Raw genomic sequence first — 72,089 nt, forward strand, 5'->3', positions numbered from 1 at the left:
AATTGGCCACCCATGCCTACCAAAATTCCATCAGACATTCCCAAGTTTGAAGGGAATTCTAGAGAAGAATTGACTAACCATATTTGGTATTTCTGTATGTGGTGTTCATCTAACTCCATTATGGAAGACTTTGTTTGTCTCTGACTATTTCAATGCATACTCACCAGTTTTGCAACGAAATGGTACGTTGACCAGCCCCGTGACTCTGACCAGGTTTGCTACTATTGTGAATGTTTTTCTTTCATATTTTCGACTAATCATCCACCATGATACCAACATAGAGATCTTCACCACTACCACCCACATCACTGATCATATTCACCACTGACACAAATGGCAAAGCTTGTGCAAATATCTAGAACTCAATGATTATTTCTTTATGGATTAGTTTTTGAAATCCTTACTTCCTCCCATTGCCAGTTATGTTGCTTCGACATTCCCTAGAACTAAGGAAGAAGTCATTTAGAAGGCCATGCATGATGACTTTATCTATATACGGTCTCATGCTATATACATTGTGCTTGGGTTTGCCACATGCCATCATCCTACCCCATATCCACAAGGACACATGGGATATGGTCAGCCCCATGGGGGGGTAGTACCTCATATGCTTAACCTCCCCCATATCTTTCTCGAGATACTTCACAAGGGGGCACAAGTACCTCTTATGCACATATGCACCCATATCAGCCTATGCCTGGGCCAACATGTACTCAACCCACTTATCAATTGTAATTGTAAACCCATATTATCTATATGTAGATGGTAACAGGAAAACCCTCCTGCAAATAACATTAGAATTTGTCTTGTCGTGCCCATTTTTGACTGTTTACCTTCGGAAATAATTTTCCTTTGAGGTCGCTTCAATCTCAACATCAGTGTAACTTCAGTCCACTGGTCACTAGTCTCCCTCCATAGACATTGTGCAAGTGGACCATGATGATGATTTAGATAAATCTATATCGCCTACATCATGTGGTCCTTCACAAAGTCACATTCCAGTGTTTCACTCCAACGAGGACATTATGGAGTCTCTAACCATGCCAATTATCCATGGGAAGATATGCATCCTCGCTCATACTTCCTCCCACAACAAGAAGTCTTATTGACCAATATGTTGTGGAATTGAAAGACTTTTTCATAGTCAAGTAGATTGGTCTAAAAACCCCTTATTTAGAACCCAAAAATTTGAACCACATCCACCTTGTGGCCATTACATTGTTGCACAATGTTTGGGTGAGGTGGTATCCATTTTTTAGTGTTTAGAAGAAGAAATTATCCCCAACCTTCATATTTCATTTTGTTTTGTTGTCTTTAGTACCACCATTCTTCCCCATCTTGAAGAACTTCTAGAGTCCCATATCACTCCAAATCACCTTGGGAATGATTAACTTCATCATCCCTACATCTTACCTCTACAACTCGGTGATTTTTTGACATTTTTGTTGTTTAGTGCTAGTTTCATCTAGGTGAGTATTCATTCACTATAACCCAAGCCACTCTTTGGCATGTTGACTACTCTTTATATTGATCTTGTGGATGGTCACTAGAGTGGGTTTGGTCTACTATGAGAAATCACCACTATTGTTGTTGTAATAACCTCTCTAACTTTCGAACCCAACTAGGAGAGACTCCCTTTCATAGTGATCTTTGATCTTCAAACTGAGTGAGATGAATTCGAACTCCTCCCAAAATTGAAGCTCCCCTTCGAAATGGTTTAATCATAAAGCAATCCACTTACAAAACAAAAGAACAAAGTGGAGTTGCCCCTTAGTTTTCCCTCTCCACGTGACTTGTAGCACCTTGATGACTCAAAACATAAACCATGTAACTTTATTTATTAAACAAATTATTAGAATTTAGCGACAATAACACAAGTAATCAAGAAATAAATACAAATAAAAACCATCCCTCAAAATGGAAAATAAAATGTTGAACAAGGGTTTGCAAAAATGAAGCTCTTTTATTAGATAACACTTATCTCATGTGACAACTGTTTTTATTTTTTTTTCTTTTTTTCCGAATGGAAATCGATAACGATAACAATACAAGCATAGCTGCCATCCACAATCACGTTGCGTTGTTGCCTAGAAAACCTTGAGGCCTGGCATAATAGCCCACAAACCATATCAAACAAGGTATGTCAGAGTTAACTCTGACGAGCTCACCCACAAGGTTTGAACCGGTGACCTTTACAAATGAGTGCCTTAACAAAACACTCAATCGCCGATAATCCCTCCCCGTGGGCTCATGTGACAACAACTATTACAAGAGGGGAGACTAGCCTTTTACAAGACATTTTCAACAGTTAGATAACTGATAGTTAACACCTAATTCAACTCTAAAATAGTTTTTTGCTAGTTATCCACAAATTGTAGACTTTGGTAAGTTTCATAAAATATGACATTACAAGGAATAATTTGACCACTAAGGAGGTCAACTTAGTTCATAGTGCCCAATTTGGTCCACAATTTCCTTCGTTAATGGCTGAAAACGGTGAACAATGAAAAATAATAAACTTTAGTAGCTCAATGTCCCACTCTTTGGAAGAATTTGACATGATCCTTGAAAGGTTCAACTTGGCTAGAGGAATTGGACTTGGGCCTTGGCGAGAATGCTTTACTTTGAAATGACTACTTTCTTGGTCCATAACATAACTTCTCGATCCACTCCAACAACAAGTTAGATCGCTCAACAGCTAGTTGACTTCACCAACAACTAGTTGGACTTGACTTTTCTCCCTTTAGTAACTCGACTTGGCCACCTACTCACTAGGACTCCAACGCCATTGACATCTTGACAATTCTAACACCTAAGTATGCCTAGATTGACCTAACCATAGTCTCAACTAAGACTCGGAATCTTCATATCTTACCCTACATTGCCACATCTTTACTGCCATGTCCACATCATCACCCCCTTATGTTGGTTCATTAATGCCCTTAGGAATTTGGAAAAGCAAAGAAGAGTTTTGCTCCTCTTCTTCTATAGACCAATTTTGATGTATTGTATGTCAAATTCTATCAAGATTTGTATGTTATGCCACCCGGAAACCTATGATACCTACTAGACCACCTTTGTCTATTTGTAACTTGCCACCTCCTTCTCTGTTTGAAAAAAATTTATATGTCATGTCATCCTCTCATCAAGTTGAACAATATGAGACCAATTTGACTTTTTGACTTACGAGACCAATTGCAATAGGAAACATGGACTACCACGAGAAACATAGAAAGTCCTCTGTGTGAGACTATTATGTATGAAAATTGTCTTAGGGATATAAAACATATGTGCACCTTGACATAGGTTGGATTGGCCCATACACTGATGATCAACCTGAGTCCTCAAGTAAATCCATCCAAAGTCCTACAATCCTACTTACAACAAAAGGAACCAAAAATTAACCCAAAGGGGTCGATCATGGTCCAACCAAACATAAGGTATAAGATACCTAATACAAAGCCTCACATGATTGTTACAAGGCTTTGAATTGTGACCTTGGGCTTACAATGATGATGAAAAATGCTACAATAATCTATAAGTACCTCTGCCAACAAGAGGGATTGCAAGTCTCTACTTTTCAACCTTTTTCACAACTCTTATTGCTTGAACTTTTAGCTACTATCCTAGTCAATTAAAATGATCGTTCCTATTATTGTTGATAATGGAAATCCCTAATATCCATGAGACATTTTGGACTAGTGCAAGAATTTAATAGTGAAAATCCCTAACATTCATTTGGCCTAGTGTAAACTTTAAACTTCAAATCAAAAATACAAAAAATGTAGTTACATACATTAAAACATTGTTAAAACCATCAAAATAACAAAGATCATTAAAAATTATAACATTGATCCTTGTCATCATCTAATATGAAAGTTGAAATAACACCATTTTACACAGCAAGGCCAATTATTGTATAAAAAATATTTACAAGATATAAGAGAAACCTCAAATCTTATTGTCTAATGCAATTGTTCTATAAAAGTTCCTTGAAAAGTAGAATCCCATGGCAAGCAAAAATATTTGTAAATGAGGGTTTAAAGAATTTGAGATGAAAACGTATTGAAAATTCCCACAATAACATATCAGCGAAAATCATTTGTTACACCTTGATCTAACAATAAGTCTACTTGTAATGATGATTAGTAAAGTTCAATAATTTATGCACTCGCATGCTAAAAACAAATCACTCAAGCTATTTTAACCTTATTCATAATGCCTAGTGCAAATCGTTTTGGTGATACAAATTTTCCTACTATAAGTAAAAATAAGTTAGATTACTTACAATAATAATAATCCAATTTTAATATTTATTGCACTTGCATAAAGCGCCAAGTACAATTCACTTAATCCACATACATTTTAGTAGATTTGAATCCTCACTCATTATATATATTTACATAGATTTTAAACCTCACTCATAACACCAAAAACAAGTCAATTATAAGTTTTGAATCCCATGGTAAGCAAAAATATTTATAAATGGGGGTTTAAAGAATTTGAAATGAAAATGTATTGAAGCTTTACCACGATAGCATATCAGCTAAAAACATTCGTTAAGCCTTGATCTAACAATAAGTTAGACTACTTGTAATGATGATTAGTAAAGTTCAATAATTTATGCATTCACATGCCAAAAACAAATCACTCTATTTTAACCTTGTTCATAATGCCTAGTGCAAATCTTTTTGGTGATACAAATTTTCCTACTGTAATTTAACAAAAGAGGATATTTGTTGAACATTAATCTAAAATAAGTTAGATTACTTACAGTGATAATAATCCAATTTTAATATTTAATACACTTGCATACAACGACAAGTACAATTCACTTAATCTACATACTTTAAAGTAGATTTGAATCCTCACGCATCAGAAACGAGTCAGTTATATACATTTAGATAGATTTTAAACCTCACTCAACACCAAAAACAAGTCAATTATAAATTTTGAATCCCATGGTAAGCAGAAAATTTATAAATGGGGGTTTAAAGAATTTGAAATGAAAATGTATTGAAACTTTACCACAATAACATATCAGCTAAAAACATTCGTTAAGCCTTGATCTAACAATAAATTAGACTATTTATAATGATGTTTAGTAAAGTTCAATAATTTATGCACTCACGTGCCAAAAACAAATCACTCAAAACTATTTTAACCTTGTTCATAATGCCTAGTGCAAATCTTTTTGGTGATACAAATTTTCCTACTATAATTTAACAAAAAAGGATATTTGTTGAACATTAATCTAAAATAAGTTAGATTACTTACAATAATATTAATCCAATTTTAATATTTAATGAACTTGCATAAAGTGCCCAGTACAATTTACTTAATCAGTAGATTTGAATCCTCGCTAATCATGAATTTACATAGATATTGAACCACTCATAACACCAAAAACAAGTCAATTATATACATTTAGCTAAGTTTTGAACCACTCATAACACCAAAAACAAGTCAATTATATAAATTTAGCTAAGTTTTGAACCACTCATAAAAACTGACCACATGTCATTAAAGTGATACATTTCTCCCTATATGCCAAGTGCAAATTATTCGATCATAGCAAGAGTGACTGAGTTCTATTGATTTATAGACATTATATTTTTTAATGAGCAACTTAATCCCACTTGTTAATGAAGCAAAATTGTGCTTCCAAAGCCATGGGCAAGTCACACGCTATGTAAATTTATATTGATGTTAAACCAACTTATTTATGAATAGATTAGTTTCTCTTTTAATGTATGACTAACAAATAATTGATAATAATACATGCATGCGCAAGGATCAGTCTATTGTTGAAGCAAAAAAATCCACTGATTCCTATTTTTATCCCAAGGCAACGTTAAGTACTTCCACTCCATGTCCGTTTAGAAAATCTATATTACTCGTTGGGATCCCAATTATTTAGCGAAAAACAAATGAAAATTATTCAAAACAAGTCAATTTAAAAACAATGATAGACACACTGCTTTAGGTCGTAAGATAGACAGCTCACCTAGAATTGTGATACTGGCAAAGAGGGGGTAAAGAGGAGATTTGGTTCTCATGACTATATGTTCACATAACATTCATGGCTTACATTTTAATTGCATAATATTCAGAATATATAACCAGGCTGTCAACAAACATTAGATTTGAATCTTCATCTCGAGAGATCTTACAAAATCCACCAAAAGAATACTACAAAATTTGCAGAGATACAAGTTCTATAAAAATATGGCATGACCAATAAAAAAATTATGCCATACATGAACTCGCAATACACGTTTATTTGACCTCTTTTTGAAATTACTGTCTTTGTATCAAAAAGATTTAAAAAATCGCAATCAGGGAATCTTCTAAGCATCATTTGACCCACTATGCATACATCCATCGCACGTTCGTAATGATGCAATCCCCGAGGTTACAACAGCAGTACAGTGCACTTTCCATGAGTTCGTTCATATAGTAGGAAAGTACAACATTTAAAAGAAAAGTTAAATAAATCAAATGAGGGATTGCACTCCTAGTTGCTGCATCTCTCTTAATCAAATGAGGGATTGCACTCCTAGTTGCTGCATCTCTCTAATCAAATGAGGGATTGCACTCCTAGTTGCTGCATCTCCCTCAGCTTCCATGTAGGATACAATTCACCCTCGCCCATTTCTTCAGCATCCATCTGCTGCATTGCCCAAGCATAATACACAGTGTGTATATCGTCCTGTGACAACAATGCATCTGCATCGTAAGTATTTATACTACAGTCATCAACAGTGTAAGAATTTTGTATATATTATCACATGTATTACCTCTCCCCCTTGAGTAATTTTGCCACTTCTATCTCTCACACAATAAATTTGCTGTGTTTGGAACTACAAAATGGTAGAAAACAAAAGTGAATGTTGGAACAGCAAAATGATAGAGAACAGAATTGAATGATACTTTTAAAATGACATATCGATACTTCATATATATATATATATATATATATCAAACTGCAGAGCATACTGTTGGCATAGTAAAAGAATTACTTACTGATATAATAATAATAGGCACATTGCCCATTAATTTGGTTTCTTTGACTTCCACATCAGAAATATGCAGAATCTGTAAATGAAAAACAAATAAGACCCCTGAAATACCACTACCTCTCTATATGTTCAACGTTTAAGTTAGCAGCTATTGATCAATGCTAGAATATTGAAACTTGCAATTACTTAACCAAATACTCAATAAATGAAATGCTCGAAATGAAAAATCCTATCATCCCAATAAAAAGGCTTAAAATCCAACAAATAAATACAACAAAGGACAGAAAGAACATTTGAATCCATTAGATTCAAAATATTAAAGAACGTCCATATTCTGCAGTGAACAATCACTATTTTCTTGTGCATGCATCATTCTCAGACTCAGTGAACAATCACTATTCTCTTGTGCATGCATCATTCTCAGACTCCTTGCAAGGGACCATCTCTGTCGCTTGTGATCTTTCGCATAGCTTACTGTCTTTGCAACTCAGCGTTCTAAGCACAACATCACCTCAAGGCATGACAGATCCCCCCCCCCAGTCACTTGGGGTTCTTCGAGCTCCCACCTTGGGAGGGGTATAGAGGGGCAATGTTCTTGTATAAAATTGTTTTAGGATTGGAGGCAAACGGAAGGCGAGCTAGGTTGTTTTGCTGTTTTTTGCATTTTTCCAAAAAAAAAAAATTACCACATGTGAGCCCAGGCTGGTTCAGAACGAAACTGGCTGACCAGCAGATATGACCAGTACCATACCAAACCAGCCAGTTTCTGTTCCAGTTTGGCAGGTTTTTAAAACAATGGTTATGAACCTAACCTGAAATCTGAATTTAAAAACTACAAGAATAAAGGAGGAAATCTGGAGCTCAGAAACTAACATAAATCTGAAACTAAAAGAGCGTTAAATTCGGGTAAAACCAGCAGGTTACTGTTTGGGCAGTTTTTAAAACAATGGTTATGAGCCTTTTACGAAATCTGAATTTATAATTATTTAAAAATTACAAGAGACTAAAGACAAATCTGGAACTTGGAAACTAATATAAAATATGAAACACCAAGGTGGGTGGATGAGGTAATTTTTAAACCTGGAGGAAAATTAGTTTTTTCATATTCATGAAGCCTAGGCATCTTTTCCAACAACTTAGCAGAAGCCTATGGTCTATTCCAGCATCAGAAAATAGCTAAATTGCTCAACATTCAAAACTTGATTGTGATTGGAGACTCTATAACTATGTTGCACAAAACTTCTAGGAACCCAGCATTTTGGGCCGTACCCGTACCCGAAACTCCGAAACTTGACCGAAACTCGACCATCATGTAATCATCTATGAGAGATAATATAGACTTGTTTTTCCTTCTAAATTGTCATCTATGGGTTTTATTCCTTTTTTGCTTGCAAAGATATTGTGTTATTCACTTATTTATTTATATATATATTTTTATATATACATATATGACGTTTCCATTTCTGGGAGGTGACATTTCTAAACGTACCCGTTTTGGAAACTTTGAAACGTTTCGCCGTTTCGTGCAACTTAGCTCTATAATCATCATCAGATATGTGCATCAAAGAACTAATTCTTCAGATGTTAGACTTGCCCTCTGCTAAGTAGAATAAAACAACTCCTTTTTTCATTCTCCAAACTCAGCTTTTACCAGGTTCTGAGAACAACTACTTAGAAGCAGATCACTATGCCTCCCTAGCCACTTTGCAAAAAAAAGAGACCTTAGTCCTCAACAATGCGATCACATTAGAGCCCATTCCTTAATCATCACTTCATAACGTTTGTCAAATCAATATATTGGCACACATGCAACTCTATGATCACAGGCTTGCTCAAAGTGAAGAGAGGTGTAATGAGACATTCTATTAACTCTCACATAGTCCTCCCACAAGAATCACTGCATTTAGTCATTGGAGAAGGTTATGGTGAAAAGCGTCCAAAAAACTATCTATGTGATTGATCCGGAAAAGCTTTTTATAACATTATGAATCACAGAAGCTTGCACTCAGAAATATAATATAAATTTAATATATAATTCAAATAAAATTAATACGTAATTCAATAGAATAATTTGTAATGAATTTTTAATATATATAAAACAATATGTATATAAGGCAAATTATAAAACTATGCTGAGATTCACACTAAAAAGCAATAAAGCTTATTGCCTGCCAAAGCGTCATTCCTCTCTGTGCGAGTGCAGCTCCATCAATCATCTCTTAGCAGACACATTATTTACAATGGTTAGTTGTTGGAGGCACGATGGCCCTCATAACACACGCTGGATGTTTGCACTCGTATTCATTACAGAGGTAAACATTGGATATAGATGACTTTATCATACAATTCCTTCATCGACACGCCTGACAACCCAAACCGAATCAGTATGACATGTTAAATTTGAATTTAAACGAGACTTTAAAATTCAACGAGATGTAACTCCAAAACTAAAATACAGTGGACCCCGTACAGTAAAATAAGGCAGACGGAAAAAGAGAGCTTTATCAAAGCTGAGCCAAACTGAAGATATTTTGAGGTTTGCCAAATTTCAAACCTCAAGGTTCAAATTAGGCAACCTGTGACATTGCCTGCAAAATCACATTTCCCAAAAGACACACATTGTTTAAGTTCCTTTTTATAGTTAATGACACCACCTCAGTTTCTTTGTGATTTGCATGTTGGATAACTAGACTTTAGTTAATTAAAAAAAAATTACCATTGACATATACTTCCATCTTAACACGGACCCTTGACTAACAGAAAATGATAAATGACAAGAAGTCAAAATGACCCACACAGTAATAATGGTTAACACTAAAATGGGTTATATCTCAAAACATCTTAAAAGTCTCCCCCTCGAATTGCTTTTCCCCATGGACCAAAGCATTTGCAGTGCTGGGTGTTTCAATATTTCAAGGCACTATTTAGTATTTATCCTAAGGTACCATCCTCAAAATGCAGGGAAGTGGACAGTAATTTTCCCAGGAAAATGCAATACACAAAAGAAATTTTATAAAAAAAAGTTGTTGAATGGTCATCTGTAGATCTATTTGTATGGTTATAATGACAATGATTGGTGACACATGCCCTTATATATATATATAATACCAGTAGTCTAATTAATATTGATTAGTATTCTATTGCAGTGTTGCAAACATTCCGATTTATCGCAATATCTTGGCATGGCCAATGTTTGCAGATTTTTACCAATATTTTGGTGGTAACTTAATTTTGCCAATGTGTGCTGATTTTTACCGATATTTTCTCAATTTTAAGAATTTTTTGGTTTTCCGGACCCTTGCAGATTTTATCCTGATGCCGATGTTTGCAACATTGTTCTATTGTGCCCACTTGCCTACATCTATGGAGTTACAACACTATCCTGTCCATGTTGTCTACTATGTTCAAATGTGAGTGGCAGTTTTTCAGCCACTGAAATATAAGGAAAAAGCACATGGCCATATATATAACAACATTCCAGTGTCCACAAATATGTATGGTGAAACTAAGAGGAAGCCATGCCATGTTGCAAGGGCATTGGCTACCATTACTAGAGCATAGTCACATTCTTTGATCCCATGGAGGCAAGCTACCACTAGCATTCATTCCAGTACAATAGATCAATCTTATCCCTGATCTATTAAGCATTGTTAGGGATAAAAACCTTCAAGGTGCAAACCTTAATGTTTTTGCACCTTCAAATAACATTAACTACATTAAGATTTGCACCTTGAGGATTTTGGAAACCCTAGGAAGCCATTAAAAGTTGCCTTCTTTAGAAAAGCAACTCTTTGATAACACACTTGTATTTTAATGAGCACTGCATCCAATCGTCATTAAAGACAATGGTAAAACTGCCTGGTTTTTGGCCAAGCAACTTTTCAAGAAGAGAATTGGCAAGGTTGGTGATCTTTTGATAGTCAAGCTCGAGACTTGGAAGTATTAGCCAGATTTGAAAGAACAAGTTTTGGTTGACAACCACTCTTCCTTGAGTTCAGTTGTCTTAACTATCTGTGTGGTCAAAGGACTAGAAGTGAACTTGTTCTAAGGGGTTCAGGAAACATAAATAATATGCAATTGAATAAAGCCTCAAGGGCTTCCAAACAATCCAATTGGTTGTTTCGGCTTTCACTCTGTTTGTTAGCCATCAAGCCCATCAATGTTCTCTCTCCCTAGTCCAGTCTCCATGGTTTTGGGCAAGCTTCTTCTCGACCAACCCCAAAAAAGTATTTGGGAGTTACTCAACCCAAATGCCCCTTTTCTAATGAGGAAGAAAGAGTTAAACAGCAATTTTGGTTCTATCCTTTTGCTAAGTCAACTTGAGAATGGGCCTCGAGCCTATGTTGTTAGCTCCTCCTACCTCCATCACCTAGAAGTCTACCCTACTTGGCGACAACCTCCCATGGGTCATCGAACTTCATGAAGAGTGGTAGCTACTTAGAAAAAAGATCTTATTTATATAAAAGAGAAATAAATGTATATTTAAAGTACCTATTTTACAAGTTTACAAAGTTTGATGAGGCTCTAATTTATGTCAACCTCCACTTACAGATTTAGGTGAAAGTTGGTAAGATGGATCTTGAGTTGGCACAAATCAAGAGGTTGTTAGAAACTTAGAACACAGGGAGTGTCTCCATGCATAACAAAGCCAATCCCGCTAGAGGTGCATTCCCTGCTTAGTTCAACTCCACTATTGCAGATCTAGCAACAAGCTACACCATAAGTCAGGCAAAAATGTGTGTGACCATAATGAACATCAAAGTAGATACCGCCACAGCTAGACTGCTCCTCTTTTGCTTGAGCATGACAAATTTCCCCTAGTGGAGTTGGCCATTTCCATGGAGAAGCACCCTAAACAAGGGAAATGATGGATGGGACCCCACCCCACTTGTTAATAAACCAGCATTCAAGAGGTAAGGCTCAAATCCTAATGACCAAAATCCTCCTCCGAACATGAGATCTATTATGGTCACTTGATGTTTATCTTTTATTATGGTCAAGTGGACACCTTCCACGTATGTTTGATCTTGATTTCCAGCCCTAAAGTTATCTAACACTTTATATAGGGCGTGTACTATTATAAATTTTAATGGAGCCCCCGTGGCAAGATGCTAAATGCTAGCTTTTTGTTTGTGGCTGATGTTGTATGCAACCCACAATTTTTTAATAAAATGCAATGTAGATATCTTTTATTTGTAGAGTTAAAAGAGGCGTTATATTACAAAAACACACTTAACTTTATAAGGTAATATTAACATTAACTTATATTTTTCACATCACACTTGATTGGGACCCCAACTCCAAAATGCCTAGTGGTGGACTTGAACCCATAGGACCTCAACACAAAGAAAGTAGAAATTGATGTGCATTCCAGTTTTCAACAAACTTGATAGTTTTTTGACATTTGGACATATTAGGAGTTTGTGAAACACAACAATGCAACTTTTCTTTATTACGCCCCATGAGTTAAGCATTGTAGGATTGTGAGATTAAAACATAGGAAACAAACTTCAGCAAGTCAGAATCAAGAAAATGACTAGAGAATCATGCCCTAGTAATGAGATTGGCCAACTAATTACCAAAAAAGATTCAACTTAACTGCACTCTTTTGGAGGCCTAGGATGGTTATATTTATGCAATGATCAATTTTTTCATATAAATTCATATTTAAATCTTGGGTCTTGAGTCCTGACTCCTAATATGGGACATTTCAAGGACCTTTGTTCATTTTGGTTCCTGTTGCCTCAAAAAATCTATAGCAGGTCTTGTGAGAGGCCTTAGAAGACAGGCCAAACTAAGCTACAACAATGAGGCAGATACCACTATCACATCAACACTTCACCTCTTGCTCTTTAGTGGAATTTCATCACATGGGAGGCTTCCCAGTGTAGGTCACCTAAATTGTATTTTAGGTCAAAAGAATCAAACTGACAAATTTGACAGGCTTGATCAAGGTACTCAAACTAGGAACAAGGCTCAATTCTTTGTGATGGGGAATAGCATACATATAAAGAGGTTTGTAAGGTAAGACTTGTAGCCTAGGGTTTTCAACATATGATTCAATAATAGCACAATTCGGCATACAAGAGGAAGGAAAAGGTTTGCTTAAAAGTTGTGATCAACAACAAGAGCAACAAACCTTCAAATGACCCTAAGTTGAAGCCCTATTGCAGAACTAAGGTTTTTCAAGCACTAGGATTTCTTAGGGTTGATGACATCAACCCTAAGGAAGCACTTTCAACCATGCAAATTGTAAGACTTAGATGTTTTAAGGCCAAGCAAGGTGAAACGACTGCAAATCAGCGCAACATCCAAGCCCTAGTTGAATTCGGCTTTAAACCCTAACCCTAATAACTTGCCTTGGAGGGTTGAAATTCTAGGAAAGATTGAGAGAAAGATAAAGCTTTATAAGTTTGATCACCAAGATGGATGTCAATGCCTTCTATATACTTGGGTGATTGAGTCATAGGGATGTTGACAATGGAAATATCAAACCCTTGCAAGGAGTAAAAGGGAAAACCCTAGGTTTTCACTTGCCAACCCTAATTGTTACTTTATGAGGGGATAAATTTACTAGAGAAAATATCACAAGGATGTTCTCGAGGGAGTTCAAGATTTACCAATTTCCAAGTATTTCATATTAATATAAGCATTTAGACATGGAACATAGAAACCTTAGAAACATTTATTACAAGAAAAAATCATAAATGATATTCAACAAAAAGTACTCACAAAATATCCAAGAACATGCCTTTTCATCCCAAAATGACATCTCCACAACAAGCACTAGTCTCCAAATAACCAAAAATCCACATAAGGTCATATCTCCACAAAGCAGCGAAAGTACAAATAGCTGCACTGAGTTCTCTAAGAGGTCAAATTCCACACAAGTGATGATGAACAAATAAGAGAGGAAATCCTCTATTTATATGAGGTCTACCTCTTCTAATTTCCAACTAAAATCCCCTAAATGAGTTTGATTTTTGAGTGGAACAAAAAAAAATAGATTACAAGCCAACCCATTAGCTTTACAACAAGATATGCCAAAATAAGCCCACATGTGTGGGCCATAGGCCCTAAAAGGTGATGGCGTTGTGCCTTTTTCGGGCTCCAAATGCTCCATCGAGGAAAGATAAGGTTGAAAATGTCTCCAAGCATAATGACCATCCTCTATTAGAGGAAAATCCCCAAATCAAGCATCAACGCAACTCCAAGGGTACAAAATCTGGTTGGGTGCCACATGTCATCCCTGTGGGTGTCAAGTAAGCAACATGGTGCCTCTTCCAGCATTAGGGCTCCATCGGGTGCAACAAGCCCTACTCAATCATCCTACGGATGACCATCCTCAATTGGGCCCTGGATCATGACATGCCCATTAAGTAGTGTCAAGACCAGTCTAGGGCATGCTCAATCCACTAGTACATCATCAAGAATCCCCCATGCTAGGCAAGAGAAGCCCAACGTTTTGCCTCCTAGAGGTGCTATGAGAAAGTTATCAAAAGGCCCAATGCTCTGCCAAAAGTGGGCAACGTTGCATTTGTTAAGTCATCATACCCTTTCGAATGTAATGTATGGCCTAAGCATCATGTTGAGTAGGGTGCCCTTAAGTCCTTTGCTGCTATAGACCACCTAGCAAGACCAACTCAAACTCAAGTGAAAGAAACCATTCACTAGAGACTGAGATCATAAATGCATCTAAGTGGACCACACGTAAGTGTTAAGGCCATATCAATACTTTAAATTGGGATCGCCTTCAAATATCTAACTAGACCAAGTCTCGTTAAGGTGTTCGCTAACTTCGTAGGGGTGGCTAAGAAGTCAACCCTATTAGGTGCTTCCAGCCCCCAAGGGGGTGTGGCATTTCCAAGGTTAATCCTTCAATCAATAGGTGTTGGTGTAAATAAGTGGCAATGGAGGGGAAACACTTCATGGCCAAATGCCATGGTCAGTAGACCAACTAATGGGAGTCCACATCCTAGGTGTATGGATGTAATGGAGGGAGAAATCGTGGATGCGCAAGTTACCCTACTCGATCTGTTTTTTCCACCCTCCGGTGCGTCTTTTACTTCTTTTGATAATGCTTTGTATTTTGGTGCATAGCTCAAGGATCAAAACTTGCTCTTTATTACATAGCATTTAATTAGAGTAGTCTAAGGAGGGCACACTTTGGCCCGGAAAATAGTGGAAATTCTGGTAAGGTTTTGACAAAAATCCGACAGAGATTTTGGGAAATCTGGGTTACAATGGGCAAGTTTCAGGATTTTGGGCACCCCAGAGGTTTTTGATGGCATTGAGTTCATTTCCACCATCGAAAAAACGATTTAATCACTCTTATGGTTGGATTTTTTCAAAAAAAAATGGTAAAATTCTGGCCAAAAATGGCTTTCCAAGCAAAATTGTGGCCTCGATGGACAACACCCATTTAATTTACCCTTTAAGATGAGACAGTTTATTGCTCATCAGGGTTGGGACATGCAAGGGTTCTTTTTTATGAGATGGAGCATCAAGTGCTCATGAACTGGGTGATGGCCAATGAGGAGAGTCGAACTCATGCTAGGCTTTTACCCATGCGCCAACTTATGTCCCAGCCATCTTTTGCTGCATAAAAGATAAACTGCATCAACCTCTAGGGCAATATTTTTTGACTCCCCTCAAGGATGTCGATAAGGGGGTGGGTGCCAAATCCCAATGAACCAATGACAGTTAAACCTGAAAAATGGAGATGGTATCAAACGATAATAATGTGATATGGGAAGTGTTGAGTATGGTAAAGGGAGAATGAACACAATTTCAATCTAGATCTCCCAAGTAGTACTGCCCCCCACCCTCCTATAAATAATAACACTAAGGCTTGAGGGAGGTCTCATTGGACTAGGGCTAAAGATTAACCCCCCTAGTAATGTTAGAGAACAAGTTTACAGTCAAGATCGATTGATCATCAAGATCAACCCTTTATCCATACTAAATGCCCAAACCATTAAGTAAAAGCACTCGAATGCAAAATTATCGAAGTATCTGTTGAGTGGTTAAATTTTGCAGATTTAAAATTTAATTTCTGATATCATAAACCATAGAAGATAGTCGATGAATAGCAAGACACAGGATTTGGTCCAAGACCAGGGGAAAACCCCACTATGGGGAAATCGCCTTTTTAAAATGCTCTTCTATTAGATCGTCTTCAAATGTTCAGCAGAGATACATAATCAAAGTACAAAACCCCTTCTACAAATAACAGTAGTAACAACCCTTTTTTTATATGACAGCTTCAAAATACCACCACAAGCCTCCAAAGGCTTCCAAAACAAGAGCAGTAGACATAAGTGCGTGAACAAAGTGCACAAGTACGAGAGCTAAATACTGAGAGAAATATTCTCCAAATGCAAGATCAGAATATTACTAAAGCAAGGGAAATTTACCAGCAATCAAACTCTGGTGCGAAAGCAATATCAAGAATAGAATATCCCTAAAGCGAGATCAATACAAGAGCTAAATACTTCTAGTGTGAGAGCAATACCCAGTGCAATAATACTTCTCTAGAGCGAGAGCATTAATAGCAGCAAATAACAAAGGCAGAAACCACTGGTGCGAGAGTTGAACAAGAGTTCTAAGATTTGTCAATAGATTTGTCAAACGATAGATCTGTCGGATAATAGATCTGCCAAACAATAGTTCTGCCAGATAATAGATCTACCAAACAGTAGATCTGCTAAACAATGGATTTTCCAGACAATAGATCTGCCAAACAGTAGATCTGCCAAACAATAGATTTTCCAAACAGCAGATCTGCCAAACAATAGATCTACCAATGATGATAAGAGATATGCAAATCTGCAATAGATTTGCTACTGATAATAAGAGATCTGCCAATGATGATAAGAGATCTGCAAATCTGCAATAGATCTGCTACTGATAATAAGAGATCTACCAATGATGATAAGAGATCTGCAAATATGCAATAGATCTGCTACTGATAATAAGAGAGAAATTATTGATGCACGGCCTTGATCATCAATGCGAGAGCTAGATCAACAAAGCGAGAGAGAGAGAACTTGATGTGTTGCAAATGAAGGCTTCTCCTCAATATATAGAAATCTTTGAGGCAAAATCCCTTCCTCGAATTAAGTGTTTTGGAAGCTCCTAGAGTGATCCATTCGAATTAGATAACTTAAGTGATGTTATTTTACACGTCTAATTGAATCACTCAAGTGATTTTATTTGCACATGTCTAATTGCTTTATAAAATATTTTTGAAATAACTTTTGCTCTTATGAAAAATAATTTGCTCTTGAGAAATGATTCACTTGAAGGGTGAAAGGAGTTAACCACATAAAGTGATTTCTAGGGAAATTTCTCCCTAGTTGCTCAAAAAGTTCAACAATGGTAACCCACCTTCATCCAAGAGGAATGTTGGATGATGAGAGGTGTAATGACTAGTGTACATGGTGGAGGAACTGGCATATCATCATCAAGCAATGTTTAGGGCTTCCTATGGGGTTACCCATTTTGGTGGGTAACAGTTCCTATATCATAATTTCATACCATGGTCGATGGAGATTTGAATCTTAATGAATGATGATTGATTTTAATCATATAATATACTTGGATAAGTTGTTTTTGCATTGTATTTAGAGTAATTTCTCATGTCTAAACTAAATTCATTGCAGATGATACATTTTTCTTAAAAAGATATAGTTTTCTTGAAATCTATTTTTTGTATTTTTTGATACCTCAAGTCATTGTCAAGTTGACTCGCAAGTTTTCACCAAAGTCCAACTCAAGTTCAATTGTTCATCCAAAATTGAATCACATGTCAACTCAAGTTTGGCAACTTTTACTGTCGCTTTACATTAATGACATGTAAGATGTGACCAATATAACATATTTAAATGTTGAGTTTTGCAGCAAGGTGTTAAAACGTCTTAACAACTTAGGGATGTTGTAAATTTGTAAAGAGATATGGCGTATGTGAAAGAGAAAGATATTATAGCATTACTAATAAATTCCTTCTTTATTCTATCACATACATGCATTGAATGCAAAGGAGCGCCTTATTTTCCAACGCCTAGTCTACTATACATAAAATAAGGATACTGCTACATATTTCAAGACTCAAGGAACTCCCTTTCAGCTTTGTTCCACTACCTTGACCAAAGATACCTTGACCTCTTCATGAGAGAAACATTCAAGCACATATCTTAGTTTCTATGTGTCACGTCCCAATCAAACTTTCAAAGGGACTACCTCATACTTCTCGGTTGTCTCCTATGATCAAGGCAACAAGCAACAAGCAACAAGGAAAAATCCATGATTTGACCTAACCTCAAGTTTCCACTTGATCCCCCCCATCTAGAGGCCAAGTGACCTCCTTGCAACCCATGAGGAAACATCAATCCAAGGCATAGGGTGTATACCACCAAACCAAATTCAGGCCCTAGAGTCAAGCCCCCCCTCCAAGCACATTATTCTTAACATATATTCAAACAACCAAGCTTCCATCCAAAATTCCTTCCCCACAACCTTGGATGTTAGACCTTAAGAGAGATGGGTTTCCTCACTCTTAGCTCCTCCCAAGCACATGCAAATAAACCCTCTTGCCCCAACCAATCCTAGAGGAAATCATCCACTGGTGCATTGGCCCTTTCCCAATTATTGTGACATGAGGAAACTGTACCGGGGTCCCCTCACTCATCCTCTACAACTAGTACTAGCTCCAATAGGCCTTGACATCCTCTTGTTCAGCACTAAAATCCTTCAATTTCTAGCATTTTTCTTGCAGTTGCACCTTATTTTACATCCTCTCTTAGCTAGACATATAGCTTTTAGTTAGACACTTAGCTTTTTATTTTTACCTGCTTCAGATCTTGATCCAGGCATTGTTTTTGCACTACCATTTTGTACCTGACTTTTCCCTGCTTCAGATCTTGATCCAAGCATTGTTTTTGCACTAACATTTTGTACCTGCACTAGATTTACTCTTTTAGTCTCATTAACCTATTTTTGTGGCCATTTCTTGGACATTAATAAGATTATATCATCTTATCTCTACAAATGATTGTATTCACCCGAAATTATCAGAGAAAGGATATCCTGAAGAATATTTTTAAGAACATACAGTCTGAATTCCTTAAAATATTTCTATCTTTACAATTATAATTTTGCATATCCGAAATACCGAAATGACACAGACAAAGAGCCTGTTTCTGGTCAATAGAAACACCTAGAGACAATGAACCAACAAATTGACCTAGAAACGTTACTATTTTGACCAAAACCGATGACAATTTCTCAACCATTAAAAAACAGCTAGTAGGAAATTAGAAATACCTTGTTGTCAAAGAAAATGCCTTGGCTTTCATATGCCCTCCGCTCTGCTTTACACCTATCAATAACTTCAAAGCTACAATTTTTCTTCAGTGCTTCCAAATCGCCCTGCACATTCAATCAAAGACATGATCCATACATGATGCCTTAAGTGTTAGTTGCATCTATAATGCTCTCTGCTGGCACTTACCTTAAGGTAGGCCTGAAGGGTGGGCTTAACAATCTCCTGCACATCTGCTATGAAATCCGGCAATGAGAAGAGCCTACACAAGAACATTAGATTTAGACATCATATCACAATACTGCTGTAAAACAAATAACTAATTTCGAAAATACGTCTGAAACAAAGTAAACCATTATTAGCACAAACATCTTACGGGTCACGGCGACGTATTTCCTTATATGAAATTGCTGTGTCACTTTCACCAAAAATGGTCGCATTCAAACTGCATTTATAAAATTCAAATGGCTGTAAAATCCAAATATATATCTTATGACCCATGGACCTCAAAACATATATATATATATATATATATATATATAACAAAGCATATAGACTAAATAACACAGCATCTCAGAACAAACAGCACTTACTCTTGAATCTTATGAACAACAGGACTATCACTGGTCTCCCATCTCTCTCTCATATCTTCTGCTAACTATGAAATAGACCACATAACTAGGTGAGTGTGATATGTAATGCAAAACTTACAAAATAAATGTCTTCAAAGAAAAGCGCACATACATACCTCTTGTCCCTTTGCAACAGCTGGATGCTCACTAATCCCACTGACACGCTTGAACAGAGGGTGTACACGAGCCTACAATCATATAAACAATATTGTAAACTCAGAAGGAAAGAAAGAAACATACCAGGCTTTAACACACCTGCCGTAGACAAGCATGAGGAACATTAGCCAACAGCATCATATATATTATAAACAAATAAACAGATAACCTAAGCATATAAAAAAATATTAACAGCATACAAACAAATAAACCAACAACATGCTACCTTTTCTTTCAATTGTTCCCACTTTTTCCCCCAGCGAGTCTGCTTTACAGCTACAGGAACAACGCTAGTTGCGCTACTCCTCTCCTTGTAGGTTGATGCTGAAGCTGCATTCTGCATTCTTCGCCTCCTAGATGGTGTAGAGGTAAGTTCTTCTTTTACAATATCATAGCCCTTTTTAGTCACATCCATAATTTTGGTTTCCTTCAAAGACTTTAATGCTGCTGCAGCAGACGAGGAAGCGGTTGCTACTCCCTTTCCAAACTTGCTAAATAGTGTTTCATCTGTTTTGGTAGATTCTTGTGAACTAGTTGAGCCAGCACCCTCAATTTTTTCAGCTCCTGGCACAGAAGTATTGTCAGACTTAACATTATCACCTGCATTACTCCTAGCTTTTTCTGAAGACCCATCTGATCTGAGCTTGAGATTTTCACTTAACTCCTTTGCCTGCAAGGGAAGGATAAACAAACAATCAACATTTCTCATCTAATGCCATACATTTTTAAGACTACCTTCTCTGACAAGAACATATCATATGTTTACCTGTTCAGTTGCAGCTGAGATTTTATCCTTCATTGCAGCAGATACCTAGCCATGCAAAAACACTGAACTTAAGCTAGCCGCCGGATTGATTCATGAAGCATTGCTTCTTAGACCATTACAAAAGGCACCCACTTTTTTAACTAAATAATGAATTAACAGTGTCAGAAAAAGCCAGATTATGGCCACATGTCATTTGGGAACACAGCAAAATATTGATTGGAACAATTTAAACAAATCAAATAAACAGAGAAGGTGGTCAAGAAGCAGATATGGATTGGAAGTAACAGACAGCAGGAAGGAATGGTTGAGTTGTGACCATTCTAATTTTTTATAATTACTGGAATTTTCAATAGCTTGTTATTCCTCAGTTGCCATATTCATTGCCTTTGCTGATATCATCAATTACTCTTGCTGATTCACAATTAGTGTAAATTAATTTACACTAATTAAACCTGGATTATATGTGTAAATTAATTTTTTCCATACTGGATTAAGTTGATCTGAATTTTTTTTCCATATCATACCAACCTCAAGTTTGAAGTTGATAACTATGTGCTTGAACATCTGAAATAGGAGAAATAAATAAAAAATGTTCAGTCCACAGCACTTGGCATCAGTGCAAGTAAACACTGTTTTACACTGCCAAATTAAAATCCCCATTTCCCTCTTCTTATCCCCTCCCAAGCTCCTCGTGACTCCCACCCAAGCCTGTCATGTCAACCTGCTCTATTGCTACCAATCCATAGATAACATTAGCAAATCCACCACCAGTCCACCACTCTCAAGCCAGCAACAAACCAAGACCTTCAAGTAAATAACTAAAGATTTCCTTAATACCAGAAAATCTAGGTTGAATTAATTTTTAAAGATTTGCATTTTTTATGACATGTTTATTAGTGAATTGTTTCCACGCCAATTTTTTAATCCATTTTTTTCAAAAACAAACTTAATTCAATCTTGAGCTAACTTGATAATTATGTGTTTGAAGTTTGAAAACCTACAAAATGATGGTAAATCTGGGATGAAGCTAAATACATAACAACCTCCTTCACATGAAGTTATAACAGGCCAGAAACAACCCTAGTAATTGAGAAGCTAAATACTAAAGTACCACGTTAGCCAAAGCAGCCGTAAAAATGCTCCAGTTTATTTTAACACACCATACATTAACAAATGCTCCAATTAGTCCCGGTGTCATTAAATCCTCCCCAATTTAGACTATTTGATGACACAATTCAAAAATAATGTAGCTAAACTGATCAATACCACGAGCCAGTGGAGCACTTCAACATAAGCTTGGGCCATTGATGTTTGTCATCAAGATCAATGACAAAATCCATTGCCAAGCCAATGCATGCACAGAGATTAGATAGGCCAAAAAGAGACCACAATTTTCGAAGTTGGTACACACAACATGTGCAAAGCACATAGGCCATCTGCAAATTAAACTAGCATAGGTTTATATTTAATCTTAGATCAAAAGAAATAACTGAGCAAACTTTTACCCTCACACCTAAGGATGATTTCAGCCATCAGAATCACCAGTGAGTTTATGCAACAATAGAACAGAATCATTCTCTCTCAACTCTACCAAACCTTGGAAAGCTACCAGGCGAAAAAGTCAAGATGTGATCCCAAACAAACTAATTACATTGCTTCAAAGCTTATGATAGTTTTCTCCAGCTCCTAAAAGTTAACATTTTCACTAAACAATAGCAGAGAAATAAATCCTGAGTCTAGATGACATCACTATGAAGTTTGAACACTTCCAAATCACCTGAGAATAATCTATAGTAAACTCACCAAAAATGTCATAGTAAGTAATAAAGTACTTCAAAGTCCCAAGCACCCTATTAGTCCAAACTTGACAACAAGTAATAAGATGTCATACAAAATCAAAGCTTGCTATCAAAGTTGGGGATCAAGAGATAATTTTCAACTAAATGTTGTCAAATTACACTTTAAAATATGGCCAAAAGAATGAAGAACTTCCTAAAATTATAACTAGAAGAAAGTTGAAACCATCTTGATGAAGGGAGTAAATACATCCTTGGCAACTTGATAATTGTCTTCAAAGTCACTTCCTCTATGCCTTAGATTGCCCTATCCTGTTTGTTTTCTTTTCAAACAAACGGTCAAGTCTTAAAATTCTAGTAAAACATGTTGCCACGTAGCACTTGTTACCCCTCATTTCAGCAGGGGTACCTATATGCATTTTTTTATTTGGCAGCACCATTGTAAGCCCAGCTAATGCAAGTGAAAGCCTTGTAGGCCAAGTGATGCTTTGTATTGTGATGTCCTAGGCCTATTATGGTTGGCCATGCCTGGTCCGCTTAGACTCCACCCCAAGGAGGAGGCCCACCAAGCATATTTACAAGGTCTGTTCACATGTGTCAACAAATTAATGAAAAGCCTTCCTTGGGCATAATGGTATTGCTGCATATTATATGTGTTACATTTTTGTTCTCTGTATTGAGATTTGTGATAATTTTATATGAATGTGTAGCCATCTTTAGGGTTTAGAATCTCCGACTCTAACCATTTAGTTGTTGGAGTATTTACAACCCGCAGTATAGACCTTTGTGCTAACCTTTGCTGCAGAAAGACACCAACAAACTGGCAACTCCATTGGGGAACTGAATACTTCAGGTCCTAGGTTGTGATCTGTAAGGATTTCTAACTTTCTTGCTCCGATCATTATTGTTGATTTTGTAGCTTTGGAAGGTCTTCCACATAGGCTAGTGTCTTGCATGCAGAAGGAGAAGTCCTCTTTAGGTGGTTGTTTGAGAGGAACAACTAATATGATTTATTTTCTAACTTAGGAAGAGCACATTAATTAATTTAATTGATTAATGTTGGGTAATTGAGCAAATTTAAGTGACTTAAATCTAATCTCAGACATTGATCTAAGTGGGTTAGCATTTAATCCTAGTCATCTATCACTTTGGAGATTGAGGATTAGCGATATTGCTCAATTTGAAATTATAAAACGAGCCTAAAGAAGACGATGAAGAAACAATCATTTGGAGAGATTCCAGCAGGCTTGTGTGAGTTCATCGCAGACTTGAAAGGCTGAAGAAACAGGAAAAAGTGCTGCAGAAATTTACCAAGGCACAGGGACAGCAGTTTGTCGCACATGGGAAAGGGGCCGAGAAAGTTCTGAAGTGCGGGAAGTGTGGGACAGTGGGACGTGTGGGAGAGAGAAGCTACTGCTGCTGGGAAATTTCAGAAAAATTCCAGGTTATTTTTTTGCTGTAATTTTCGGTATTTCTGATGGCCAATTTCCTTGGAAAGGGAGCCCTTAATTTTTATTAGAAGAATTTAATGAAGAAAAATTTGGAGGGGAGATTTATTGTGTTTTGTGTGGCTGTTTTGTGACTCATTTTCTGAATAATTCTGCTGCACAATTTTTGAGTTAAAAGTACCAGAGTATCTCTGTTTTACAGTTTTCAAAATTTATTTTACAACAGAAAATTAATTTGCTAGCAAAAATATTTGATGGGAATAAAACAGCTATAAGAAACAAAAATCTGAACCTGGCACTTAGAAATTAGCAATCACTTCTATTTTTTTATCATTTTTAGATCTTTTGGTACCTTTTTGCCTTTGCCAGATATTTTATAGAACACAGGTCTCAGAGAAGCAACAAACGACAACTCTGGAGCAGAACCTGAAAAACCGAAGTCTCAGGCACCCAGCACACCTTCTCATTATTTTTCTGACTCCCAACACACTAAAAGGTTCAAAAACTACCTTACCAAAATTTTCTGAAAATTTAAATTTTTTTCTGTTTTTTCCTGCCGTCTGTTTGCCGTAGGATTTAGGGCCTCCTTTTCACAGTAAGACCACTGCAAACCTAGATCATTTTAGCTCCTAATCTCAGGAAAAAGAAAGAGCCCCCTAGACGGATTCAAGTACTTCTCCATCAGGCCAGATTTTAGGGGCTGTATAAGGAGTTTGTTGCTGTACACTGGTAGAAACCCAGTAACTGTATTTTTCAGATATGTTCAACTACTTCTTCCTTAGGCCAGATTTTAGGGCCTGTATAAGGAGTTTGTTGCTGTACACTGGTAGAAACCCAGTACCTGTATTTTTCAGATATGTTCAACTACTTCTTCCTTACAGTTTATGAGATAAAAACATCTCCTTTTGACTAGTATTGATATCCTTGATTAGCATTGGATCCCCATTCGTTATAGGTCTATTAGAGGTCCACTAACAGCCCAGAACCACTGTTTTCTTGCTGTTATCTCTGCAGAAAAAGTTGGCTGTAGGTTAATGACTTAGATGCAATCATTATTCTTGGTTGTTCCCTACCCATTTCAGCCTCCTTTTTACCCTCTTTTTTACCTCCTTTTTGCTTGCATGAAACCCTCAAAGGATAGGCAATTTCTTTGATTAATGGTGAATGCTTGTTACTATTCATTTACAGCACTATATTTATTATTTTTCAATAGTTAATTACCTTTAATTTCAATGCAAAGCACTTTTATTTTCAGTTGCAACACAGTTCACTTGCACACAAGTGCACACCACTAAGTTAACACTTGGTTCATGACCCAAAGTAGAGCCCTTGAAATCAACCTTAATCTAAAACATTTATTAAACCCACTTGGGCACCAAAACAATCTATTAGTTAGCTTATGGCCAGTGGGATGGGCATCCGAATAACACCCATTGGTCAATATACATTAAGACATAGAGGTTGACTTTAACAGCTTAAAATCCTTCACCATCCAGTGGTACAAACTGGTGCACAAAAGAAACAAATAAAGGGGTTACGGCTTAGATTACAGATACTAGCTGTTCCCCTTGAGGCTCCCAATTCTTGGTCAGAAATCAGATTCCAAAGTTGACACCAAGAAGTTGAGATTCTCTCGCCCCCACTAGATGGATTTCATCACCTGTCGACCGCAAGGGTAAACATCTCTGATACCTTCACTCAGCCTTATCAATCGTGATTACTCAGCACCTAGGCTGTTTGAAGGCCATTTTAAAACAGTCTGGGGCTTGTTTAAGGAGTAGTTGATCTGTTAGACGAGTCTTTTTCTTTCATAGGACAAGGGTGCTTAGTTAGATTAGCATAGCAATCACACAACAAAACCATATTGCACCAGCTATGCACGTAGTTTCTCCCTGATATTAGTTAATTTGATTCACTTCCTTATCCCGTTAGCCTCCTCGATTCAACCCAGTTTCATTGCGCACACTCTGTCAAAACACCATAGCTTTTATCAAGCGCCAGTCCTGAAGATTGAGACACCTACACCCTTCAATTTCCTCTCTAATGATTAGTTACACCTACATGACAAGTTAGAGTCCCTCCCCCTAGCCCACCTTCAGGCTCCAGCTCATTTTATTCATCTAGTAGTTCATCTTCCTCTAGTTCCACCCAACCCCAACCTGCTACCAATAGGGAAGGTGTCAACCCCAGCAATGTTGAATTTCCATGACCCTAGTGCTAGGATAGAATCATAAAATCCCTGATGCTACCAAACCAAGAATCTCAACAATAGCTACTTTGCACAGCAGAATATAAATAGCAGTAAATCACACATGCACAAGTATAGACAACTTTTTACAAAATACTGTACAAATATGTACAACAACCCAATCTTCGTTATATTAAACCGAGTAATACAACAGTCTAGGGATCCCGCACTACAGATAATGTCCCTCAATTATCCACAAATACAAGAATACAAGATACAATGACAATCTCACTTCTCTAGTGTACAATCATAGGATCTATGTTGTATCTTGTCCTGCCGGTCCTTCGTTTCCCTTCTACTCTCTAGCTGCCCCTTACTCCATCAAGAGACAACACATAGAGACACCAGGAGGGCTGCCACCTATCACTGCTGCAAGTCACTTCTGCTACAGTGAACACGGGCTGATCCAATCTACTTTTATAGGCTGGCCAATACCTGAGCTCCAATTTTCCAATCTCGTAGTTTATTTCGTCCATCAAAAAGCTACACATTAGGCTAGAACAACTTCACCCGACCTTCAGCTGTCAAGCTCTCTTTATGACTGCTTGTCAAGGGCTACTTTGGGCTACCAACACGCTGCCCTCCACCAGTCCAATGATGCCCAATCTAATCACTGTAGGATCTGCTCCTAGAATAGGCTTCCAACCACCACTTCAAGCCTTCCAATTGGCTCCCACAGGCTGCAACAAATCTTTCCACACTAGGACACCACCCAACTAGCAACAATTCAACATAAGATCAACACAAACACGCCTCAAGTCTGGTCCAATACTGCTGTAGGTTACGCTTCCTGGTTAGGCTTGACTTTAGGAGCTAATTCCTATAAGTTAGAGTGAATTCCTAAGATTTAGGACGAGTTCCTATAATTTAGGATGAGTTCCTAAAAGTTAGGATGAGTTATGAAGTAGTTCACTAATGTGCAAAAGTGGAAAGCCGAGTTTCTTGTCTTCTAGTGCGAGTTAATTTGGTAAAAGGACAAGTGACTGAATCTCAAGTTCTAGAATTGAGATGAGACGAGTTGCATGAGTTAATTTAACTCAGTTAACTCATCAATCACAATCAATTCCTAAAATATAATTTGCCAGATTTAGCCATTCGAATTGCTTATAAGGAAGAGCGAAGGCACAATTGTAATCATTCTTCTTGAGCACACATATTGTGTGAGAGCTTCTGAGAGAGCAGAACAAGAAGCTTGTATGTGAGCTGATAGACAGCAATTTTCCTTGGGAATTGCGCTAGGAAATAGGAAGAAATTCTTATTAAATAGGAGCAGCCTATGCGCTAAGATTTACGAGGATTTGTGCTAGGAAATAGGCCTCCAAGATTGCAGGAAAGGAGATCAGGGTCTTGCAGGTGTTTAATCTTATAGTACAAACAGAGGAAATCAGATTGGTTTCTATTAAAACACAATTGTATTGTGAGAGATTTATTGCTCAATATTCTATCAATAAAATTCTCAAGTGTTAAAATTGGCAACTAGGGCCAAACTCCATGTGGGTCATATTATTTATGGCAGCTGATATTTTTAGTGGATCCCTCTCATTGAGAAGTGTAGGATTGATCTAAAGATCATCCGATTCCGATAAGTATTTATGAAGTTATGAGTTTATTTATGTTATGGACAAATTGTTAAGTCGGCCAACAACTTATGTAGGCTCAGAAGCCCAACAGTCATGTCTATTCAACCTCTACGTTTTAGTATAAATAGAAGAGGACTGCAAGTCATTTCCACACACACTTGGATCTCTTCCTCTCTCTGCTTGTCTTTGGGTTTTAGTAGGAGGCGAGATCCTAAGGAAAAGCAAAAAATCTAGAACTGTCGGAATAGCCGAAAAAGTCGGGAACGCTGGAACTACCGGAAAAGTGGAATTGCTGGAAAAGTCAGAACTGCCAGAAAAGCCGGAAAATCCGGAAAAGTTGGAACTACCGGAAAAGCCGAAACTGCCGGAAAAGCCAGAACTGCTGGAAAAGCCGAAACTACCAGAAAAGCAGGAACTACCGGGGACTGCCGAAACAACCGGAGCATCTGTCTCCGAAGGAAGGCAGCATGATGTATGAGATCATGGGCAGCATAATAAGCAGCATGATGATATGAGCATGGGCAACATAATGATGCATGATGATATGAGCATGGGCAACATAATGATGAATGAGATCATGAGCATGGGTAGCTTAATGATGAATAAGACCATGGAAGATGCAGCATAATAAGCAGCATGAAGATGAGAGCAGCTCAGTCATCAAGGTTGAACACATGTGACAGTACAGCAAGGTGTCACACGGTAATGTGCAGCAAATAGACGAGATGTAGCACTATGATAGGTGAACGAGTCACCTTAAAGAATCAGTTGAAGCAATATGTCTTCAACTGATCTCATGACGATATCAAAAGTCAAAGTGATTGACTTCTATTGTAAATGTACTATCTCTCTCACTTTCTCTACTGAACTTTGAAGAACATAAAAGAAGAATTGATCAAAGGTTTCCCCACATTGTGGGGTTTGTCCCTGGCTAGCGCCACATCTTGTGTCCTCTTGTCTTGGCTTGTCTTCTGCGATTTATATTTATGTTCTATCTGCGATTTACTTCATGCCGATGTGATTGTAATGTGGAAAAGAAATTGAAATAAATTGCTCTAGCATAGAACATACCCAAAGTTAACATGGTATCAGAGATGAGGTGAAGACAATGCCCAAGCAAGAGTGAAAGAGCAATCATGGAAGGGGTTCCTCATAATTCACCCAGGGTGAAGTCAAAGTAAATAATATTATCAGAATGGCGCAACGGAAGTTTCTGATGGCCCATCTTTATTGGGAAGTTCGGATCTAAAGATGGAAGGAAAGGCGGATGCCTTGGTTGCAATAAGTTCGGCCATTATGCGAAGGAGTGTCTGAATGGCAGAGACACTTCTCTTGATAAAGATAAAACAAATCATTCCAGGGTCAAGGGAATGACAGGTAATACAGCTCATCAAGGAGAAATGGTCGACTCTTCAAAGAAAGCAAGGAACCCCCGGCACTTCATAGGACAGATAATCATGGGATTATACTTGGAGCCGATACCACCTATCCTGGAAAGGGTGTAGGGAATGTTACCCCTAAATTGAATAAGGGTAACTCGATTCATTTACAAAATCTTTTTTATGTACCTGATCGCAAGAAGAACCTGATGTCCATCTCAAAATGGAAGTCAAAGGTTTCAGAGTGGCACTCATCGATGGAAAGGTACGTAGATTTTTCAAAGATGTTTTTGAGTACAGGGTTTGCAGGAAGTCCACTGGGGACCATGTCCATTAACACAGCACCGGAGGTCTGTGTGTCAGATGGTGACAGGGATGCCTGAATTCAAAAAGAGCATGAAGGTACATGTCTGAGATGTACCGAAATAAAATCTTACAAGGGGACCATTCCCCTCATGTAGCAGGTCCACAGGTTTGGAACAACCCGTGGAGTTTGAGATTCATGAATGGGAATCTCATGTATACAAATGGAAGAAAGCCCTCTATGGCTTGGAGCAAAACACCCCGGGCGTAGTATGAGAGGATTGATAGCTGTTTGATGACGCTGAGATTCACTAGGAGTGAAACCGATCCATACCATTACCCGAAGGTTGTGAATGATAGACCTCTCATACTGGCACCTCATAAGGACGACCTATTTTTGACAGGTGCAGACCCTCTCACTTGCAGAAGTAAGAGGGAGTTGGATTCCGAATGCGGAATGATAAACTGCAACCCTGTGACTACCTCGAGGATATTAACTTTCAGAAGTTATATGTTAGTAATGTCGGACCAGATTTGGGAAATGCCTCTGAGTTTCTTAAACTCAATCATGTTGATGTTCTTGGTGAACTTCCGTCCGGACATATGTTTTGCAGTTAGCATGGTGAGCTCATATTTGGTTGAGCATCACTGGATTGGTGCCAAGAATCCTCTGAGATATCTTCAAGGCACAATCTCTCATGGATTGAGATACACTGCCGAAAATATGAAAGTTGCATGATTATTCAAATGCTAACTGGGCAAGCAGTGTGGAGGATCACTAAATCACTTCTCAATGCTGGTTCTCTTTGGATTCTGCTTCAATATCATCGATGAGCAGGAAGCAGAAATCAGTAGTTATAAGTATCGCCGAGACCGGATACAGAACTACGAGTATGACCTCGTATGAAGTTGCCTGGTTGTGGAAACTCTTCAGTGAGTACACATGATGAATACCACTGTGATTCTCTGTGACAACCAAAGGTAGGATTCGATTATTGAGGAATCTCGTATTCAATGATTGCTCCAGCAGATAGACATCAGATACTGCCTTATCTGGGATATGGTAAAGTCGATGAGCAAGGAGGCTCCATCGCACTGAGATGATGTACAGGTCACTACACTTTGTCAGAGCCCCGGGGAAAAATCAAATTTGTGATTTTCCCGAACTACTTGGAGTCATCGTGAGACCCTTGTAAAAGGGTCCTGCATGTTGCATACATTGAGCTCTGGGAGCTCTAGGGCTTGCGGTTCTCACTGGAGCAACATACGACCACAGGGTGACTCACCCTCCCCTGGTGGTGCGCATTGGGACAGGATGATTCGCTCTCCTATGTAGCAGGATGATTAATTCTCCTGTGAGGTCTGGATGATGTGTTCTCCATGACGATTGTGTAGCAGGATGATTAATTCTCCTGTAAGGTCTGGATGATGTGTTCTCCATGACGATTGTGTAGCAGGATGATTAGTTCTCCTGTGAGGTCTGGATGATGTGTTCTCCATGAAGATTGTGTAGCAGGATGATTAGTTCTCCTGCGAGATCTGGATGATGTGTTCTCCATGACGATTGTGTAGCAGGATGATTAGTTCCCCTGTAAGGCCTAGATGATGTGTTTTCCACGGCGATTGTGTAGCAGGATGATTAGTTCTCTTGTGAGGACAAGATTGATTAAGTTCTCCTGTCGAGGCATCCTACCCATGCAGTCTGGGACTCATGGGAAGTACCTCTCATTTGATCAATCAGCAGGGAAATGAGGATAGGAACCATAGTAGTACCGATGTACGCATCGTTGTATCTACCGTACTCCCTATGCTAGGATAACCTTCATTGATCTGGGAACAATGAGATTGGTCTGGGACCAGTGGTACATACTCTGACACTGACTTCGAGTCAGTAGAGTACTGGTCTGGGACCAGTGGTAGGAGTTGTACCCACTATGACACTGACTTCGGGTCGGTTGAGGACTAGTCTAGGACCAGTGGTACATACTCTGAGACTGACTTCAAGTCAGTAGAGTACTGGTCTGGAACCAGTGGTAGGAGTTGTACCCACTATGACACTGACTTCGGGTCGGTTGAGGATTGGTCTGGGACCAGTGGTACATACTCTAAGACTGACTTCGAGTCAGTAGAGTACTGGTCTGGGACCAGTGGTAGGAGTTGTACCTACTATGACACTGACTTCGGGTTGGTTAAGGACTGGTCTAGGACCAATGATACACACTCTGAGACTAACTTCGGGTCGGTTGAGGATTGGTCTAGGAACAGTGGTACACACTCTGAGACTGACTTCGGGTCCGTGGAGAATGGTATGACACATTCTCGATCAATTCTTCTTATTCATGGTTCAACAGAGCTAAGTTGAGCAGAACAAAGCCAGCAAAGTAGAGCTGAGCAGAGCATAGCAGAGACAGCAAAGCTGGGCATAACTGAGCCAACAGAGCTGAGCAGAGCTAAGCAGAGCAGAGCATAGCAGAGCCAGCAGAGCTAAGCAGAGCAGAGCAGAGCTAGCAGAGTTGAGCTGAGTTGAGCAGAGCAGTGCAGGGCATTGATGGCAAAGATAGTATAGTTGGACATATGGATCAGCGGATGGAGTTCTCCCTAGTTGAGAGGGAGTGTTAAAATTGACAACTAGGGCCAAACTCCATGTGGTCATATTATTTATGGCAGCTGATATTTTTATTGGATCCCTCTCATTGAGAGGTTTAGAATTGATCTAAAGATCATCCGATTCCGATAAGTATTTATGAAGTTATGAATTTATTTATGTTATGGACAAATTGTTAAATCGGCCAGCAACTTATGTAGGCTCAGAAGCCCAACAATTATGTCTATTCAACCTCTAAATTTTAGTATAAATAGAAGAGGACTTCAAGTCATTTCCACACACACTTGGATCTCTTCCTCTCTCTACTTGTCTTTGGGTTTTAGTAGGAGGAGAGATCCTAAGGAAAAGCCGGAAAAGCCAGAACTGCCAAAATAGCCAAAAAAGCTGGAAAAGCTAGAACTGTCGAAAAAGCTGGAAAAGCCGGAAAAGCCAGAATAGCCAGAAAAGTCGGAATAGCAGAAATAGTTGGCACTGCCAGAAAAGTCAGAACTGCCGGAAAAGCCGAAATAGCCGGAAAAAGCCAAAAAAGCTAGAACTGCCGAAAAAACCGGAACTGTCGGAAAAGCCAAAACTGCTAGAAAAGTCGGAACTGTCGAAAAAGCTGGAAATGCCGAAACTGTCGGAACTGTTGGAAAAGTCGAAACTGTCGGAAAAGCCAGAAAAGCAGGAACTACCGGGAACTACCGAAACAGCCGAAGCATCTGTCTCCGAAGGAAGGCAGCATGATGTATGAGATCATGGGCAGCATAATAAGCAGCATGATGATATGAGCATGGGCAACACACTGATGCATGATGATATGAAGCAATGTCTTCAACTAATCTCATGACGATATCAAAAGTCAAAGTGATTGACTTCTATTGTAAATGTACTATCTCTCTCACTTTCTCTGCTGAACTTTGAAGAACATAAAAGAAGAATTGATCAAGGGTTTCCCCACATTGTGGGGTTTGTCCCTGGCTAGCGCCACATCTTGTGTGTCCTCTTGTCTTGGCTTGTCTTGTGCGATTTATATTTATGTTCTATCCGCAGTTTACTTTATGCTGATGTAATTGCTAATGTGGAAAAGAAATTGAAATAAATTGCTCTAGCATAGAACATACCTAAAGTTAACATCAAGCAAGTAGAGGGTTTTCCCAGTTGGATTCCCTAAAAAATTGTGTTGTTGAATTGTGTGATTGTGTATTTATTTCTGTTCCTATTCCACTGCAAAATTAGTAGAGAAATTCTGTGTCTATATGGAAAGAAATTGGTTTTAGATTGTATTAGCGGTTGCAGAGTTTAGTGGATTTTCTACAAGAAAGGTATTGTATTGCCATTAGTGTCGACAATAGCTCCAATTCTAGAGTAATGTCACTCAAGACGTACTTCATAATTTTCATAATGATTTCCCTCTAATTTCCAATACATCTCAACTATGGGGCATTGAATGTTGTGGTTTTACCATAAGCAAGTTTATTACTAGTATGTTAGAAGTTTTAATTATAATCTTTTTGTTTTCTTTTATCAAAATTAGCAATGTTTTCCCCCATCCATTTTATACATTTATTTTCCCATGTTTGCCTCTCACAAGCTAGTCTGCCCCACAAGACGGCTATTGATTAATGGGAGCCATCATCACTGTTAAGTCAGGACAGGTGCTTACAGATTCCTATAAAAAGTGTATAGAAGTGCCCACCTTTTTATAGATGGTGGTTAGTAACTTAGTACTCACCACTTAGTTAAAGGAAGCTTATTCAAGTTTCCATTTGTATAATAGTTTCTGTTTTAGTTAATGGAAGATTATTCATGTTTCCATTTGTACAATAGTTTCTGTTTTAGTTAATGGAAGATTATTCATGTTTCCATTTGTATATTAGTTTCTGTTTTGCCCTTCTAATGTACATGTCCGAAATCAGAGTATCAGTGGTAAGGCTCATCTTTTCTTGTACCAGTTTTCTGCCTAGAAAAATATTTGTATGCAAGCTAAACAAAATATTCAAGGCCAGTTAGTCAATGCAGTCCAAGGCAACCAGGCATGGATTCAACAGGTCTGATCACAGCATGTTCCCACTGGTATACATTAGTAACCTTTTTGGGAATTACAAATGAAAATTTTTCCTTTGTTACCTTCCTCAACTTCTGGCTTCCTTGTACCAGGAAAATACTCCGCTGGCATAAAAATATGTTGTTCAATGTGAAAATCAATTTCAAGCATCTCTAGCAGATTATTGTTTGTCATCACAATAAAAACTTACAACAACATGCTAGAAAACAGCAATCCCTTATTAATATTTGAAACATAATTTATCCATATAATGCAGTTATTCAGAAACGGGTGATCGAAGAACGTGAATGCTTATCGAGATCTCCAGAAAATGCTTATAGTTTGTCCTTAAAGTGCAGAACCGGGCCACATGACTCAGAGAAACCAATGTCTGACCTGCTTTGCCTTGGCCTCCGCCTCCATACGAACTGCATCAGCATGCTTGTACAAATGCTCTGTTGTCTGCTTCGTTCTGCATGCGCCAGGGTGCCATCTCTTCCAAAATCAGGGCCTCCTTTTGTAGCATGTCTGTGCCTTGACATATACAATATGTCTCAGCCTATCAAAAAAACTTTAATACAACATTCTACTACCCACTTGTTCATGGCTAGGACAGATGCAAAGTGAACTACCTGGTTTTAAGGTCTTCAGTCATTCCTTTAAGCTCGCTTGCTTTTTCTTTAAGCTCTTTAATTGATTTTTGTAGTTCCGGGTTGCTGCAAACACAAATACAAACCTAAATATGAGCAAGAATTTGAATTTTTCCCAAAACAATAAACAGTGGCATTCAGAATCTCTAATTTTTCACCATAAACTAATTCAAAATAGTTTACAATCACCCACAGAGCATACATAGATAACAGGTAGATAAAACAATAAACAGTGGCATTCAGAATCTCTAATTTTTCACCATAAACTAATTCAAAATAGTTTACAATCACCCAAAGAGCATAGATAACAGGTAGATAAGATAAGATAAGATAATTTTATTGATGTCCAACAAATGACCACAAAAGTAGGTCAATGGAACTAAAAGTGTACAATTAGTGTAACAGATAGTGGGAGTGCAGAAGCGGCTCTTATAGCTACATGAACAGAAACAGGAAAAGATCTAGGATCTAAAGACTAAGAACAAAGATGCAAAGAGCTATAAGATTAGCCTCAAAAAGGAAAAATTCAGAGATATAAAATGAGTACATAAGCAAAATCTCATCAAGAACATGTCATCGAGTGGCACCATTGCTGAGAGAGAGGGCAGAGAAGAAGTCATTGCCACATCCAAGTCCTTAATCATATTGATGGGGCCAATGCACTGTACAGACAATTCAACAGGATGTACTTCAATGAGCATGAACCGCACAACACACATTTTGCAAAGAGGTGTAGAAAGGTGAACACAATAGAATGCATTTTCTGAGAATAAAACCATCAATGCGGCAAAGGTCTGCGTAGGTCACACAACAATTAGTCAGTGATATCCTACAGAATAGTACATCAGGGTTCAAGGAGTTCCAAAAAGAGGAACGGAGACTTAAAGTGCCTAAATTTCACCACTTGGAAAAATGTATATAATGCAGAAACGAAACACAGAAAAGTTTATAGGGACAACTTCTCCAGATGGGTAAAGTTGATAGTCTCCTTGATTGCCGATTATTAAAATAGCTATTTCCTGTCTCAAAATCCCAATTTTAAGTGTTAGCCAATTCAATACATTCCGTTACCTACATGAACAAACTACGCTTCTCATTTTATGAACTTGATATGTCAGGCAGACACAATACATATATTATCAACTATTTTAATCTATTGAACTTCCCAGGGCTTTCATTCACCCTGGACTCCATTGTCTATTAAAGTTCCCAAGGTTTTCGTTCACACAGGATTCCAGTTTATGGCTGCTCCAAGCAGTGCACAGGTGAGTTTATCGATACATTAATACTGAATTCATTGTACATAATATTTCCTGAAGTCTAAAGTGCATTGAATATTATCTTTTGCAAGAGGCAAAAACTTAAGCATACGAACCTTTTCACTTCCCCCTTCACGCGCTTTGAGAACTCGTTAAAAACGCTCATATGCCGAGCATTGAAACGACTTTGCACAGTAAATGGGGACGGTCGATAGCTCACACTCTGCAAATAGACGAAAAGCATTCGTACCATCAACTTTGCCGCGTAACATTGACTATAAAAAATATATATTTAAGCTATTCTTATAAGAAAATAACAACGGGGAAGATGCATGTCGCAACAAAAACTGTGGAGACCAGTTACGATTTTTTTTCGGATTTTTTTCGAATTGTCTTTCTCAAGGAGACAAATAAAAATCTAAACAAAAATTAAATTCAAAATATTGCAATATGGAGATTTCTGATGTCGCAACGAGACATGTAAACAGCTGAAAGCACAATAAAAAGATATCAAGAATTTGAAGCGTTGATCAAACCTGTTGCCGTAAGCGATAAATAGAGAAAATCTGCTTAGACGACTGCATAATATTGCGACTTAACATTCTGCTTCCCATACTCCACCGCCTTCAGAATGAACTCGAACTGCAATCGTTTTAGCGAATATAGGCAATTCAAGATTCCAAAAGGCAAATAAGCCGTTTCGAAGCCAAATCCACTGCTGAAAAATCAAGTGGTCTGGACGGCTAGATGACCCAGAGTCGCCAAGTAATGGAAGCCAAAAAAAAATAACCAGAGAAATCTTGTTTATTTAAGAGCAGAAGGGATGTATTTAGGAGCAGGCAAGGGTTTTGAGGTAGGGTTTGAAGACGGACCCTGCCTTGTTTGAATGTGCAAAGGATTTTCTATAACCCTTTTATGCCTTAAATTCTAAACTTGGAGAACAAGTATGCTAGATTTTGCTTGTAAAATAGGAATAGAATGTTTGCATGGAGAACTCTTTGTTATCCTTCCTTAATCTTTGGACCATATGAATTCCACCTATTTTATATATTAACATTTTTCTTCATGTTAATATTTTTTATTAGAAAATAAATTTAAATGATGGAAGTTTAACATTTTAAAAGGAACTTAATATTTTTTATTAGAAAACAAAAAACAAATAATTTTAAACCATGGAAGATTCGTTTTCTATTAAAAGTTGGGATATTTGTATTTATAGCTTGTTTAGGAAGTTGTTGGGTGTGTGATCTTTTTTACCTGATTTATATGAATAACAATTTTTGTCTTTATTTTGGTTTTAGATTATGGTGGTTTTGCTCATAATTTACTAAATTCAGAAAATTCAGTGTAAGAAAATTCAGTGAAAGTATTGAGTGAAAGAAAATATGGTTGTATTTTAATAGAAGGTTAATAAATTGGGATTTATAAATGTTAAAGCATATATATTGTACGTTAACATTTCAAAGATAATATATTGAAAAAAAATTGTTGTTCTTCTCAATTTTGAATTTACATGATAAAATGTTTGTCTTAATGTATTTGTTCCCATCAAATTTTTTATGTTTGATTTAGAATATGTTTGTAAAAATCATATATGCAAGGTTGAAACCTATATAGATTAGAGCGACTATTTGTCCGCCAGTAACATCATTGTATTCAATTTGTTTTGTTGATAACATGAGGTTAGTCTAAATGTTTTAAGTGGTTTTGTCTAATATTTTTTTAGGTAAATTTGTTTGAAATTTGGTAAGAATTTGTTCAAATTGCATATCTGAGTTATGAAGTCTATATCATTCCAGTATTTCATTAGCTTAAGTGTTTTTGTCTAATATTTTTTAAGTAAATTTCTTTGAAGTTTGGTAAGAATTTGTTCAAATTGCATATTGAGTTATGAAGTTTATATTATTCAAGTATTTCATGAGTTTTTCAAAGCATTGATCTTCATGTATGTATCTAATAATGCATTTTAAATAACAACAAATTATAATGTCACAAAAAATTATTTTGTCAAATTCTAAAAAAATACATTAAAACATAAAACAATTAAACTGCATCTAGATGGTTTTATCTATCTCATGATGGCCTCTACATAATTAGTTAATGGTGCATTCAAGTGAGAAAATTATTATTAGTTAATAATGCATTGAAGTGAGGCTATGGTAAGTCATTCTTTTAATTTCAAGGTAATAGAGCAATTCAAGTTGTGGCTTGATATTTGTAATGTTTTAAATCTATGCAAACATGGTAACCCTAGTTATAAAGTATTAATGTATTTTTTTTTATCTAGTCATGATTATTTCTCGTATGAGCTTCTTTGTTATTTTGTTGTCTTCTTTGATTCTTATTGTTATTGTTTGTTGGGTTCAATTCACTTTTCATATTATGAATATTGTGTGTGGTTAATAATTATTCTCTCTTACATTGTTTCATAATCGTTGTGGTGGGAAAAGGAGTTAAACAAGGTTTAGACACACGAGATCAATCCAATTCATTGCAATTAAAGGAAATCAAGAAAAATAAAATGTTACATTCTTTATATGTTGATAACTTGTGGCTAAAAAAAGTATATTGTCAATATTAAGACTCCATGTCAAGTTTGCAACAAACCAAAATACAATGAAATGAAGTAAAAGTAAATTAAGTTAAACTAACATCTTGTAACAATTAGCTACATGCATCATGAAAATAAAGCTACATCAAATTCTATTTACTTTTTATTTAGCAGTGAAGAGAGGAGAAAGCTAAACTTGTAGAAAACAAACACTCTTTCTAGCCACCATTCTAATGAGAATCTGACAAAAAATTCAAACATGAGTAGAGTTATAGCATGATTCAAGATCTATGTGTGATGGAATAATGCCTTCAAGATAGGGGGGTTCCCAATTATAAATCAACCTATATTGTTAAAAAATTGATTGGAGTTTCAAATGTAGGGAAACTTTGACTTTCTATATTGTTGGATTCTTACAATGGAATGTAAGTTCACTACAAGATCAAGCGACTTTGTGAAGAATGGAGCATATGCATGAGTTTATTTCATATATTTAAGGGAGTTCAATATAAATTGAAGGAGTACGATGCAATCAAGGGAACTAAGACATGTGTAGATCCATCATGACTTCGGATCTATTAAGCACCTAGAGGGATCAAAAAGAAATTTAAAATTTATCGATTCTAAAATATGCCATGTTAAGTTGGATCCCACACAAGTAAGTGTGTGTGTGTGTGTGTGTGTGTGTGTGTGTGTGTGTTAATTAATGGTTGATATATTTTCTTGAATTTCATCTTTTATATGACAAATTTGTTTGTTTTCATGTTTTGATTTATAAGCATAATTGTTACACATCTCTTTCATATTGAGCTACTGTTTTTTTAGCTCAAAATATGCCACATGTTAACTTGACATTAAGCATCAACATTAGACATCTCCTTGATATTCGATTATTGGCTACACCTCATTTCTGTCAATCTAATAACGAACATATGGATGTAGCAAGTTCTTTGTGTGTAATCTTTCCACCAAGCAACCCATGAAACAATATGTATTCAACTAAGAGAGACCCTTTAAAAACTTGTTATATTATATGTGTAACCTCAACCCAAATAAAATTGATAAGACTTCTCCACTCGCCTTCATGTAATTGAGGATTTCTTAAGAAGAAACTTTGTGAATCAACCCAAAAGTTTGCAAAACTTTGATGCAGGTTACATGAAATGAGTTGTAGGAGCATGATAACATGAGTGTGTCATTCAAAAGATGTTGTAAGGACAAGAATGAGTTTATCTTAGCTAAAAAATAATAATATATATATATATATAGATGATGCCGACTTTATAAGGTGAGGTGACTTTGGTGGGGCCAATCCAATAGTTATGTTATTCACAATAAGAGGGTCAAATTCAATTATGTGTCAAAAAAGAAGCAATAATTACTAAGAATGGATTGACCAAAACTTATTATACTAGAAGAACCCAGGGGCTCTTAAAGTGACCAAAAGGAATTAAAAAAGGGTTGGCTACATGGCAAGAAAAATGATGAAAACAACTGTGAAATAATGTCAAAGACCATCAAAATTCTCCATGATGTTCTTCTAAACACAACAACATTTTTTGCTTCGATTTGTGGTCCTCAAAACCATCATTATTTATTGGGTGACTATATATTTCTTGTTGAGCAACTACAACTCTTAATCATTGAGAAAAATCAAACCTTGGAAAATTCAAATTATGATTTGATCCAAAGGGGAATATGCTTGTGGAATGCACAACCACAACATGAATTGCAATGGTTTCATCATGCCTTGCAATACAACCTATAAATTTGGCAAATCAAACAAAACAACAATAAGCAATGGCATAATTTTTTGGGCAACAAAATTAAAATCCATGATTCATTACTAAAGGAAAATAGCACAAGTCATATGAACAAAGTGAAGCATCTAAGGATTGACAACCCATATACAATGTTAAGACAAATGCAAATATCCTAGCCATGGGAACATGGAATGTTTCATCTCCTGTTTGCTACTATTCCACATAGTATAATAATATACAAAAATGGTGAAGATAAGGAGGTAAGAAAAACATTATGCATTGTTGTTGTGATGCCTCATGTGCAATGGCGCTAGTGCACAAGGTTACAAGACAAGGTGTTAGCATTGGCATCTCCAACAAACATGAGTGGCATGTATGACTAGACTATGTAACTAACTTTTAGCTTACTTCACAGTGACGCAATCTTCTCTCGCAATGAAATGAGGTAAGGGGTTGTCTACTATGATATAACCTATACCTATTATGTGTGTACAAATCACATTCACCAAACAATTAAACTCCAATATATCTTAGACTTAGTTAACCTCTAAACTCATCTAGGAACAAACCTCCCTACTCAAGATTTGTTGGGCCCAACAATTATCCTATTATTTGAAGAAAACTTATCCTTTATTTTCTCTAAGGCCTACCACTAAATAGTCTAGGAAAATTGTTCTTTGACCCTAATTTAATGAAGTTGCACATCTCCACATATAGGTATTTGTTTCTTGTGTTGCAAATTTATCTCTTATTTTATCTTTATGCCAACATCAATACTAATTTCTTCAAGAAGTAATACAACACATGCTTCTTCATCCACATCTAACATTGATGGTCACAAAGATCCAAATAAATTATGTTTAATTTTAGATGGATCCCCATACATTGTAAATTAAACTCAAACCCTTCCAAACTATTTTCCTCAATTGTGAATGCCAAATCATGGTGGCTTAAGATTCCCATATTCCCCTTTGAAGCACTCATTCTTAAGATACATGAAAAACCTAGCTTGTATGCATTATTGATGATTTATGTAGTATAGACTATGTCTAGCCCTGTGTATTTTATTAATTTTTATGCGAGGCCTTATAAACACGACCTTGTATTGTATTCATTTGGTGAATGAAACTTACTATTTTCCTATGTTGACAACCTCCTCGTCTTCACTGCATCATGTTCAAGATTCGTAATGGCTAATGGATATTTGGGAAAGACTAAGCCAAGGCGTGCTTCAAATGGGGAAGTATCTATCATGTTGTGCATTATGCGATTATGACTATGTTGCAAATATTATTTTATGTATCGAACCACAACATCTATATTAGGCAGTAGACTATATATAGATGAACTATTTTGTATATATATATTAGTACTAAGACTTAGGCATGCATGTACTAAACAATGTTTATTAATGTTCCGTGTCTAGGCCATAATAGTAACATATTTTTTTTATATTTGTAAAATGGTAAGTCTTAGATACTGAGTTATTACATTTTTATTGTTATGTTAGTGTTATCCCTATTGGTTAACTAGACCCTTTCATTGTAATTGTACCTTTACTCCCCTATATACACTAAGGAGACCTCGTTTTAGTGATTATCTTAACTTTGTACATATGTTGTAAAAGGAGGTTGACCCCTCAAAGATGCTCCTCGTTCATTATTCTCTCTCATATTCTCAAGGTGTGGAGTCGTTTCTCACTTCTTTTATACTATTTGATTGTTTTGATGCATAATCGTCAATTTCAAAGCATATGATCCATGGTTTGGCTCCCTCAAACAAGCCATCTTGGTATTTTTCTATTACTTTTTTCTAGATAGTCTAAGACCATGAAATTTTCATGAGACCAAGGAGACACATTGAAATACTTATAGTAAAAAATTTAGGTTTTGGTATGTTATACTTTTAGAGATATAGCTTGTGGAAATTACATTTTTTTATAAATTCTCAAATTAGTCTCGAATGTTCATCTTATCATCTTTGCTATAAATTTTCATGGGGCATTTCAAATAGAAAAAATGAGAGATTCAAGAGACATAGTGAAGTACATGAGGTGAAAATTTCAAGGTCTATTTTGCTATATTTCAAATACAGGTTATGGAAATTAAGGTTATTAGCTAGTCTTGTAACTAGTTTTGAACGTGTGTTCTTGGTAAAATTGTCATATATGAAACTAGAAAAGCCCAAATTGGATGCCACTAGTTCCATTGAAAGGAAGACAAATCATAATATTTTAGCTAAAAAAATTAGACGTAGATCATAAAAAATATGCATGTAGAAAATTGTACAACTCGTTCTACTAAGAGGGACAAAAACAACAAGTTTTAAGAAAGCTACCATAACTTTCTCTTAGTGCATTGTAATTTGGTCAAACCTATGGCATTGTAGAGAAGACATATCAAGGTACTTTAGATCAAAATTTTAGACTCAAAGCGGATAAAATTTCAAAGATACTTCAAGAGAAAGATCTACTAATAAGGCAATCTAAAAACTAGGATTTTTAAGGGTATATTAATTTGAAATTTAGCATACTTTTGATTAAAAGATCTATTTTTGGTGATTCAAACTTTGTGATAAGGAAAAAAAAGGTGTATTATTATTTTCTTACATGGAAAAGGTTTCTACAAAAAGTTCTATCCCTATTAAATCTATAGCTAAATCACACATGATACTTGAAAGCGAAGACTTAGGGTATGGGGTGTCCTTATCAAGGAACCAATTTAATGAAATGGGTGATATTAGGTTGAAAAAGGGTTAAATTGGCACATTTTAAAGAATTACTTACAAGGGAAATGGATCAAATATGGAAAAATTACAAAATTCCATGGATCAAAATATGGGACAATTACAAAATTCCAAGGATCAAAGATGGAACAATTACAACATTCCACATCAACCGTGCCCTTACATACCCTATACGAGAGGCTCCCTAAAGGTGATATTACAACATAGGGAAAACATGAAAATATGGAGAAACATAAAGATTGAGTCACGTAATCATGATTACTCATTGCTCCAAGGTCCACATTATTCATATTTACTAAGGAACTACTTAATTCCCATGACTAATGTGGGGAAATTTTATAGTAAAAATCTTATAACATGGTTATTCTAGATAGAGAAATTATTTGATCTACACTAAGTGCCAACTTCACAAAAAGTAGGTATTGCATACTTATATTTATAATTTGATCAATTTGTTTGGTAACAATGATTTTGTGAATTAAAAAAGGATTCTATTACCTCTTGGTCCATTTTTATGAATGATCTAATGACACGTTATGGGGGTATTAGGAGCAACACATCTTTCATCAATTGATAAATCTCATGCAAAGAGTCCCAATTACATAGCACCTTCAACAATTCCAAAAGTTGAGTTTGAAGATAAAGAATATTTCGGAGGATAAATTGTTAGATCTTTTTATGGGCACTTTAAAGGAGAGTATTTGACATGAAATGTGTCTTTTCAAACCTAAATTCCTGGAGCATGCTTTTAGTGTGACAATGAAACTGGAAAGAAAAATATATGGTTACTAGAACAGTGGCCATTGATTATTGTAGAGAGCACAATGTTCCCTTTGCTAACCTCACTCAATCTGCAAGGTTGACACCTCGACAAAAGGATAAAACAAGAACAAAGGAACCGTATTTCAATTAATAAAGGATTCTATTATGAATAAAAAAATGATTCTATGTTCTCTTGGCCCATTTTTATGTATAAATTGATAGCATATTTTAGGGATATCAAGGGCAAAAAATAATTTCATCGATTAATAAATCTCTTGAAAAGAGACCCAATTACAAATCACATTCAAAAATTCCAAAACTTGAGTCTCAAGATAAAGAACATTCTAGAGGATAATTTGTTGGATCTCTTTATGAGCACTTTAAAGAAGAGCATTCAACATGAGGTGTGCCTTTTCAAATCTAAACTCATGGAGCATGCTTTCAATGTGGCAAGGAAAGTGGGAAAACATATGGATATTAGGACAATGGGCATTAACAACTATAAGGAGCACCATGTTCCCTCTCTTTACCTCACTTAACCTACAAGGTTAACACCTAGACAAATGGGTGAAAGAAGAGCAAAGGGACCATGTTTCAATCATGATAGCAAGTATAGTAAGGGTGATAAATGCAGTGAGGATAAATTATTCTACATAGATTGTGAAAAGGAAGAAGATTGAGAACTAGAACTATCCCAATAAGTAGAACTTGAAGAGACTACTACAACAATATCTTTCCATCTGTTGGTTGCCATCAACATTCCTCAAATCTCAAGGTAGAAGGATATATCAAAAAGAATAAGTGACATTGTTAAGTGACAAAATTGCTAAAAGGGGCACGATAGTGTAATTGCATAAATTGTGTTTATTATATGTTCAAGTATCTAGACCTACTCTTATGAATATCCAAAAAGTTATCAACAATCATTCTAATTATTTCAGAGATGTCTAAGGGTCTTCCACTAGCTTGAGATTTGACCATGTTATTTGTTTGCAATAGTGAAGTGTGCCATGCAACATTAGCCCTCACGGGCACCCATATGCACAAAAGAGTGAGATGAAGCATATGATTCAATAAATGTTAGAAGTTGGCATCATTCAACCTATACAAAGTGCTTTCTCTTTGTAACAATACCTTTCATCTCTTAGACTTCCCAAACCCTTCAAGCTAGATGGGAGGTGTTACTTTGTTTTAACCCAACCTCTAAAGTCTCATTATAGAAATGGGGTTACAAAATTTCTTCCTTTCCCAAAGTTAGTGGAATTAACTTGGGACCTCACCATCAAGTGCTTTTTGGCGATATAAATTTTATCAAAAATCTGACACCCGAATCAAAAGACATGAGCATTTGAAATTCTCCCATTCAAACCTACCATGTCAGTAAGGCTTGCCACATGACATCCACATGATGCCCACATGGCATCACCACGTCGGATTAATGATAAGCATTTTTTTATATTTGTTCGAGGTGTGGTGTCTGGACACAATACCATTACCGTACACACCATAATCCTTGAACCCCTGGGCTAGTTTGAACATGGGCTCCAGGCTACCCTTTCATTTCTGCACACTCTGAATCTTCACAACAAGATATAATTTAAAGAAGTGAGGCCCTCGCCCCACTCGTTATGTGTGTATCATTTCAACTAGGTCCCGCTTTGAACTAATCCAAGTTTAGACCCAACCATTCTCACCAACTATTCCCCCATGTGCATGTCTATTACGATCCGGCTTTGCCTGAATGACAATTAATCCTTCGTCCCTTATTCCAACAACTTAGACCTCCAAACCAATTCGAAGCTCAGTGCCATTGCGATCCCGCACTAACCATTCACTCCAATCACCCAGAGTCTTGGTCTAGCCCAGATTAAGCCTAAGTCTAGCCTTAATGTGCAAGACATTTTTGCATGTCAAACTTGAACTTCTTTATGGGTTTTTCCTGAGTTAATTCAGGGACTTAACTAGATGCTCGACTAGAGCCTGAACCTGCCCAAACTTGCTCAATCATGAGAAATTCTCATGCATTCAACAATGCAATGAATATTCTAGTGTTAACCATGAAATAAACACATTCATGACAATTCAACCATGCCTTCTACTCAGGAATCCAACTCAATCCAAAACCATGACTATTGTGGTATGTAATTTTAGCTACAACAACACCAAAACCATTCACATAGGTCCTAAATCGTTCCCTCATGCCCTCAGACATATCCATGCTTAAAAGCATACACCCAGACATTGTTCTAAACTAGGAGACAAGACTTAGCTATATAGCAAGGATCATTTACAATCCTTAAGTTGCAAAACCTTAATTTATTTAAGCATAGAGCCCCTATAACGGAGTCAGTATTCAGCCATGGACCTTTAAACACCATAATAGTTTAACTTAGATTCTTAATTGACATCACAAGTCGTGCAAATAATCCCTACAACACAAAGAATATATCAGTACACACAGAGAGCTTAAGGTCCCTCATATCCTTGAGAACAATGTTATTATACATGCCATTACAAACACATACAGGAATACACATTCCATGACAACATTGTTGATACACATCCAACGTTATACAACAATAACATTCAACATTCAAGTGTCATAAATGTATAAATAAATACCTATCTTATATCTTGGATTGACTAGCAATTGAAGGCGGGACTTCAACTCTCCACCCAACCGTAGCCAACTGCATAACAAACTTTCTTGCATTCAACCACCCCTAAGCCAAATTCAAAATCCGAGGAAGAAATTTCTCAAGAGTACTCAACTAGTCAACAAATGGAAAGAGGTAGAGTCCATTTCTTAGGTGATTTCTCAACAACTCCTAGTTGTAACACCATGATGACTCTCAACTAATGACGCGACAACCACAAAGGTTCAAGTAGAGCAAAAAGAGTCTCAATTCTGTTTTGGAGAAGGGATGTACATGTATAATGGGAGATTTATCAACTAGATTATTTGTTATAGGGACAAGAGAACACCTATCCAAGTAGTTTATCAATGAGTGCTAGCACCAGTGCTATCATCCCCAAGGCTACACTTGGTGTTTATCAATCCCAATAATACTAGGGTGCCTCAATCTAACTAGTAGTTTCTCAACCTAACAAGTTTCCCAGTGGTTTATTAGCCACAAGGCAATCCACTGCTTAGGTGCTTTATCAACGAGCAAGCCCTCGTGAGTTTATTAGCATAGAAAGCACCTGAATATCATAACCCCACCAAACTCTCTCTCACAACCAACACACACTGCACACACAAACCTCAGTGATCATCACATAGGCACAAACACACCCTCATCACCTACACATGGATTCATCCCACAAGCACAAAACACATGCCTAAAAGAAGGTTAATTTTCCTTGCAGTTTCACAACTGCTACCAAACTTGCTCTGCATGCTTTTATGCGATGCACTCCTCCTTCCCTTCTTAGGAGTATGTATAAATGAAGACTCTCTCAAAATATTCTTATTAGGGATTTTTCTTCCCCAACCTCTCTTGCATGTTGACCCTGTCAACATAATCTATGAGGGCAAGCCCATACACTTGTCCTCCCCTTAGGAGGCCCATATCCTCCATTCATTGATTGCACAACAATGTCATTAAACCAACAGGCATTTAGGTGATGAAATAAATGCAAGGCTTGGGTTTACAAGCAACTCCTCCTCCTTAGACCTCTGAATCCATGTCCACTTCCTCAACCAGTCAATGTGTTTACATTTCCACATTATTTACATGAATTTACAATTCATAATAGTATTTACAAGAGGGATTAACTATAGCACAGTCACACTCTTCATCGATGGTGATGGTTTACAAAAATGGAGGTTCATGGCACATGAGTCTGGTTTATAAATATCTCAACAATGAATGTTAAAGATAAGTTTCTATTCTTATCATTGATTAATTATTAGATGAATTGCAAAGAGCAATTTTCTTTAACAAGTTGGATCTCTGTTTTGGTTGTCATGAAATCAAAATGAGGTAAGAAGACATACCCTAAATAACCTTTAGAACACATGAAGGCCATTATGATTTTTTGGTGATGCTATTCACCCTTACTATTGCACCTTCCACATTTCAAAGCTTGATTATTTCTATTTTCAAATCTATAAAAAAATGTGTTTGTATTTTTTAATGATTATTTATCTACAACAAATATTGGGAAGAGCATGTGCAACATGTTGACATGGTATTAAAGTTATTGAAGAGGAACAATAATATGCAAACCTTCCAAGTTTTCCTATAGGGCTTGAGAAGTCAAATATTTAGTTCATAATGTATCTCACGAAGGTGTCAAAGTGGATCCTAACAAACTCAAAGCTATGATAGAATGACCAATTCTCAAAACCTTGAAGAAGCTTAAAGGATTCTTACGATTGAATGGTTATTATCACAAAATTTGTCAAAAATTATGGTCAAATAGAAGCAACTCTAACAAGATTATTACAAAATGGGACATTTTCCTAGACTAAAGAAGCAACCAAAGCTTTTGAAAAAGTAGGAGGCTATGTGGACAAATCTTGTCTTAGTCATGTCTAACTTCACACAAACCTTTATTATGGAGTGTGATGCCTTTTGGCATCACATTGGTACAAATTTAATGCAAAAAGGAAGGCCCCTTGCTTTTGAAAGTAGACATATTAAAGGAAATAACTTAGTTGAACCCATCTATGAAAAATAAATGTTGGCTATGTTACATCCAAATAAGAAATTGTACCCTTGCCTAATAGGAAGACACTTAAATATGAAAACGGATCAAAATAGTTTGAATTACTTCTAGGAACAACAATTATCTATATAACAGTAACAAACATGGGGTAGAAATAAGTTAGGTCATTACTTTGGAATTATCGATAGAAAAGGAAAACAAAATGTAGTGTTAGATGCACTTTCAAAGAAAGAAGACAGAAAGGTCTTATTGTGTGTTATTTCAATTCCACATTCTAATTGGATGGAAGAAACAAGGATATAATAGAAACAAGATAAAAAGGTATGGGAGATTTTTCAACAACTACAACAAGACCTGAGTACATTATATAAATTTGTGTAGACAAATGATTCAACATGGTATAAGGATTGCCTATATTTATGTAGGAATTCTCACCTCGAACACAAGGACCTTTTGGAACTGCATAGTTCTCCTATGAGAGGACATTTAGATTTCCTAAAAACTCACCACATGATCTAGGTGGATATTGGTGGCCCCCCACCTATTCCATTGGCTCACAATGCAATTTTCCTATTTTCGCAGTTTTCTGTTTTTGGCAGTTTTCAAGGTTTGAACTTTTAGAGCCGTTTTGAGGCCTTAAATGACATTTTTTCTTCAAAAAGGAGCTGATGCAGTCATATATTACAATCGATAGTAAGAATTTGTTCTCCTCAAATATATCTTTATAATTGGTTATCATGCACACCAAACGTAGATGATATGCCAAAGTTACGACCTTGGGAAGTTGACGTTCCAACTTACCCCATTGGGGCCTATAAACCTTTAGGGGCTTCATCTCCTATGGTTATGGTTTTAGATGTTTCGGGTTTCTCATTGTTTCTTCTTCATAAAAAGGCCTTTGAGACTCATTGTAACATAGTTCAAGAAGGTGTGTAGCTATCACATCACTTCTCAAAAAACTACCACCATTCGAGCTAGTTTGCTTCCATTATACATGTAAACAATTTCAACATTTATATTTATTAATCGAAGTTAAATTTCATTGTATCTCCATGTTTTGATTTTAAATATGTATTTCATTTCATTTCCTTCTTAAATTTGAATTAGTGGTATCAGAGCAGTCTACTCTTTCTCAGTTTTTTTGTGCATGTCCCTAACAAGGTTGAGGTATAAGGAGTGTGGAGTTGAATTGCTTGTGCCCTTGCAATGCCAGCCTTTCTGACCTCGATGACCTCCTATGGTGGAAGAAAATAAAGATGAGGGAGTAGGACATCCTATCAAATTGTTGCTCGAAGAAGCCCTTGAGTAATAAAATGATGGATAATTTTCCCTAGATACCAATAGGAGACACATCTTCATCCAACAACAACTTCAAAGGCACCACCCCTTTAAGGTATAAGTTAATTTTGATATTCCTATATTTGAAGGCAAGATAGAGGTAGATGCTCGAAATAAATGGTTAAAGCTACTGAAAAGATATTTCTGAGTCCATAATTTTTCTGATAGAGAAAAGATTACTTTTGTACTCCTTAAGGTGACCCCCCATGTCAAGGATTGGAGGGAAAATTACTGTGAGCAGAGGGCCATGGAGGAATCCCCACTATTTGTAGCCACACCCTCCTGGAACTCTTTTAGGGATGATATTAAGGAACAATGTTACCTTGTTGGAAGTTATGATGATAATTACATAAAATGGATGATAATGCGACAGGAAAGGGACCAAGAAGTGATAATGTTCATGGCTATCTTTCATACATTATGCTCGAAGTTGGGTATCAAGGACTCTTGGAGGCATATGGTGCTCAAGTACCATGGTTGTTTACACAAATACATCCAGGTGGAAATGGAGTTCCTGAACATCTCCTTGCTTGGCGTAACATATCGATATGCTATCAAAATTGAGAAAAAAATTAAATAGAAGTGAGACATTGGATTTGTGAATCCAAAGCAGGGCAAAGGCACCCCCAAACCGCAAAACAAAGGATAGAGTTAGGGTAGAACACCCTAGGACAACATATCAAAGCCAAAACAAAGAATAGAAATGGGAAGATGAAGAAAGACATGGGAAAGTGGTGTGAGTTCCACAAGAGCTCCACTCATAACACAAATAGATGTCATGCAAAGCAGTCACAGGTGGGCGAGCTAAAATATTTAGAGTTAGGCGCAAGTTTCAACTCTAAACTAGACCTCTACAAGGGGAAACAAATCATTGTAGCATAACCTAGTGCCACCGTTGACACCACCAAAGCCCAACAAAGTGAGCTCAAAGATACAGAGGAAGGTGATCATCTCTCCCACTCATAAATGTGGGTGAAGGGTGTTCCATTATGTTTCATTGTCAATAGTGCAAGTTAAAAAGAACCTCATCTCAGCAAAGGTCATTAAGTGGTTAGGCCTACCAAAAACACCACACTTACTGCCAAACACCATCAAGTGACTTCACAAAGGGTGAGGTCTCCAAATCAGTCAATAATGTCACCATCTCTACAACATCAAGCCTTTCACAGACGAGGTATTATGTGATGTTGCTCCCCTTGAAGTTTGTGATGTTTTGTTAGGCCAACCAATTTCATGGAAGGTCATGGTGTGTATGAGTTTAGACCTTGTACTATTATTATTACTTTAAGCAGAAAACTATACAGGATACCAGAGATAGCCCCACCTACTACCATTTCTTTGATAACTACTAATTAGTGCAGTAATATCATATCCCAGACTACAAAATTTGTTTTCTTCCTGGATTTCTCTCAAAGTAAGGGGAAGATCATGGCCACATCCATGGCCTCAAGAAATGGATCTGTTGCGCATCATAAGCAAATTGATAAGGTCATGGAAGAATATAGGGACATCTTCTCCTCACCCACAGGGGTAACTTTGCATTGTCAGGTCAAGCATTCGATCGATCTGACCCTTGGTGCACCTCTACCTAATGGGAAAATATATTATTGCTCTCTTCTGGAAAATGAGGAAATCAAGTGGAAAATCCAAGAGTTGTTACAGAAAGGACACTTCTGATCAAGTTCCTCACCCAATGGGAGCCCAATTGTACTCGTGTAGAAGAAGGATGGGACCTAAAGACTATGCATTGATTATCAGGCTCTAAACAAAATTTCAGTTAGGAACAGATACCTGATTCCATGGATTGATGACCTTCTTGACTAGCTCAAGGGGGCCAAGTAATTTAGAAAGATCGATATGAAGTCTGACTATCATCAAGTTCCAATAGAAACCACAGATGTGTGCAAGATCGCCTTCAATTCCAAGGAGGGTCTTTTTGAGTGGCTGGTCATGTCCTTTGGTTTGACAACGCTCTTGCAAATTTCATGAGGTTGATCGATGGCATATTGCAACCTTTCACCAACGCATTTGTAGTCATATATATGGATGATATCCTCATCTTCAACAAGAGCTAGGAAGAGCACTTGCAACATATTTGATTGGTCCTTCACACTTTGTGGCAACAAAAGCTATGTGCTAACTTGGAAAAATGCTCCTTTAGAATGGACAAGGTCAAATATCTAGGTTACATTATTGATGAGCAACGGGTGCACGTGGAACCAACTAAGATCTAAGTCATTCAAGATTAGTTGGCCCGAGGACTTTAACAGAGGTTCGCATCTTCATGGACCTTGTTAATTTCTATCGAAGATTCGTGTTGGGGTTCTCTCATATCACTTGGCCCTTAATTAAAGTTACCAATGACAGAGTAAAAGCAAAGTTTTTTTGGTCTGAATCACAACAAAAGGCATTCATTGAACTGAAACACCAGCTTTGCTCTGCACCAGTCCTCACCCTACTATACCTATAATAGCCATTTGATATTGGGAAAAATTCCTCTGACTATGTTATTGGTGTAGTCCTCACTCAACAAGGGCAGTCACTGACCTATCATAGAGACACACTCTTTGATACTGTTCAAATATACCCCACCTATGATAAGGAGATGTATTCCATCGTGCAGGCGCGTCGATAATGGAAACATTATATTTTGAGGAAGGAGATGATCATCCACAAATCAGCAACCTATTCATTTCACAGACATAGAGGAAGTTGTAGAACAATCATCATAAAAAATGTTCCACATATTTGTACTAATTTCATTTGAACATTAAATACAAGAAGGGTAGCAACAATCACTTTGCAAATTACCTTATTAAACCCCCGATTGTGGCACTGAACACAATTATCAACTCTTGGAGGCACGATAACTCTGGATTGTCGCATCTATATTACATTGACTCATAATTCACTACCAAATACAAGATGTCGATGATCGATAAGCTAGTTCCAGACTTCCATCTTTAGGATGGACTATTTTGCTACCTGGGACAACTTTGTGTTCCTTTAAGCGAATGTGAGAAGTTGATATGGGAGGCACATTACAGTGGAGTCGTAGGGCACTTTGGTGCAGAGAAGACACTGGAAATACTACAGAAGTATTTTATTGGCCAAAACTTCGATAAGATGTTGGAAAGTGTATTAGATCCCGCACTTCCTATGCCATTACCAAACCAACCATTAAGAAGCAAGGCCTATACACCCCTTTACCTACTCCTAATTCAAATTAGGAATCCATCTAGATGGACTATATGTCTGGCCTTCCTTCTACCAGGCATGGTAATGACTGTGCATTTGTGGTCGTTGGTACATTTTCTAAGATGGCCATTTTGCTACTTACAAGAAGAGTACCACAACAAAATCCTTTGCCAAGTTCTTTTATGAACAAGTGTGGGCACATTTTGAGATCCCACACACCATCATATCATATTGGGATAGTAGGTTCCTAAGTGCATTTTGTTCAATCCAATTGTCATTTTTGGATGCTAATCTCACCAAGTTGACTGCCTTCCACCTCCAAACTAATTGCCAAATAGAGTTCATCGAGAGGATGATCGTGCACATTTTATGCATGTACAACTCCAACCATCCATGAACATGGGATGAGAGTCCCTCTTATGTTCAAAATAGCTACAACAGAGAAATCCATAGCTCAATTAACCACAACCCCTTTCGGGAGGGCCTGGGATTTCAACCATTGTTTCCCATTGACATCACACTGCCCCTTGCAACTACACGGGAAAAATATACACACGTTCAATCTAAATCCGACAAAGCTACCAAGTTTATTAAACGAATTCAACGCATTTTCCAGAAAGTCCATGATATCTTGCACAAATCCATCACTAAGTACAAACAACGTCATGATTAGCATTGGGCCCCACACAAGTTCTAGGTGGGAGATAAGGTTTGGTTACATTTACAGAAGCAACACCTTGTAGGGGCCCATTGAAAGCTTCGATCACTCCGCTACGAACCTTACACCATAACCAATGTTGTGGATGACAAAGTTTTTGAGCTAAGTATCCCCCCATTACTTGGTCCACACCTAGTGTTCAATGTGGACTACCTTCAACCATACTTTCCACCATTGTTGGACACATAAGAAATTATAGAGCAACTAACACCGATAAAGATCAACCCAATTTGCATTAAATAGGCCACAACTGATCAAATTATGGACACAAAAAATATGAACACTTGCTAATAAAGGATCCAACTATATCAGATTGTCAAAGTAGGCTAGCTCTTGCACCAAGGAAAGTGACTCACCAAGGACCAAGTCCAACAAAAGTTTCCCCATCTCATGGAAGGGCTCAATGCAAAGAAGACCATTACTTCATAAGGGGGGAGAAATGATCCAGGTGGATATTGGTGGCCACCCATATATTCCACTAGCTCACAACATATTTTTCCTATTTTGGTAGTTTTCTATTTTTGGTAGTTTTCAGTTCATGAACTACCATAGCTATTTTCAGGCCCTAAATGGTTTTTTTTGGGAAATGAGTTATCAGTAGTCATAGATTGACACCAATAGTTGAAATTTGTTCTCCTCATATAAACCTTTCTAATGGTCTATCATGAGTGTCAAACAAAGATCATATGCCAAATTTACAACCCCGAGAAGTTGATGTTTCAACTTACCCCATGAGGGCCCATAAGCCTTTAGTGCTTCATTTCCTAGGGTTAGGGTTTTGGATGTTCAGGGTTTCTCATTATTTCTTCATGATAAATAGGCCTTTGAGTCTCATTGTAAAATAGTTCAGAAAGGCTTGTAGTCATCACATCTCTTTTCAGAGATAAGCTACCATCGTTCAAGCTAGTTTGCTTCCGTTCTACATGTAAACATTTTCAACATTTCTATTTATTAATTGAAGTTTAGTTTCATTATATTTGTGTGTTTTGATTTTAAATTTGTATTTTGTTTTGTTCCATTTTTAAATTTGGATCACCACATGATCACAAATGATTTTTTCTACGAAAGTTCTTTAAAATGGTGTTCAAAAGTATGTCGTTGAATGCTTGGTTTATCGATAGAATAAGGAAGGGAAAATCAAGATTGCAAGTATCCTACAACCATTAGCCATACCAAGTCAATGTTGGGAAGAAGTTTTAATCGATTTTATTACATATTTGCCCAATTTTGAAAGAAAGAATGTTATCATTGCAGTGGTGGGTTGACTCACAAAGTTTGTCCATTTGTGCTCTCTTTCTCATCCTTTTAAAGCAAGTATAAAAGCACGATATTTCTTGATTACCTCATGATTAAATTAATGCAGGAAATATTATAGAGGAAGAGCTAAATCAAGTAAGGGACAAAGGGATGCACTCTTGAATGTGACTAAGTCGGCTACCAAAGGAGTCAGCAGAGCAAACCTTGGAGATTTATTGGAAAATTTTAAAACAAACCTTCTAAATACTCTTAGCTCTCATATTGATACATTGAAAACTAGAAAGAGACTAGAAGAACATAAATAAGTACTATCTATATTTTTCCCTAAATGTAGAAAGAAACATCCTTTACGTGAATGTCCTTTCGATAATATTGAATTTTGTGGAATCTATGCAAAAAAATAGTGAACAGAGAATTTCTCAACAATAGTAGAACTGAAGGCAACTAGAAGAGAAGGTGAAGTAACATTGTCACTTTACTATGTTGCACCTCTAATAAGAACTTGTTAGCCTTGACCCATAAGTAGTTTTTAGATCTAAATCCACAATTTCTTTATTATCAAAATCTTGTACAAAATACATATACTGATCATATACCATGGAAGGTTTGGCCTCCTTAGCAACCTCTAAACCAACCTTATCAACAAGGTTGGTGAGGACAAGCTGATGGAAACCAACCTCCATATTTTCCCCAATAGCCTTATCAAAAACCTTAACAACAACCATGTCAACCATATTTCCAACAATTATTCCAACAACAACTTTCTTTCCAACAATTCCAACCATCTCAAAATATCCAACAACAATTTATGATGCCACAAATAACCCAACCACAACAACTTCAATTGTCTTTTAATCAACCTCCGCCTAGAACTACTCAATTATCATCCCAACCAATAGTAAACTATAATTCTAAAGTGGATAAACTTGTATATATAGCATAAGAAGGAACACTCCCCACATATGCAATTTTTTCCATTAATAATATTCACTTAAGGTTAGGAAAGGTATTGCAAAATGAATCTCATGTTATCATAGAAGAACAAGAGAAAATCGAGGAAATCCAACAATTTCATATTGAAGATAATAAAATTTATTGGTACATGTGTTGTACAATTATTCATATTTGTGATCAAGGGAGGGAATGTTAGACCATGACTCGCTAGACAATCTCAATCCTGAGACCATGAGTTCTAATCCTTATCTCGATGAGGTGTTTTCATGATCCCTTGATGAGTTGTTAGTGAGATATAGAAGATATAAAATGGCTATTGATGTATTATGAATTTACACTTTGAGATCAATACAGATCAATACAATGGATTAAAGCCTTCTCCACCATATTGCTTGTCTTGTCTTGCTCATGCCAATTGTTAACACGGTATTAGAGGCAACAATGAAAAGTTTGCATGATCTCTTATAAAGCTCTCCTTCATTAACCTTTGTGCTTATTCCAAAAATTACTTGATTTCCTTTTGCAAATGCAATCATACGATGGCGTAAAGGATATAAATCTCATTTCATATATTATTGGGAAGAAGAACCCGGCATAATTATATTTTTTGTAGATGCATTTCCATTGTACCAAGTGTGAATCTATCTCCAGACATCCTCTGTGAGTAAAACATAGTGACGACCTTCCATTGATGTTTCACAAAACATGGACTCAATAGAAGAGTCTTCACACAATAAGTTGAATAGTGGATCCAGATTGTTGATATTTGTTGAGTTCTTCAACATACTTGAAGGAGCTCTTAACTCACTCTAGCAAGGTGAATCTTCCCAATATTTCCACCATATGTAGTCAACAATATAAACCCTATCAAACTATTTCATGGTTGTTTCTCTCAATTCCTTGTCCATACTATAAATGCTCATCATGTTTTATAGGTTAAAAAATCCCTAGACTCCACTTATAAATCATGATAAATGAATTCCATAGCATTGGATGTCTGAGTAATTTGCAAAAATTGGATTCAAAGGAAATTTTCACAACCACTCAGACTAAGGGGTGAGATGTTGTCAGGGGTCAGGGATAATGCAGATATTTGTACTAGGCACGTATCTAATGACTGTGATCCTTTATCAACCTCAAATCAACAGTTGGGACTTGACTTCCTCCATCAACCCTAGGCTTGCATTGTACGACTTAGACCAATATTTGATATTTTGGCTAGAAGCTGCCCATTTGGCTTGAATAAGCAACTTCCACCATTGTAGACACTATATTGATATGACAATGCTAGGTTTGGGTGTCCAAATGGCCATGACGAGTACTAGGTTTGAATCCTTATAATGAAAGGGCTTTAATATGTGCTTCCATGTATCTTTTATGATCACATTGGGTATATTCAATCAAGTTTTAGTAATTGTCTAGTGATTGATCTGTTAGTGCCCGATAATATACTTTGCATCACCAAATCATAATACAGTTGTAGAGGCTGACGAGATATTGCACCAAAATATTAATGTGCTCAAGAGGCATTAGCTACAGTGATACTCATCCCTAGCCCCCATCTTCTTTGTTAATTGCTATAGAAAACAAACCTTAAATTACAGTTGTAACTAGGATTTGGTGATCTCATTATGTGACAAATACAAAGTCAAAGGCGGCGTGGATAATAATTGTGAGGATACATATTGATTTACTTACATTATATTTATATAAACAACAACAAGGCCCCATCAACTTGTGAGTCTTTATTCAATGGTTGTTTTAGCTTCCAATGATTATGAAGAAATTCACTCTAGATAATTGGTCTATGAATATAATCCCTCTTGGACAGTGATTAGCTTCCCTTTGTTGTAGAATTCAAGTGTCCCTGTATAACTATGGAGGATTTTACCAGATTCAGCTATGGATCTTCCCACCATCAATCTTTGTAATTTATGTGTTTTGGTTGAGTTTGAAGACCCTAAATCTAAGCTTTTCATTTTTTATTTTTAATTCAATAATTGCCATGAATATGTTGTTTTTTGAATGGTTGCATTTTCACACCCTTGAGAAAATTATGTCCAAGATGTTTCCATATAATCACGAACAACCCCATACAATCACGTACTAATGTTAGTTTGCAACAATTGCAACAACAACAATAACACTGAGTGTTGGATGGAAACGAATGATGTCAACATAAAAAAGGTCAAGATTTTGTAATGTCCCTTTTCAATTCATTATAATAGATAAAAGTGAAGTCATAGCCTACTAGGATCCACATAGGTTATCAACAAGAAAAGGGGGATCAACAAATTAATTAGTAGATATTATCTTACTAATTAAATAAAAGGTGGTAAAGTCACTTTAGAAAAACAGGTGATCCATGGTATTTTGGAAAGGGGAAAATTATAAAGAAGAGAAGAATTAAGGAAAAGGGCATGTGAGAATTTATTAATAAATTGAAAAATCTCAAGTGGCTCATGAGAGGGAAAACCCTCAAGTATTCCTAGTTTTGTTGTCAAGATACATACCTTAGCTAGTGGCGATTGATTTTGGTGGTTGTTGGGCCATCCTACTTGATCAATAAAATTATCATCTGCAAAAGAGGTCGAGTTGGTGTTTCAAGCAGGCCCGATTTCTAGTTAAGGAGGAGATCAATTTGTCTATCTACAAAGGCCGAATTTCCAATTGCATTAGGGCCAAATTCTTCCTTTAGGGAAGTTGATTTGCATCATTTTTAGAGGCTAAATTTGTGGTGTTGCAAGGGATGAATTTCACTGCAATTGAGGGGCCAAATTATTTTGTTGCAAGGGCTAAGTTTCTTCTTTTACTGGAGGCCAAATGATAATGTGTTGCAAGGGCTAGGTCTCTCATTATTGGAGGTTGAATTATTGTGATACAAGGGCTAAGTTTCTCATTTTCGCTAGGGACCAAATTAATACCCCCAAGGGCTATAATATTATTCCTAGAAGACTGTGAAATTTGTATTATTCAGGAGGGTTGAATTGTTAGGGTTCTAGCAAGCCAATTGCATTCTTCAGGATGGTTGAATCCACAATTTGTTGTGGAGAATGAGTTGCAAAGATAAGGAGGTAAAACAAATACTTTTTAGGAAAATCCTTGATCATGTTTACTTCCATATTAATTGATGTAATTTCCTTACCATTTATAAATAAAATAGTCACAGCTTGCATTGTTTTCTCTACAATTTATGGAATCATCTTTGCAATTTATTGTTGAATCTTGTGGAAAAAATATGTAGTGAATTTTTTGAATTTAATTCTTGGAAATTAAATAAAAATATAAAAATGGATATTATTGTGGTATCAAAGTTATGCATCTTGCCAACCTAAAGGGTTTCCATAGCGAATGACCCCAACAAATGCAAAATTTGTGACTTATAGTATGAAAAGAAGGGAATAGAGATCCCTTATCTAGGATTAGAGGAAGAAGAAGGAGAAATGGGAGATGGTGAGGATCAACCTTGGCAAAGTGTCAGGCATGCCTTGAATGATTTGGCTAAAGGACAATAGGAGATGGTCCAGACAACGAAATATCTCACTAAATCTATGGCCAACGTTCAAGGAAATTAGCTTAACAATGTTGAAGGAGGTTCAAACAAGACATTACTTGGAGGATCCAATAGTAATCATGCATAAGCCAACAATACATCTAATATGATCCCCCCACCAGTAAATAAAAGCATGTCTAGGCCATTTATGTTGAAATTCTTGGGAGAACAAGTTGGAAACCAACAGGGGAAAGATGAATATTTCTTAGATTATGTAAGGGAATATGAAACACCGGGGGTATATTTTCACACAACCATGTCACTCCAGGATTGTTGGACCATCAAATATCAGAACATAACCACATATCACAATTGATGGTGGTAGAATAATGATGTTTCCGTGAAGGTGAGCAAGACAAATATTCCTACTTTTGATGCTGACACAGAGGTGAGGTATCCACCAATAGGGTCAAATGGAAACCAAGTTACTGCACGAATCCCAATGTGTGATAATGTAAGCTGATGTCGAACACAAGGGAAACCACTCAGTCAAAGACCCATGATACTGATCGATGTTGAGCACAAGGCGACCTATCAATAATGAAAATAGGGCCAGGGTGCAGCTCTAGCACTGTCCTTAGAACAAGATGTCGTCGTCGATAAGGACAAGACCCACCAGCAAGAAGTCAATGGAGACCTTCTCAAACCGGCACGAGTAAAGGACCAATATAACTGATGTGATGATAGACATGATACTGACAACCAGGGATGGCCGACTGAAAAATGAGTCAAGAGACACCACAGAGAGGCCGACTCAGGCTAACTTCCCTTGAACAAAAGCACGACTCAATGTGACTATGTGGCAACATATGATGACTTTGTATAAGTTCTTCATGCAGGAGGCACGAACGAACCCTCCATATGATTGGAAGAGATAACCAATCAGGGGAGAACTGACTCAATAACAAGGTTAAGGCGTACCTAAGTCAAACTAAATCCCGCCCAAACAGAAGAGACTTTGTTTTGAGTGCTTTGTTCAAGGGCGACACGACTGACTCTAGCTGCCAACAATAAATGGAAATACTGTCCCATTCCCGCTCTTTTTTGGAATATATAATTTTTTTTGTCTTTTTCTATTAAGCTGGAAAAAGAATAAAAGAATGCTATGGTACAGTGGAAAGAACGAGTGTCAGTGAAACAGATTATCTAGTTCTTGGGAATGGAACGTTCCTATGCTCAATGCAGGGAGGTGAAAACTGGTCAATGACACTCAAAGGTGTGTTCCTTCCATGGGTCAAGGTGTGTCAAGCTGCAGAAGTCAAAGATATGCAAGGTTGATTTTGCAGTCGTCATGGTCAAAAGTTGTCTTAAACAGGAGTCCAAGTAAAGCCGACTCTAGGCCAAAAGGTGGAAGTAGTCAACATGCAATGCAGTAGTACAACTCAACGCAAAGGAGCCTCCAGGGTATAAGGCCAGAATGAAGCGAAGAAGCAAAGATGAATGAGTATTCATCACACAAGTCATGGCGGGACTACAGAGGACTCCCGAGCCTACTCAAATCGGAGCAGCATGGGCAACAAATGTCAGTGAGGTGCTAACTATGATGCCCATGTAAAGGATGGCTCTACCACCGTGTCATGATTTAAAGAATCAGCGAGTGAAGATGGCTTACGAACCACAACACGATGGAATCGACCCTATGGTAGATGTATCGACAAATGGAGGCTACTATGCATAATGCAACGGAAAAATGGCTTCCCTAACCTATATGCCAGTGAGAAAATGATACCTGCCATGACGGGTCAGCAGTCATGGAACCGTCTCGAAACTGTCGAAAAAACGTCCAAAATGTCCTGAAAATCAAACCATTCTTGGCATTCCAAGCTCCCAAGTTAAAAGTCACATGAGGCCAAACAAAATAAAATTTTAAATTTTTTTTGCATTTTCGAAACTTATAAAAGAGCTTTTGGACTCACCATTTTCACCATTTGAGTTTGAGAGCAAAGAAGTGGAGCAAAAGGAGCAAACTTCCCATACACCAAATTCAACCGTTCAGATTCTTCAAAAACCTCCAGGTAACTCTTATACTTGTCTTGCAATTGATTGTGACTAGTTTTAGAATTTTTAATTAATGTTTTACCGTTGAATTTTTGGCCAAAAATTTCACCGCGGCGTATACGCGGGTTGGTAATATGAAACCCGCGTGCACGCAGGCCCTATACCCGACTATGTGCATAGGGACCCGCGTATACGCCGCGAACATTTTTAAACAAAAACTAATGGTTGAAAATCATTTTTTCTTCAGGATGCCGGTCACTTGGCGAGAAAGAGAGCATACCGCGGTGGATGATGAAGTCATGAATGATCCTGATGCTTTGGATGCCTTACGGGGATGTGGTTTGCTTAAATTCTTCAAACTTCCAAATATAAAAGCAAACACACGTCTACTTGATATGGTCATTGATTACTGGAATATCGAGGAGGATGCCTTTATGATTGACGAGATGCCACTCAGGATAGAAGTGGAAGATATCTATTTCATCACTGGTCTTTCCCGAAGGGGAGAGGTAGTACATTCTCGAGGCAGGACACGGAGCAGTCTCTCGATCGAGGACTACGTACAGATATATTTCCTGAGACATCCTAAGAATGTTGGAAGTCATATTTCCATCACACATGTGGTGAGTTTACCACTGAGGATAATCCTGTTCACCATAGCTCGAGTGAACGGATTAGCTTCCCTGCACCAGGCATCACGGCTGACCATGAGCGTGGCAGTTGACTGTCTCACCACTGTATTTGACTGGTGTACTCCTCTTCTGGCCAGCATGAAGATCCAACTCACTTCTATCAAGAGGGGGCAGACCAAAAACTTTGGATATGGGACTATTCTGTGTTCTTTCTTTTTCGATAGGGTCCCCGCACTCTGCCCTATGGTAGCAATTTCCATCAGCACCCCATGAGATCCATGTATGGGTAGGTGGGCCGAGCTGATGAAACGTCTAGGGGGTGGGGACGTCCCACGAACTGCATTTGACGATGACTTCTTTACTTGGTGGGATTAGCAGATCATCGCCATAGATGACTACCCTTATGTTGGGTTGGATTTCCGAGGAGATCCCGATCTAGCATTACCACCAACCGCAGCATGGGGCGACATTGGTAAGTATTTTTGATTTTATGATTTTTTTTGGATTTTTCAAATATAATAATGAATTTTGAAAAATATTTTTGATGGGATTCAAATGACTAATATGATGATCATGTTCCAGATATTGGGCTGGTATGACCAAATTGGTTCCCACGGCATGGACGGCGCAGTCGAGGAGCCGAAGAGGCGGCTGCTGATACAGAACGACTTCTACATACCATTCAATGACACTTGGTGAGACTAAGTCACCGAGTACCGATGGCTGCCATAGAGGACCTTCTTGAGGATATGCAGCGTCATGTGGTTGACATGCCACGTGACTGGGTTCGCACTTTTCGGCGTGTGGCCAATGCGATAGCTACCTACTTAGCTGCTCATCCTGAGCCGGGGCACTAGATATACCGGACATGATTATGGGCATTTGAGTCCCAATTTTGTATATTTTTGGACAAACTTATGTACACTCAAGATGTTTTATGATATATATATATATATATATATATATATATATACAGTTCGACTTTTTGATGCTTGATTTTATTGTGATGAATGATTGATGTGCCAGTCTAATGCTTGATTAGCGATAGAATCAGCTAACCAATTATGAGATCTTGGAATGTGCAAATAATTAATATAAGTAAATGATATTTTCAACAACCTCACCCTTAAATACTGGCGAAATAAACATGGATCCCTTACCCGATAAATGTTGTTCAATTGTGACACTATCAATTGTGAATCAAGATAAACTACCAATGAGTCAATTCCATAAGAAATTGCCTCGGATAGTAAATTAATGACGGCAGTATACTCGCCATGTTGTTTGAAGCGGGACCAATGCATACTCCCCTTGATACCATCAATTGACCAGTTGGATAGTAGAGTACCCAAACTCCGGAAGTGAGATTCCGAGTGTGCCGACTAGCACCATCGGCGAACCCAAAATAGACCAAGTCATCCATCAACACCTGCCACAGCAGACCAAAAAGTGTTGATATCGAAAAACTCTCGATGAGATATGTACAAATATACATAATGTACAAAGAAGCCATTGCCTAACTCCTACTTAAGCAAAGTACTTCTTTAGGTAGAGCCCATTTCGGGGCTCCGCCAACTTGTTTCCCTCAAAATCGATTAACTCATACGACCCTTTTTCTAAAACTCGTTTAATAATGAAGGGACCGTACCACATAGGCTTAAACTTGCCTGCCCCCAAGGTGTCCTTATCTTGGTCATAGACCAAGACAAGGTCACCTTCAGAAAAGACTCGAGGACGGACAACTTTATCATACTGCGTTTTAACCCTTTTCTTATGAGCCTCATTCATTGTGGCGGCATCTCGATGCTGCTCATCGAGATGTTCCAAGTGAAGGAGGCGCTCTTCGAGACTCGAAGTCTCTGGAAGGAGCTCAATAGCTAACTTAAGAGATGGAATTTCACATTCAACAGGGAAGATAGATTCTATCCCATAAACTAACTGAAAAGGTGTAAAACCAGTAGCAGTCTTTACGGAGGTTCGGTATGCCCAAAGAGCCGGGTACAACATAAGATTCCAATTGGACCGCTTTTTGTCGATTGTCCGTTGCAGGATCGTCTTAAGAGTTTTGTTAACTGCCTCGACCTGTCCATTGGCCTGAGGATAATAAGGAGACGAATGCTCCTGCTGGAAACCCAATTTGAGAGCCAATTCAGACATTAGTTGATTCTAGAAATGACTGCTATGATCAGTGACAATCTCTCTCGGGACATCGAATCTTGAGATAATCTGATTACAAAGGAACAATGCTACCATGTCACTATCATTTTTATAAGTGGGCATGGCCTCGACCCACTTCGTAAAGTAGTGTACAGCCACGATAATGTACCTGTGATTCACCGCTGAAGGTGGATTACAAGTTGTAAAATCGATACCCCACTTAGTAAAGGGACCAACAGTGACAATGGGAAAAAGAGGAGCTCAATGTGTGCGCATCTTCTGAGTATAGATTTGACAGGGGTGACAGCGTTTAACCACTTCAACACAGTCTTTAAAGAGCGAAGGCCAAAAATAGCCGGCACACAAGATGCGCTAGGCTGGAGCAAGCCCTGATAGATGACCACCACAAGCTCCACTGTGGCACTCATTTAGCACTGACTCTACTTCCTCTAAGGTTAAACAGTGCCGAAGGATTGAATCAGCCCCTCAACGGTATAATGTATCACCAATGATAACATAATTTTTAGCCAGGTGATGTAATTTTCGAGGTTCATCCTTGGAGAAAGTAGAGGGAAACTTCGAAGTCTAGAGATAGACAATGATATCTCCATACCAAGGGTCGAGTGAAGAGATGAGGAATAAATGTTTGCCGGGAAAACTTTCCTCATAAACAGTATCCTCTCCACAAGGCAGCTCAGAAATTAGCTCGACAAAAACCATGGATTTCTTAGACTTGGCAGACAAGAACTCGAGATCAAATTCTTGCAAAATGACTATCCATCGATTATATTTACCCCCAATCACTCGCCTACTGAGGACAAATTGAAATGGATTGACTACCGCTAAGACAAAAGTTTTACGTAACAAGATATAATGACGGAGCCGTTGGATAGCATGGACAGCTGCCAAGGCCAACTTCTCAACCGGAGAGTAGCGAAGTTCAGGACCTATCAAGCCTCGGCTCAGATAATAAATCACATGCTCTGTGAGAGCATCGTCTTCCTAAACGAGAACCATACCAATGATTGATTATGCTGCAGCGAGATATAGAAGGAAGTCCCTACCATAATCCAGTGGACTCAAAAGCGGGGCAGGGACTAATGCCTTTTTCAAAGCATCAAATGATCGCTGCGGAAGTCGTCCCATACAAATTGAACTCCTTTCCATAGCGAACGCATGAACCCTTTAGTGATCTCGACATAGTTCGCTATAAACTGTCTTAAGAAATTAGCCTTCCCTTGAAGACTTTGAAGTTGTCGAACTGAGGACGGGGGAGGTAACTAAACTATTGCCTCAACCTTGAAGGGATCAACCCTAATCCCTTCATTTGACACAATGAACCCTAACAACCGACCGGACGTAACCGCGAAAACGCACTTGTTTGGATTCAACCAGATTTTATAAAAACGACATCGCTCAAAAACCATTCGAAGATGACTAGGGTGATCAATTCTCTTTCGAGAACGAGCAGCGAGATCGTCCAAGTATGCTTCGATGATATGTTTAATGTCGTGGAAAGCATATGACATGGCCCGCTGGAAAGTGGCTCCAACATTTTTAAGACCAAAAGGCATCTTTCTGTATGCAAAGGTACCCTAGGGACATATAAAGGTTGTCTTATGTTGATCTTCAGGACGGATAGAAATTTGATTATAACTGGAAAAACCATCCATGAAGGAAAAAATCTCATTACCCGCACACTCGTCGATAATCTGATCAATGAATGGCGTGGGGTAATTATCTTTCGGACAAGCCTTGTTTAGGTCCCTAAAATCGATGCATACTCGGATTGTTCCTTGCTTTTTATCCACAGGGACTGGATTAGAAACCCAATCAGTAAGAGGAACAAGGTATATAAAACCCGCCTTGAGCAGCTTCTCAACTTCAGCTTTAATTGCTGCTGCTTTCCTAGGGTTAATCGGTTGAAGCCTTTGACGGACTGGTTTGGTGTTTTCATACGTCTTGATCTCATGTTGAACTATAGAAGGATCAATGCCAGGAATTTCTTCATAAGACCAAGCAAATACATCTCGAAATTCCTTGAAAAGGTCGGTGTAAATTTGAATTTCTTTAGGGGAACATTCGATTCTGATGAAGAGATTCTCGATCACGTTAGGGTCCCTAGAGATGTTTATAGGTATCATTTTTGAAATCACCGACATATTACCTTCGGCACGAAAGTGTGCTGGAGCCAAAGGATTTGATACCATACAAACATCACTAGTAAAGAGCGCGGAGAATTTAGATTCTACTTCTTGCAATGGAGGAAGAAAGTATGAACGATGGTGTAAGTCTTCCCAAGGTCAATCTATACCCATCATCGCTTCGAGGATTGCTTCTTCAGAAGGTAAAACCGAATCCAAGTAGTCCAAGGCAGAGGTAGAATCAAGGCTCCAAGTCGGGGCCACATCACCATCTAACTCTTCAGAAAAAGGAGTAGAGTGGTCGTCTGCAGAGTTAACGATAGACTTATATCTAAGCTCAGCTGCAGACATAGGGAATGCCATTCCATTTACTTGTCCTTCAGCTAATGTGGTCGTAGGTGAAGGCAAGGTCCAAGGGTCTAAAAAATAACGATTTCGGAAGAACTCTTCTTGAGGAGACTCCTTAGATGATGAAACGACATTGATTCTAGCGATAGGAGAGGGAAGATCAAATGTACCCATCAGTGAGGAATACATCCCAACTCCTAAATTCTCAGTCGACAGACTAGGGTTATCCACTAAGGGAACAGTAGAGTCAGAGATTTCTTGAGGATCGACTGGACAATAATCCAATTGATCAACCTTAACGATTTTCCCCTCATGAGGAAAGCAAATGACACGGAAGAGAGTCGAAACAACGACGTCCATTTCGTATACCCAATTCCTTCCTAAGAGGAGATTATAGTCTAGGTTAGCATCAATGACTTTTACTTCAATATTGACGACCTTCCCCCCAACACATATAGGAAAGGTCGGGATAATCCCATGCGGCTTATGAGAATGACCATCAATTGCAGTCAGGACAGTAGGTGAAGGAACAGCCGAAGGCGATCCAATAGCCTTCCAGCATGACATCGACATGACGCACGTGGAAGCTCCTTCATCAATAACGGTACGAAAAATGTTAATTTTCCAATATGTGGACTTTATTTGGAAAGCCATATGATGAGGGAGTCGCTTTTTGACATTTAACATGTCAAAAGTGAGCCCTAAAGAGTTAGTTGGATCAACTGCCCCAATCGCGGAAAGTAAAGCACTTCGTTGAGCCAGACACAACTAGAGAATCTCTAAAGCGGACATGGCGCACGGACTCTGAACCAGATCCTCAAAAATGGAGTAGCTTTGGGCAGCCCTAGCATTAGGATTAATAGTCGCGCATTTAGCGGAACCTTTCGGTATCCGTGGTATAGTCTCGACAGGGGGTCGCTCAATATGAAGGTCGGTATTTTTGTGAGCAGTCTTGTCCTTGGAAGTTTCGGCTTCACCGTAATCACGTGACTGAGTAGCCACATGGACATTAGAACCCATCATGAAAACATTTGATGATTTTTCCCCTTCCTGGTTGCCCCCTTTGGAAGTTCCAGGGTTTGAACTCGCGCTAGCAAGAAGTTGCTGCCCTTGGGGAAAAGGGTTGGTTAATACCGCCTGAGAACTAGAAGTCCCTTGCTGCCCTAACAAGCGCTAAGCGTCTTCAATCTTGGGGCAGAGGCGAGTTAAATGGTCTCCACTGCACGACTTGCATGGAAACTTGACTTTCTTTCTAGACTCATTTCTACCACCACCAGCATTATTGCCGGACTTATTTGCGTCAGCCTTCCCATCCTGGTTCTTTTTCTTACCTTGTCCTTTCTTTTTCCCATTGGAATTTTTATTTCCTTTAGGGTTATCAGATTGGACGACATTAGTCGAAGAGGGTTGGGAAGCTGGAGGGTTAGACGATGTGACTTGGTTGTTAGGAGCAGTTTGCAAAGACAACTGCTGCAATTGGCTCAACAAGTTCATCGCATTTGTGTCTACCGATCCAACGATACCATCCGCATGGGGACTTGGCTTCGACTTGGCTATATCAACCTTAGACCCAGGAGCATCTAGCAAGTATTTTTGTAGGATACCAGACTGAGAGTAGATCAATTCTAATTGTTGGGCCCTAAAAATGGCTTGCTCCTCAGAATAGACTCCAGACATGGAGACATCCTTAGAGATCTCAGGTTGTAAATATTTCAAAAACCATTCGAGATGGTACTCCGGAGGGATTTCGGCTTTAATGAGCCTCTTTCTCCGTCTCCATTCCTGAATATGGTCAAAAATGTGAGTTGCCTTATCCTGACGAAAAGTGGCCAGAAGTTCAGTTCCGACATCATAACGGATAGGCAATTGGAAATGATTTAAGAAAATATTAGCTAAGTCAGCGAAAGATGTAAAGCTGCCCCCTGGCAACTCTATATACCATTTGGCCGCATTACCAGTCAAGGTGCGTTGAAAAAGTCTCAACCTAATCGAGTCATCAATAAGGGAGTTCGATGAGCACCACAAATGGAATGTGGTTACATGGTCGCCTGGGTCTTCACCGCTCTTCCCTTCGAATTTTGGAATGTCCAAAGGGAGTTTGGTTGGGACCGGAGGCCAGGCTGGATTGTATTTGATTGGATCGTTTGTTAACTTAGTGAGATTTGGCAAGTTCAAAGTTGCCAGAAACGGAAGCCTAGGAGGACCTTGGGGATTCCACTTAGACTGGGTGGAGCTCCCAAAGTTCTGAAAAGATCGGCCTGGATTTTGGAAGGTACCAGGCTGCCCGAAGTAACCAGTAGAACCAGCTGAACCAAAAGGCAAGCCTTGTGATCCAGCAAAATTCGGAGTTTCACCAACTCTGGCTGCAAAGCCTCCATAACCATCAAAGTTCGTCCTAAAGGATTATAAGGAGTTGATAACCCTTGATACGGATTCCAAGCAGAAGCTAAGGGATGAATACTTTGAAATGAACTAACTGTGGAGTATGACCTATTCCCTTGTTGGCCGAAAAACGGATTCCCAATTCCCATGCCACTAACCACAAGGTTAGTCCAACCTTGGAAAGGATTGATGCTTTGTCCTGTAGAAGAAAAAGGCATAGATCCTATTGTCGGGTTGGAATGTGGTATATGACCACTTCCGAAAGGAAAACCCTGGAATGAAGCCTATCCACCCATCATGGACGTGGCGACACTAAATGGAACTGACAGAATACCCTATGAATGGGTGCCAAATGGGAAGAATCTAGAACTAAAAGCATTGGTTTGAGAATTTCCACTCGTGGACGGAATGGAGGTAGACCCAACTAAAGATGTGCTAGAAAAAGACCCAAACAAAGAAGTAGAGGAGATGGAAATCGTTCCTCCCCCTTGTACTGATGTTGGAGTCTGCATAGTTGTAGCACTTGTAGTAGAAGCCATGCTTCCAGTAGTGGTCATCGACGGTAAGCGAGTAGTGTGACCTGGACTTGATGGTCTATGCGTCGAAGTCCCAACATATTGCAATACTTCCAGGTGGCTAGAAGGTAGGGGAGAATTCAGAGCCGTTAACGACTCTAAGAGTTCTTCTACCTCTATGTCATTCTCTGTTTGAAAGAGAACTCGAGAAAGAACTGTAGTGTTCCTCTCTTGTTCTGTGGAAGTGCCAGGCCTTGTTTGAACACCAATGCCCCCAAGAGGAGGGTCAATCCCCGATGCATCAGCTGCCGTGGGACGAAACCCACCAGTAGTATTACCTCTACGCCTTCTAGGATAAGGCTCTAAACTTGGTGGTGAAAGATGTTGAGCCTCAAACCTGCACTTCTTCACACATCCTCTCAACCTCCTTTTCCTATTCATTTCCTTCTTTTACCACTCATTCCCTCCATCAAATTGCTCAAATCATTGTATTTTAGGACTTTTTACATGGTTTGCTAATTATGCTAATGACTGTTGTTGGTTTAGAATTTTGGTTCAAAGTGTTGCGTTTCCGCAGCTGATCCCGGTTTCCGCAGCCAACCCCGGATTCCGCAGCTGTTTTATTAAATGATATGTTCCAGGTGTCCTCCGGGAAGAAGAGCCACATGGGCAAGTTCGTGGAACCAAGGACATGGTGTGTTTCCTTCCAGCTCACCCAAACCGGTCATAAAAACCCGTGGTCAACGAGGAGGCAAATACGGTCAACAGAAGTCATTGGCGGTGGCACGGCTCTGCGTGTTCTGTTTTGGAGCACGTGAAGAACAGGTGGCATCTTCCTCAGCCACGAGACAGTGGGAAACATGAATCCAACAGCAGATTGAATGCCCACAACGACCGTTGCCTAAATCTGAGGACGCAACAAGATTACGTGTTTTTACACAGCTGCTTGAATAGCTTAGTTTTTGTTAAGTTAGTTGGCTTTCCTTTGTTATAAATAAAGCGTCTTTGAACGCTGGATAGTTAGTCGTTGATGTAATCGTTTTGTAATTTTGATCTCCCCACTGTACTTGACATTTTGATGTTTAATACATGAGAAGACTGTTTTACATCTACGTGTATATTTGCTCATTGAATCGGCTGAAGTAGGCAGAGGGCCCCTGTTTGCTGAAGTCTTGTATAGTAATCTTTAATTTCTTGCATTTCTTTTTCTGATTTCATGTATAATAGCTGTACAGATGTCTTTTAATTGTTGCGTTTTCAACATGTATAATAGCTGTACATAAACTTTGAATTATGCTGATTTACATTTCTGCACTTTTGTTCATGACTGATCAGTGTGTTATGCAGGTTTCTTAGGCGAGCCCGGGATAGTTTTCTTTCTTTTCTTTGTACAACTAGTGGCATGTGTGATCATCTTGTCTAGGCTGCTGACCTTTATTTTTCTGCAGTTTGATTTTCATTAGTATCATTTCTTTAACTTGCACATTACTTTCTTCTTAGTAGTTATCAAGTTGTTCATTTATTGATGGTTCTTTTTCTATAATCAACTAACTTTATTGGAGCCAAAACATCACTTAGTGCAGCTTGGTTTATTTTGCTTTAAGACTCACATTGCTTACCTGTTCATAATTGTTCTCACATGATTAAGAAAAGGTTAAAATAGTGTGATTTGTCTCACTTAGATTTCACATTGATTAGATTTTAATGAAGAGTTAAAATAGTGTAAAGTAGTGTAAAGTAGTTGTTCTTGCTTTTCATTGAGTTAATATAGATTTCATTTTCATTTTCATCAACAGCAGAGATACTGGGTCGATGCCATTAGTCCTTTATTTGATTTTAAGCTTTGATTTTATTTCAGTTATTGTTCAAGTTTTCTTTTAGAATACTCTTTAAGTTTCAAGAAATCACTTAGAAATCATCACAATCACCCACATTCACTCGCTTTATTACATCTCCATCACATCACATTAGGAAAGATACAATCAAAAACAAACTAAAAAGATAAAAACGACAAAAGACTTAGAAAAGGTTATCTAAGTACATATAGTACACCTCACTTCATCAGCTTACGAGCCCCGGGTTGACAATTAAAAGTAGCAATTTAGACATCACTAAATTGACCAAACATTTTGGCGCCGTTGCCGGGGAAGTGAAATTAGGTAGCCAATTCTTAAAAAAAAAAAAACAAGAAAATTTCAAGGAAGGAAA

At 37.7% G+C, this 72,089-nt stretch overlaps 1 protein-coding gene across 2 annotated transcripts; it reads right to left on the reverse strand.

Annotated features, from left to right (window-relative positions):
- Positions 1-6,128: 6,128 nt before the first annotated feature.
- On the reverse strand, positions 6,129-37,165 carry TIM44-2 (translocase inner membrane subunit 44-2). Of its 2 annotated transcripts, XM_089394720.1 has the most exons (15): positions 36,729-37,165; positions 36,309-36,415; positions 34,916-34,999; positions 34,680-34,755; positions 20,899-20,943; positions 20,359-20,802; positions 20,093-20,164; positions 19,938-20,002; positions 19,721-19,789; positions 19,534-19,606; positions 19,347-19,451; positions 7,027-7,098; positions 6,801-6,863; positions 6,538-6,712; positions 6,129-6,495 (listed from the first exon to the last, which is right to left on the reverse strand). In XM_089394720.1, the coding sequence occupies exons 1-14, from the start codon at positions 36,804-36,806 to the stop codon at positions 6,581-6,583; spliced, it is 1,485 nt and encodes a 494-aa protein (XP_089250846.1). In that variant the 5' UTR covers positions 36,807-37,165; the 3' UTR covers positions 6,129-6,495; positions 6,538-6,580. The 2 variants fall into 2 exon arrangements, with proteins under 2 accessions (XP_089250846.1, XP_089250845.1); XM_089394719.1 differs by having other exon boundaries at positions 6,273-6,712; positions 36,729-37,164.
- Between the last annotated feature and the right edge of the window lie 34,924 nt (positions 37,166-72,089).

Source organism: Pinus tabuliformis, chromosome 1_2 (assembly GCF_031772625.1).
Source record: "Pinus tabuliformis cultivar Carrire ecotype Pingquan chromosome 1_2, CPIR1, whole genome shotgun sequence".
NCBI classification, from domain to species: domain Eukaryota; kingdom Viridiplantae; phylum Streptophyta; class Pinopsida; order Pinales; family Pinaceae; genus Pinus; species Pinus tabuliformis.

What these genes read in the sequence shown, in the direction of transcription:
- TIM44-2 (XM_089394720.1), bottom strand. Translation starts at nt 36,806, where the DNA reads ATGGGAAGCAGAATGTTAAGTCGCAATATTATGCAGTCGTCTAAGCAG. An exon ending in GTTGTTCATAAGATTCAAGA is followed by an intron (nt 19,790 to 19,937) that starts GTAAGTGCTGTT and finishes TTATAAATGCAG; the next exon opens with TTTGAATGCGACCATTTTTG. An exon ending in TGCCTATTATTATTATATCA is followed by an intron (nt 6,864 to 7,026) that starts GTAAGTAATTCT and finishes ACCATTTTGTAG; the next exon opens with TTCCAAACACAGCAAATTTA.